Source organism: Giraffa tippelskirchi, chromosome 4 (genome assembly GCF_054371585.1).
Source record: "Giraffa tippelskirchi isolate mGirTip1 chromosome 4, T2T-mGirTip1v1.2.pri, whole genome shotgun sequence".
NCBI classification, from domain to species: Eukaryota; Metazoa; Chordata; class Mammalia; order Artiodactyla; family Giraffidae; genus Giraffa; species Giraffa tippelskirchi.
Genome location: NC_137278.1, coordinates 203,372,110 through 203,428,551, shown reverse-complemented (window position 1 = coordinate 203,428,551; position 56,442 = coordinate 203,372,110). Strand labels below are relative to the sequence as shown.

The following is a 56,442-nucleotide window of genomic DNA, read 5'->3' as shown; positions in this document are numbered from 1 at the left end:
GAAATCTCCAACTGTAATTGGGGATTTGTCTATTTTCTCCTTTTAGTTCTACAAGGTTTTTCTTCACATACCTGCAGTTTACTGCTTGGTGCATACACGCTTAAGATTGCTATGACTTCTTTGTAGATTGACACTTTTATCATCACAAAATGTTTCTCTGCCTCTGGCAATTTTCTCTGCTTTGAAGTCTACTTAATCTGATGTTAATATAGTCACATATGCTTTCTTTTGATTAATGTTTGCATGATATGTCTTTTACAATCCTTTTACTTTCAACCTGCCTATATCATTATATTTGAAGTGAATTTCTTGTAGATATCATACAGCTAGATCATGTTATCTAATCCACTCTGCCAATCCCTGTCTTTAATTAGTGTTCTTAGACCATTAGTGTTTAATATAATTATTAATGTGTTAGGGCTTAATTTTGTTATTTTGTTTTGTTTTGTTTTCTCTGTGTTCTGTTTTAAATTCTTCTATTTTCTTTTCCTGCATTCCTGTGGGTTACTTGAATATTCTTAAGAATTCCCTTTTGATTTATCTATGGTATTTTTAAGTGTATATCTTTGTATAGCTTTTTAGTAGCTTGTCTGAGTATTATATGTACATAATATATCACAGTATACTGGTGTCATTATTTTACAACTTGAAGTATAGAAATCATCCCTCCCTTTAAGTCCCTTTGCTTTCTCCTATTTATAATATAATTGTCTTAAATATTTTCTCTGGATACATTTAGAGGCATGTCAAATAGTGTTAAATTTTTTTTTTGCTTCAACTCTTGAATCCAAGAAGGAAATTCTAATGTGCTTACCCATATTTTTTGTTTGCTATGTTCTTTTTCCTTCCTTATGTTCCAAGATTACTTTTTTAAAAATCATTTCCTCTGTTTCAAGAACTTTTTTTTTTAGCTATTCCTTTAGATTGGGATTGATGGTGACAATTCTCTTGGTTTCCTTCACCCAAAAAGGGCTTGATTTCCCCTTGATTTCTGAAGTATATTTTCTCTGGATATAGGATTCTGGGTTGAAAATTCTTTTCTTTCAGCACTTGAAAAATTTTGTGCCACCACCTCCTGAACTCAGTTTCTGAAAGAAAATCCACTGTCTTTCAAGTTTTTTTTTTTTCTCCTATAAGTAACATGTCATTTCTCTCCTGCTGCCTTAAAGACTTTTTCTTTGTTTCTAGTTCTCAGAATAAGTTTGACTGTGATATCTTTGTGTGGATTTTTTGGGGTTTTTCCTGTTTGGGATTGACTCAGCCTCTTGAATCTATAGGCCTACATCTGGGGCCAAATTGTCAGCCCTTATTTCTTTGAGTGCCTTTTTAGCTCTGCCCTCTTTCTCTTCTCCTTCTGGGACTCCAGGGACATGAATGTTAGATCTTTAGTCCCACAGCTCCCTGAGACTTTGTTCCTTTTGTCCTACTTTCTCTCTGTTGTTCAAGTTAGGTAATTTCTATTATTCTGTACATATAGTCTGTAACTTACGAAAGTTCAATTTATGACTTTTTGACTTCATGAGGGTGCTAAAATAATACACATTTGGTAGAGACCATATTTTGAATTTTGTTCTTTCCCAGGACTTGCAATATGCAGTACAATATTCTCTCGTGATGCTGGGCAGTGGTAGCAAACCACAGGTTCCAGTCAGTCATGAGATCACAAGGGTAAACAACTGATATGCTTACAACCCTTCTCTGGACACAGACCATTCAGTTTTTCACTTTCAGTTCAGTACTCAATACATTACATGAGATATTCAATGCTATATTATAAAATAGGCTTTGTGTTAGATGGTTTTGCCCAACTATAGGCTAATGTAAGTGTTCTGAGTACATTTAAGGCAGGCTAGGCTAAGTTATGATATTTGGTAGGTTCAGTTCAGTTCAGTTCAGTCGCTCAGTCGTGTCCGACTCTTTGCGACCCCATGAATTGCAGCACGCCAGGCCTCTCTGTCCATCACCAACTCCCGGAGTCTACCCAAACCCATGTCCATAGAGTCGGTGATGCCATCCAATCATCTCATCCTCTGTCGTCCCCTTCTCCTCTCACCCCCAATCCTTCCCAGCATTAGGGTCTTTTCCAATGAGTCAACCCTTCGCATGAGGTGGCCAAAGTATTGGAGTTTCAGCTTCAACATCAGTCCTTCCAATGAACACCCAGGGTTGATCTCTTTTAGGATGGATTGATTGGATCTCCTTGCAGTCCAAGGGACTCTCAAGAGTCTTCTCCAACACCACAGTTCAAAAGCATCAATTCTTAGGCGCTCAGCTTTCTTCACCGTCCAACTCTCACATCCATACATGACCACTGGAAAAATCATAGCCTTGACTAGACAGACTTTTGTTGGCAAAGTAATGTCTCTGCTTTTAAATATGCTATCTAGGTTGGCCATAACCTTCCTTCCAAGGAGTAAGCGTCTTTTAATTTCATGGCTGCAGTCACCATCAGCAGTGATTCTGGAGCCCAAAAAAATAAAGTCTGACACTGTTTCCACTGTTTCCCCATCTATTTGCCATGAAGTGATGGGACCAGATGCCATGATCTTAGTTTTCTGAATGTTGAGCTTGAAGTCAACTTTTTCACTCTCCTCTTTCACCTTCATCAAGAGGCTCTTTAGTTCTTCTTCACTTTCTGCCATAAGGGTGGTGTCATCCGCATAGCTGAGGTTATTGATATTTCTCCCGGCAATCTTGATTCCAGCTGGTGTTTCTTCCAGCCCAGCATTTCTCATGATGTACTCTGCATATAAGTTAAATAAGCAGGGTGACAATATACAGCCTTGACGTACTCCTTTTCCTATTTGGAACCAGTCTGTTGTTCCATGTCCAGTTCTAACTGTTGCTTCCTGACCTGCATACAGGTTTCTCAAGAGACAGGTCAGATGGTCTAGTATTCCCATCTCTTTCAGAATTTTCCACAGTTTATTGTGATCCACACAGTCAAAGGCTTTGGCATAGTCAATAAAGCAGAAATAGATGTTTTTCTGGAGCTCGCTTGCTTTTTCGATGATCCATTGGATGTTGGCAATTTGATCTCTGGTTCCTTTGCTTTTTCTAAAACCAGCTTGAACATCTGGAATTTCACGGTTCATGTATTGCTGAAGCCTGGCTTGGAGAATTTTGAGCATTACTTTACTAGCATGTGAGATGAGTGCAATTGTGTGGTAGTTTGAACATTCTTTGGCATTGTCTTTCTTTAGGATTGGAACGAAAACTGACCTTTTCCAGTCCTGTGGCCACTGCTGAGTTTTCCAAATTTGCTGGCATATCGAGTGCAGCACTTTCACAGCATCACCTTTGAGGATTTGAAATAGCTCAACTGGAATTCCATCACCTCCACTAGCTTTATTCGTAGTGATGCTTTCTAAGGCCCACTTGACTTCACATTCCAGGATGTCTGGCTCTAGGTGAGTGATCACACCATTGTGATTATCTGGGTCGTGAAGATCCTTTTTTACAGTTCTTCTGTGTATTCTTGCCACCTCTTCTTAATATCTTCTGCTTCTGTTAGGTCCATACCATTTCTGTCCTTTATCGAGCCTATCTTTGCATGAAATGTTCCCTTGGTATCTCTAATTTTCTTGAAGAGATCTCTAGTCTTTCCCATTCTGTTGTTTTCCTCTATTTCTTTGCACTGATCGCTGAGGAAGGCTTTCTTATCTCTCCTTGCTATTCTTTGGAACTCTGCATTCAGATGGGAATATCTTTCCTTTTCTCCTTTGCTTTTCGCTTCTCTTCTCTTCCCAGCTATCTGTAAGGCCTCCTCAGACAGCCATTTTGCTTTTTTGCATTTCTTTTCCATGGGGATTTTCTTGATCCCTGTCTCCTGTACAATGTCACGAACCTCTGTCCATAGTTCATCAGGCACTCTGTCTATCAGATCTAGTCCCTTAAATCTATTTGTCACTTCCACTGTATACTCATAAGGGATTTAATCTAGGTCATACCTGAATGGACTAGTGGTTTTCCCTACTTTCTTCAATTTAAGTCTGAATTTGGCAATAAGGAGTTCATGATCTGAGCCACAGTCTGCTCCTAGTCTTGTTTTTGCTGACTGTATAGAGCTTCTCCATCTTTGGCTGCAAAGAATATAATCAATCTGATTTCGGTGTTGACCATCTGGTGATGTCCACATGTAGAGTCTTCTCTTGTGTTGTTGGAATAGGGTGTTTGCTATTACCAGTGTGTTCTCTTGGCAAAACTCTATCAGCCTTTGCCCTGCTTCATTCTGTACTCCAAGGCCAAACCTGCTTGTTACGCCAGGTGTTTCTTGACTTCCTACTGTTGCATTCCAGTCCCCTATAACGAAAATGACATCTTTTTTGGGTGTTAGTTCTAGAAGGTCTTGTAGCTCTTCATAGAACCGTTCACCTTCAGCTTCTTCGGCGTTACTGGTCGGGGCATAGACTTGGATTACCGTGATATTGAATGGTTTGCCTTGGAAACGAACAGAGATCATTCTATCATTTTTGAGATTGCATCCAAGTACTGCATTTTGGACTCTTTTGTTGACCATGATGGCTACTCCATTTCTTCTAAGGGATTCTTGCCCACAGTAGTAGATATAATGGTCATCTGAGTTAAATTCACCCATTCCAGTCCATCTTAGTTCGCTGATTCCTAGAATGTTGACGTTCACTCTTGCCATCTCCTGTTTGACCACTTCCAATTTGCCTTGATTCATGGACCTAACATTCCAGGTTCCTATGCAATATTGCTCTTTACAGCATCGGACTTTGCATCTATCACCAGTCACATCCACAGTTGGGTATCGTTTTTGCTTTGGCTCCATCCCATCATTCTTTCTGGAGTTATTTCTCCACTGATCTCCATTAGCATATTGGGCACCTACTGACCTGGGGAGTTCATCTTTCAGTGATGATGAACTTTTTTGGTAGGTTAGATGTATTAAATACATTTTGACTTATGATATTTTCAACTTGCCATGGGTTTGTTGGGACACAACCCCATCATAAGTCAAGGAAGATCTAGTTTTCACTAATTCTTTATCTTCTCCATTCTGTGGTTGACATTCTTCTATTTAAAAAAAAAAATTATTTATTTGACTGTGTGGGGTCTTAGTTGTGGGATCTTTCATTGCATGCGTGGGCTCTTCATTGTGGTATGCAGGCTTAGTTGCCTGGTGGCCTGTGGGATCTTAGTTCCCCGACCAGGGATCAAACCCATGTCTCCTGCATTGGAAGATGGATTCTTAACCACTGGACCACCAGGAAAGTCCTAACATTGTTCTCTATACCTTCTATTTCTTTCCTGAGGCGTTTGACTTTTTCATTTGTTTCAAGTATGTTCATAACATTCCTATGACCTCAGTCTTGGCACTTGTTGATTGTCTTTTTTTCAGGAAGTTTGAGATCTTCCTGGTTCTTGGCACGATGAGCAATATTCTGTTAAAACCTGGACATTTTATGTTTTATGTTATAAGACCCTATCTTATCAAACCTTCTGCTTTAGCTGGTTTCTTCTAATGCTGCTCCATCAGGGCAAGTGAGGAGGCTGCTGCCTCATTGCTGCTGGATAGGGTTACGAGTCCAAGTTCCCCATTCGACCTCTAGTGATACAAGAGCCGATGGGGCTCCTTGTTACAGCCTGAGTGGGAGTGGAAGTCCCAGGTTCCTACCTGGCCTTCACCCTGGTGGGAAAATTGGAGCACTGACTGTAACCTGTTGAGGGTGGAAGTATACTTTCCAAACTTGCTCTTTGCTGGCATGGTGGGGCTACAGATTTTTCTGAGGTGTTTGGCTGGAACACAGCAATTCATTCACGTCTAAAATTTTTCCATCTTGCTAGGCTGCCTCTTTTATGTTTTTTCTTTTTGGAGTAGAGAGAATAGGCTTTTTTTTTTTTTGAGGGGGGCTTGCTTTTATTGCCTAGGCTTCTTGGCAATTCCAGGTTGCTAGCTTCTTCAGCTCCAAGTCTGGGATGTATGAGGCAAATTAAAAGACAGAAGGAAAACAACAACAACCAGAAAACTCGTCAGTGTGTTTGTTCCTTGGGTTCTTTGATCCCGAGCTAATCTGCCTTCTTCTTCCCTCCTTTTAGAGTCTCTTTGTGGTTGTTTTGTATATTATGTCTAGGTTTCTAGCTGTACTTAGGGGGAGGAACAGGGAAAGAGGTAAGCCTCCTACATCTTCCCAGAAGATGTAAACATTTAAAATTTAAATTTTATGTTTACCTCAAGGAGAGATTATTGAATTAATTAAAATCCTTTGTTCTTAGTACACTTTCAGTGTCCATGCAAGGCTCTCTTCTGTTTTATATAAAGTATGCACTTGTATTTTTGTGTGTGTGTATAAAAAAACTCCCCTCGTCCATGAACCAACTCCTATTCCCCTCCCTCCAAAGGCTCCATACCTAGAGTACTCAGTGTATGTCCTTAAGTATGTACGCAGCCCCAGAGTATATAGCTTTGTGTGTCTTTGTGTGTGTGTGTGTGTGTGTGTGTGTGTGTATGTGTTTACACAAATGGTAACATGTCAGATGATGCTTTCAAATTGTGGTGCTGGAGAAGACTCTTGAGAATCCCTTGGACTGCAAGGGGATCAAACCAGTCAATCCTAAAAGAAATCAACCCTGACTATTCATTGGAAAGACTGAAGCTGAAGCTGAAACTCCAATAATTTGGCCACCTGATGCAAAGAGCCGACTCATTGAAAAAGACCCTGATACTGGGAAAGATTGAAGGCAAAAGGAGAAAGGGATGACAGAGGATGAGATTGTTGGTTAGCATCACTGACTCAATAGACAAGAATTTGAGCAAACTCCAGGATATAGTGGAGGACAGAGGAGCCTAATGTGCTGCAGTCCATGGGGTTGCAAAGAGTTGGACATGACGTAGCGACTGAACAACAACATGTCAGACATCTCATTTTATTTATTTTCCTTTTTCCCAAATAGGTCTTTTTGGTTTGACCCATGTTGTTCTACAGGTGAGCTACTTCTAACCACCACGTGCATCCACCACTTTTACTTGCGTGCTAAGTCGTTTCAGTCATGTCCAACTCTGTGCCACCCTATGGACTGTAGCCCACCAGGCTCCTCTGTCCATGGAGATTCTCCAGGCAAGAATACTGGAGTGGGTTTCCATGCCCTCCTCCAGGGGATCTTCTTGACCAAGGGATCGAAACTGTGTCTCTTACATCTCTTGCATTGGCAGGTGGGTTCTTTACCACTAGTGCCACCTGGGAAGCCCATAACATCTACTTACCTATTCCTTCGTTGGGGAAATCTGGGTTGCCTCTGCTTCACAGCTGCTGCAAGTGTTGCCAGGGATACACTGGGCGTGCCCCTCTGTAGACCTGGGTGGAAGGTGCTCCAAGGTTTACACAGAGGTGAGGGTGGCTAGGTTACAGGCGCATGCTGTCATAATTGCTCCAAGTCCTGGCATATGCTGGGAGGGCAGTACCTGTTTATGCTCTTGTCAACAGTGTCTGAGAAGTCCTGTTGGGAAAACTAATTAAAATAGCTTTGAGAATTCTTTGGTGAAGACATTATTTTGGCAAGGTGAGCACTGCCCCCTAAATCATGTTTGGGCTTGTAAATAACTAGGTGGCATAATGCAAGTTTCCCTGGATTTCCCCTGGTGATCAGGGGAGAGTCCTGCCTGGGCAATGGAAGGGGACTGAAGTTTGAGGTGGGGAAACATTTTAAAACAGGGTGAGACTTGAATCCGCAGAGATCCCAGAAGTTAAAATAACCTCTGGGGATTTGGCATGAATGGGAGGCAAAGGGGACAGTCCCTAGTATAGGGTCTGGCATAATAAATGAATGACGGAGCGATTGGCCTGTGTCTCTGCACATTTGCTGGGAGTAGGGCATCTATGCTTCTGGGAACCTCAAATTTTATTTCTTACTTTGGCTATGCTAGCTGGAGGTGCACACTTGAAAAGGGACAACCTGTGTCCTTGGGGCCACCAAATCCTTATCTATGATCTCCCTGCCTGTCTCTCCCAGACTCCCATCATTCATTCATGAATACTCGCAGACACCTAACAGGCCAACAGTGCCAACGTTCATCATCAGTGTAGTACCCTCAGCCCAGAGACTCCTCCCAAGTGATTTTGGCCTGGCTTCCCTTTGATATCTCAGCCTCTGCACTGGAGACCCTCCCCGGATCATCCAGGGTAAACCAACACCATCCCACTGCCCCATCCCCTGCATTTTTCTCCACTACTTGTCTGAATTTCCTTTTGGGGGCACTTATTGCAATTTTTCCATGTCTATTTATTTCTGCAAGTATTAAATTTTTAAAAAATCTAACCTGCTAAATTAGGACTCTTTAATTCACAAGTGTAAGTGCCTGGCGGGCTTTCCAGGTGGCGCCAGTGGTAAAGAACCTGCCTCCCAATGCAGGAGACATAAGGGACACGGGTTTGATCCCTGAGTCGGGAAGATCCCCTGGAGGAGGGCATGGCACCCCACTCTGGTGTTCTTGCCTGGAGAATCCTCATGGACAGAGGAGCCTGGCGGGCTACAGTCCATAGGGTCGCAGAGAGTTGGACACAACTGAAGGGACTTAGCACTCATGCACACATGTAGGTGCCTGTCACATTACGAGTGCTTAATAAATCCTTTGAAGTGACTGTCAGATGAGTAAGAGCTGAAATGAAGTTACCTATGGCTTTTTAGAGAAGGGAGAAACCCTCTCTGTCTGGGGCAAGAAAGGAGGGCTTCCTGGTGGTGGTGGTGCCCCCAGACAGAATGTTTACCAACTGGAGACGGGAATTACAGGTGGAGAGAACTACATGGCATGTCCAGGGAACCATGGATAAGCTGGTGGGGACAACCACAGAGGACTTTGGGCAATGTAGGTGGAGGATTTTTCTTTAAACTTTTTATTGAAGAGCAACATATGTAAAGAAAAATGCTTACATCGTAAGCATTCATCGGGATGAATTTTCACAAGCTAAACACACCTGTGTAACCAGTGCCCAGATCAAGAGACAAGACATTATTACCGGCACCCCAGAAATCCTCTTTGTGTCTCCCCTCATTCTTTTTTCCCCAAGGATAATCACTGTCCTGACTTTGGTGTTTTTGAAGCTCACATAAATGGAATCACACAGCATATACTTCTTTGTGACCGGCTTCTTCCTTTCAACACTGCGACATATGTCTAATCTCACTTCATTCTACTGATGATGGACATTCATGTTATTTCTGGATTGTGACTGTGTTGAATAAAGCAGAAGAAACACATGAAGAAAAACATCTTGTACATGTCTTTCCACAAACATATGCATGCATTTCTGTTGGACCTATGCCCAGGAGTGGAATTGCTGGATTCTGGGTGAGCATCTGTCCAGTTTCAGTGAGACAACGCCAAACAGTGGTTGTACCAAATAGGGTCCCTGCAGCAGCAGTGTTCTGAGAGTTCCAGTTGCTCCACGTCCTCACCAACACTTGATATTTTCTATGATTTTTATTTTAGCAATTTTGGCAGGTGTGTAGTGGTATCTCGTTGAGCTTTTATTTTGCATTCCCCTGATGACTAATAATGTTTTCGTGTGTTTACAAGCCCCTTGGAGAACCTTTTTTGTGATAGACCTGTTCAAAGTCTCTTGCCCATTTTCCACTGGTTGCCTCTCGTTTTCTGATAGATTTGTAGAAGTTCTTTGTATATTCTGGTTATGCGTCCTTTGTCGGGTACGTGTTTTGTAAATACTCACTGAAGGACTCAACACCAGGGACTGATGTGGTTGAACTGTGTTTCTCAAAGCTCCCCCTGGCTGTGGATTCAGGGCAGGCTGACTGTGAGACGGGGAGGAAGGGGTGAGGTGGTAGAGGTGACCAGGGCAGCGGCTTGTGGCTTAGATGGCGGGGCCGGAGTCTAGAGCGACTTCAGTGGTAGCAGTGGCGAGCAACATCTGTCATGTCATGTCATGACAAAAACAAGATATGCATGGTGACAAAGAGAGGGGATGTCAAGGCTGGCTTCCAGGTTTCTCTGGCTGGCCGACAAGCTGACGCATTCTGCCCACCCGCCCGCCGCCAGCCAAAGGAGGCTTTGTCCTCCCAGGCCCCACCCAGGCCTGCTGGTCAGAGATGCTCTGGGGTCACCGTCAGGACATTGGAGAGAGTGCCCAGTGTAGAATCTGCGTCTCCCATGGCAACTGGGGGATAAACACCCCTCAACCCACACACACATGGCTGGGTTGGTCCAAGAAGACCCTGTGCCCCAGAGGGGTTGGCAGCTGCGAGATCTGGGCCCAGTCAGAGTAGACAATGACCCCCTGTCTGCAACCTTCTCACCCCTGGGGAGCCCAGGCTCAAGGGATGAGGGTCCTAGTCCAATCCCTGGGGAAAGAGGAGAAGCAGATCCTGCAGTATTTGGCTTCCGATGAGCAGCGGGGACAGCGCTCTGAATCCCTCCCAGAAAGCCAGGACCCCTGCAACTCTTGTGCTGGTGAATTTCTTGACAACGCCCCACCCCCACTCTGTTTCTCAGGGTTTACTTGGGATAGCTCCTCCCCCGCCCTCTGCAGCTTGCTGCACTGGGTTCAGCAGATCACAGCATTTCTGCGGTGATATGGTAATTAAACCTGACAAACTCTCCTTCTGTTACACGAGACATGGAAAGTTCACCATGTGCTGCACTGTGTCAATGGCTTGGCATATGTGATGTCAATCACTCCTCCCAACGACCTCTCATGAAAGTATTTGGTGCATTTTATAAATGAGGACCCTGACTCGCCCAAGTTCACACAGCCAGAGTGGCAGAGGCCAGATTTGAACTTGGGCCAGTTGGACCCTGTAGCCCCCTTCCTCTCTCTGCCGGGCCTCTGGAATAGTGGGGGTGTAAGGGGATTTGGATGTCCTCCCACCCCGTGGCCTCACCATCACGTGATTCTGTGCGTGGGAATGGGCATGACTCATCTGTGCTACGGGAGGAGGGGAATCCTGAGAGGGCTCAGGTTCATACCCGGGCTTTGCCCTACCTTGCAAGGTGAGTCATTTTTCTCGGGGCCTCCACCTCCCCATCTGAGCAACAAGGTCATTCCTATACAGCCTTGCTCCCCGGGTTCTTGGGCGAGCAAGTTAGGCAGCGCCCTGCAGAGCTGAGCTCAGGTGGAAGGGGCTGTCTGCTTCCGTCACGCACTCCTTGTTTGGCTTTTTCCCAGTGCCTAAGCTGACCTTTTCTGTTCCCTTTTTTGGTGTTAGGGAAGAGTCAGATGGCTTCCCCAACCCCGTGTTCTCCAGCCTGCCCTTTTCTCAGCTTAATCAGTCTCCAGCTGCCCAAGTGTCCCAGGCAGACCCTGGGTTCCGGCCAACGGTGGCCGCCCCCATCCCGGGGCTCCAGGCCGGCCGGATGGGCAGCTGGTACTGGAAATGGCCTTGATAGGAGATTCCCCCCCTTTCCGGTGCTCAACCACTTCCTCTCTGACAGAGCACGCAGTCTCTAGAAGGTTCTGCTGAGGGGACTGAGGGACATGGGCTGGGCCCTTGTCTGTTGTTCTCCAGTGTCCTGTAGTAGCAGACGCTGCGGGAAGAGGGTGGAAAGGGGAGGTCCTCCTTGGCACCCTGGGGGCTTCCCTGGTGGCTCAGATGATAAAGAATCTGCCTGCAATGCAGGAGACCCAGGTTCCAACCCTGGGTCAGGAAGATTCCCTGAAGAAGGGAATGGCTACCAGTATTCTTGCCTGCAGAATTCCGTGGAAAGAGGAGCCGGGCAGACTACAGTCCATGGGATCACAAAGAGTCAGACATGACTGAGTGATTAATACTTTCACTTTTTTCTCCTTAGCACCCAGTCTCTTGCTTCTGTGCTGACAGCACCCCCTGGTCCCCAGCCCGGTAGACCCCATCCCAGCTCCAAATAGGCCCTGATTGGTTTAAGCCAGTTACTACAGCTCATCCTGTGGTTGTTGTGATTGGTTCAGGGATAGACACCTGACTTAGGTCGGGCCAATCACAGGAACCACCTCTCCTTGAGGTCTCCAGGAGGTAGACTTCCTCTCTATTGGACCTGAAGAGAAGCAAGTAGACCCAGACCTGAGTGGAGGACATACTGAGATCTCCAGGGGAGAGCCAGCCTGGGAAAGGAGCAAATGTGACCACATAGAGCCGAGAGATGGAGGCAGAGAAACCAGGTCCTGTCACCCTGTTTGCCTGACTGGATCAAGCTTTGCTTGAAACCTCAAAAACCCCTGTGCTTTTGAGTTACTATATAGCTCATAGATTTTAGTCTTTAAAAGCCCCCATTGTTGTCCAGTTGCCGTGTCTGACTCTTTGTGACCCCATGGACTGAAGCACGCCACCATGGACTGCAGCATGCCAAGCTTCCCTGTACTTCACCATCTCCTGGAGTTTGCCCATTGAATCAATGATGTCATCCAACCATTTCATCTTCTGTTGCCCTCTTCTCCTTCTGCCTTCAATCTTTCTCAACATCAGGGTCTTTTCCAATGAATCGGCTGTTTGCATCAGGTGGCCAAAGTATTGGAGCTTCAGCTTACATTGCCCCTATATGTTGGGTTTTCTCTTCCTTGGAACCCAGAAATCCTGAATAAGGCCTATAGAATGATGAGGGCCAGGCCTCGAGTCCTTTTCCTGCATGTCCCACTCACAGGATGGAGCCCAGGATCCAGCCCAGCACCAAAAATGTCCCTGCCCCATCCTTAATCTCAGAGCCAGAAGAACATTTAGAGGCCTTAAGTCCAGGGCATCCCATTTTTCAGATGGGAGCACTGAGGCTCATCACTCCCCACCCCTTTTCCATTCTACTGACTTCTTGCTGGAGGCCTCAGACAGATGGGAGGAACTGAGGATGCAGCCATGCTGAGTCCCCAGGCCTCTCCATCCCTGACTCGAGGTCCTCTGAGGATGCGGGCTGTATTCTATATTGCTAACACCACAGTGGGCCTGGCATGTGCACGGAATGTAAACAACCCTCACTGGGGTACACTCAGTAGTCTACAGGGTCAAGGCCAAGACTTTATCCTGACATCTGAGACCCAATCCCTTCTCTCTTTTCTTCTTCATCCTCTCTACTCCTCTCTTGAGCCGAGGAGGGGAAATCTGTGGCCACTGTGCAGGCCTTGTCCCTGCAAAAATCTGTTGGATAATTGCTGAGCCAAAGGGTTGCATCACTTTAAAGTCATGACCATGAATCTCTAGGCTTTTGGTATTTGTTCCAATTAACTATTTCTGCATCATTAAATAAAAGCTTAAGACAACAACATTTTTATTATCTCACAAGGATTCTGTGGGTCATGGATTTGGGAGGGTCTCAGCTGTATTGTTCAGGGTCTCACTAAGTGGCTGAGGCTGGAACATCTGACACCAGATTGGGCATCTCTCTCCCTCCAGGGACTTAGAGACTCTCCAGGTTGTCTCTTCACGGGCTAGCTTGGGCTTCCTCACAGTATGGCAGCTCAGGGCTCCAGCATGGGTATCCTACAAGACAGAAGCTTTTCTCATGTAGCTTCAGAAGGGTTGTACTGTTGTTTCCACCCATTCTATCAGTAATGAGTAAGTCACAAGCCTGCCCAGGTTCAAGTGGAGGAGAATTAGTCTCCATTTCTTAGTGGAGGCATAGAAGGTTCTAGAAGACCTTCTGGGGTGGGAGATATTCCCATCTTGGGAAAAATGCGATTGGCCAGTGTGGATGGGTCATGCTGCCACATTTCTCAGGTCTGCTTGCTTTCCCCTCCATGGGAGAGGGTTCTTTCTCACCTTTTCTTCCTTCTGCATGTATCCAGGGCCCTCTTCCCATATTTATGACCCATGATCTTGCTGCTTTTTCACTGAAATAACAGAAGGAATCATGGGAGAATGCCCACATGCTCCTACAACCTGGCTCTGCACCCACTCACACTGATGTCCCCCTGGTCTTGTGGATGGAGTATCTGAGAGTCTCCCTAAGGCCCACCTGAGCCCTGGATTTTATCCCCTTCTTGCAATTTGCATCCCTTCTTGCACCACCAATTTCCTCTCTTCCACGAAAACTCTTCAGGAGAGAATGCTAATTCTTCTCCTGTCTTAAAAACAAAAAAGAAAATGAATCAAACCCCAAAACAACCCTGTCTTCACCCCACCACTCAAGTTCTCTGCTCCCAGGTCTGCCCTAACATTTGCAATGCCTGGGAGAAGAGTATAGGAGAGAGGCCCATATACCCTAAGTCTAAATATCAAAATGATATAAACACGTGGACTACCTGTTAACTCAAATCTGTCCTCTCTTTCTACTTGAGAAGCTGATCTTCTTAATGAAGCGTTTGGATTCAGAACTCTCCCAATCCTTGAACGTGGTCGCAGGGGACAACCAGCCTTGGCCTTGGCGCTTGCCCTGATTCCCAGCCCAGCCCCCTTTTTTCTCACCCTGGCTCCACCCACACCTTGAATGGCCCTGAGCACCTGTGTGTGGACACCTAGCTCAGACCAAATTCTGTCCAATGCCTCCTGCCTCCGCCCCAACCCCTGCAGCAAACAGCTGTCCCCTGGACACCCCTTGGGAAGAAGCCCACGTGGGGCTCTCTGAGCCTCTTGTCTGGGTTTCAGGTGGCACAGCTGCTCCCCTATTCAGCAACACTCCTGGGAAGCCTTGGCTTCATTTGCCCTTTGGACTTCCTTTCCTCTAGTCTTTCCCAAACCCTCTCTTTCCTAAAAGGCTTGCCCCCACCGCTCTGCAGGAACTGTATCTCTCGTGTCCCCATCCACTTGCATGCTGCTGAAGGCTGAACACCTTGGCTGAGGACCACCCCCCCGCCCAGCCCTGCTCTCCTGGGCCCCCACCTCCCTGGCTGTTCCTCTCAGGCTCCTCTGCTGGTCCTTCCTTCCTTCTCTGACTTCTAAATGTTGGGGGAAGCCCAGAGCTCAATCCGTGGACCTCTTGCCTACACCCATTTTCCAGGAGATCCCATCTTCTCTCATAGGTTAATTACCACCCACAAGCCCATGACACCTAAATGTCATGCCAGCTCCACCGCTCCCCGTGGATGACTTGCATTTATCGTTGGGCATCTCAGCCTCAACCTGTCCAACCTCAGCGCCTGCCTCCCTGCTACCACCCATCCTGATGCTGCCCCGCCCAGCCAGCCATCCTCCCAAACCTGGGGTACAGACCTTGGAATTAGCCTTCCCTTTCCTTTACCTGTCCCCGGCCGATGGGGAAAACAGTGTCAGCTCCGCCTTCAAACACATGTCAGATCCCTCATCCTCCTCACCTCCAGGCTGCCAGCCCAGTCCAGCCCCTGCCTCTCCCCAGTCCCTTACTGACCCACCCAACCCCAGGCTGCTGCAGGTCCTCACCATGGGCCCCTCCCCATGGACCTCGCCTCCCCTGCCCTCCCCTCAGGCTCTGCATTTGGCATCCCTTTGCCTCCTCCCCAAGTCCTCCTCCTCCAGATTCCACACCTCACTTCCTTTAGTCTGGGATCAAAATACCATGCGCGGGTGAAACCTTCCCTGACCACCTCATAGCAAATGAACAGCTGCCTCCCCATTCAGCCTCATCTTTTCTCAGCACTTCTTACCATCTGGCCTTGCATACATTTTACTCATTAATGGTTCTATTGCCTGTTTTCCTCCACTTGAACAGAAGCTGCCCTTGGGGATCCTCAAACAGTACACGTGCATGTGTGCTAAGTCGCTTCACTCACATCCAACTCTTTGCAACCCTATGGACTGTAGCCCCCCAGACTCCTCTGTCCAGGGGATTCTCCAGGCAAGAATACTGGAGTGGGTTACCATTTCCTTCTCCAGGGGATTTTCCTGACCCAGGGATCGAACCCTAGTCTCCTGTGTCTCTTGCACTGGCAGGCAGGTTCTTTACCACTAGCACAACCTGGGAAGCCCAAACAGTGCATGGCGCATAGTAGATACTTGACAATAGGAATGTTTCTTGAGTGAATAAATGATGAGTAAATTGCTGACCAATCCTTTGAACGCCCACTTAGCTCCAGCACGGCAGGCTTCTAGTGAGTTGCAGCCTGCGTGTCCCTCCTGCTCTGTAGTTAAATGATGCTCCAGACATAGGGCAGGTCTCCTAACACCACCCTGTCACACCTCCCTCCATTACCCCTTGCCCTCCCTGAAGCCCTCCTGTGAGCAGTCACCTCCTCCCTGAAGCCCTCCTGTGAGCAGTCACCTCCTCCCTGAAGCCCTCCTGATTCATCCACCTCTCTTTTTCTCTGGTGCCCTCCTGTGGGGAACCACATTCCATCTGTGTCAGCATTGTCTGTGCCTGGTGACTATCCCACCCTCCCAGTGGACAGTGCACTCACTAGGGAGGGCTATTTCTTGAGCATTTCTATAATCTCACTCTCTGCTGATCCCCAGCACCCAGTAGGTGCTCATTCAGTGTTGGCTGACTTAAGCTGAACAACATATGGCTCAGTTTTAAGTTCAGTGTTTCCCGCTAGGCCTTAGTTTAAGTCTTGTTTCTTTATTTTCTAGTTTATCTTTAATGTGCTTTTTAGTACCTTTATTCTCCTTTTTCTGACTATAAAACGGACACGTGCTCATTATAGAAAACATTTAAAATATGCAAGAGTATAAAGGAAAGATAAGATTACTCCTAGTTTAACAATCCAGAGATAATCATTATTAGCATTTACTAGCTAAGAATCCAGATATATATAGCATTATCAACATTTAACTTTTCCTTCTGGGCACTCATTTTATTCTTTTATTAAATCTTATATTGTGACCATGGAGAAGGAAATGGCAACCCACTCCGGTATTCTTGCCTGGAGAATTCCATGGACAGGGGAGCCTGGTGGGCTACGGTCTGTGGAATCGCAAAGAGTTGAACACGACTGAGCACACAGCATGTATTGTGACCATATCTTATGTCACCAATATTCTTCAAAGACATCATATTGAATGGCCGCATAATATTTCACTGTGTCAGTTTATCATAGTTTATTTCACCAAGTGATCATGACACACACTGCCCCTCTGACCTCTGCACACATACACAACCCCCCACCCATCCACCCCCACACCCTGACAGCATGCTGTGTGATAAACACCCTGACACACACTCCAGCAGCTCCCCATCTTCACAATGGAGGTGATTTCCCAGCCTAGGGTGAACAGTGCATTGGTCATGTGGACCCAGCAGGGTGGAGTTCCAGCCTTTTCCTCTTACTGTCCCTCAGACAGACAGATGTCGGCACAGACACCAGACAGGCAGACAGAGAGAGCAGACAGGAGACAGACAGGGGTCAGGGGAAGTAGATGCAATGGCTTTGGGGTGTCTGGGCTTTTAAGGAGGTCAGGAGTGGGGAAGGTGGGGCGGTGGGCAGCAGGGATGTGCTCTGACGGGAAAGCTGCAGGCCAGAGCAGGTAACAGAACGGGGCTTCCTCTGCTTAATGCCCTCGAGTGTGTACAGAAGGAGACTGCAGAGCGGAACACTTGACCCTCAGAATCCCGGGAGCGTGGAGGCTCTGCCCTCCAATGGGCAATGCAGGCGCGGAGGTCCAGCGCTGGGTCCTCTCAGGGTTTCTGACTCTGGCCAAGAGGCTTTTCTGGCTCCCCGTGTGGCCTGGACCAGAGTCCCCTGGTCTCTGTCCCAAGAGCGTCAAAGAGCTTTTGAATTGCATGAAGGGGCAAGGAGGGCAGACGGCTCAGAGGGTCTCTAGGACTGGGCAGAAGGGCTTGGGGTGGCTCTTGAACTGCATGAGAGGCAAGAAGGAGGGAGTCCAGACACTGGCACCCCAGGCTTGACCCCCAGTGTGTCCGCTCCAGCACACCCCTCCTACCCTCCCCCACCCAGCCCTGAGGGATCTCCCCAGTACCCCAGTACAGAGGGCAACTCAGAGCAGAGTTGAGTTGAGCACAGGCACCCGTGTCTAGGGTCACCTGTGCATGAGTGTGGTCTCCTGAGGATAGGAGTTTCTGAGGTCCACCCCTGGGAGCTGTCCTGTCCCTGCTCCTTCCCAGACTGCTCTGCTCTGTTTGCAGAAAAACACAGAAAAGAATGAACTCAGCTCTGGGCAGTCTGGGGAAGGAACAGCGAATGCATGGGGTCCAGAGTCAGCTCAACATGGCTGACTGTGGAGTCTTGGACAAGTCATTTCCCTCCCAGGACCCCCAAGACACACCCATGCAGGAGACTCCGGAGACTGACCACCCTGGGACTGCACCGTTTCCGGCTCTTCTCTGAGTCTCAGAAGTCTGCAGATCATTGCTGCAAATGGAGTTGGCCTAGATTAACAGTGGAAATCACCCTAACCTGCCCTAGGGAGCTTCAGTGCACAGAAAAGCTGGGTTTCTGCCCTTGATCAGGGGAAGAGGCTCTGCAAAGAGACAGTTACCAGACCGTGACACCACAGGGTAGCAAGGTGGAGACTGCCCAAAGGAGGGAGACAACCCTCCCATTTTGCAGATGGAGAAACTGAGTCCCATAAAAGTAACTGTCCCAGGTAACAAAGACTAGAATTTTAGAGCCCTCTGCCTCTCCCTCTCCTTCCCTGACCCAGCCACCCCTGCTCCCCCCAACCATTCTCCAGGGCTTCCCTGGGTGGTAGTGGTAAAGAATCTGCCTGCCAATGCAGAAGACACAAGTGCCAAAGGTTAGATCCCTGTGTTGGGAAGATCCCCTGGAGAAGGAAATGGCAACCTGCTCCAGTATTCTTGCCTGAAAAACCCCATAGACAGACAAAATCCCATTGTCTGGGGATGGGGGACAATCTGGGGAGCCCCACAGGCAGAACTGAAAACAGAATCCTCTTCCCTAGTGGCAATGAAACATACATTACCATATGTAAAATAGATAGCCAAGGGGAATTTGTAGTATGACTTCAAGGAACTCCAACAGGGGCTCAGTAACAACCTAGAGGGTTGGGATGGGAAGGGAGGAGGGAGGGATGTTTAAGAGGGTGGGGACATGGGTAAACCTGTGACTGGTTCGTGTTGATGTTTGGTAGAAACCAACACAATACTGTAAAGCAATTATCCTTCAATTAAAAATAAATTTAAAAAAATAAAGAAGCAAGTCAAATTACAAAAAAAAAAGAACCCTCTCCCCTACTGGCCCCCCAGGTCTCTCCTTCCTGGATTGGGGTTTGTCTGCTTCTGTGATAGCCTGGGGTGAGTGAGATGGTATGAGAGAGGAGTCCCCTGTCTCCCCAAGTCCAAGGGGCACCCCAAGTGGGATGCTGTTCTGCCAGGCCAGGACAGCGTGGCACTGGGCCAGCACCCCCGGCAGCGCCTGCTCCAGGCAGCTGGACAGGCTCCGGCCAAGAATGCCAGGAATGCGGAGCGGCTGTGTCCTTCCCGCTCCTCTTCCTCCCCCCACTCCGAGAACAGGATATTCCCTGTCCAGGGAAGCCCGCGGCCATCCCCTTTATGGGAAAACCACAGGGCATGTGGTGGGCACCGCTCCTGCCCTGGGATGAGCACTCAGTACAGGAGAGCCTGGGGGGGCTGGCACCTCGGGGGAGCACACAGTGGGTCTGTGCAGGATGGGTGTTTGTTGAGGACCTACTATGTACCCCCATGTTTCATTCATGGGTATCAACTCAATCACACCAACCCTATGAGGTTCTCTTTCCCAGGTAAGGAAACTGAGACTTGGAGGGGCCAGGGAACATGCCTGAGGGTACCAGCTGGCAAGTGGCAAAGGCAGACTTGGTCCAAGCCAGTCTGATAGTTGAGCCAACTTGCTCTTAGTTGAGGCCCTTGCTCTTAGCCACCAGGCTGGCTGGTCTCATCTCCACTGTGGCCCCTAGAGGCTCTCTCCTGGGGCCCCCCATGACACTTGCAGAATATGGGGGCATGCTGCGGAGAGGCAGACCCTTCCCCCCATGGGCAGCTGGTCTGTTTGGCAATATGCAAAGGGTCAAGGTGAGAGGTTGTCTCTGAGATACAGGGGCTGATGTTCTGCTCTGACCCCCACCCCTGCCCCCGTTCTTGGAGGAGCCCAGCATTGGCGAATCCAAGAGTTTGACCAGGGTTCAGGCCTCCCGGATCCAGGAGGGGCTCTTTCTGGACCCTCGGTGATGGGCAGGGGGGCTGTCACTTGTCGGAGGGGTGGGGATAGGAGGTAGCCTTCTGGGAAGGCTGAAGGGAGATTCAGGGGTGGAGGGGGGAGAAGTGAGGGGCACCAGGCTCCAGCCGTGAGATTCTAGAGGTGCCCCCACACCCCAGGCTGCGGACCCATCTCTCCCTGCTTGCTCCAGCCCTGGGTCTGGGCCGCCCCTCTTGGACATCACACCCTGGCTGGATCAGGTGCAGCCTTCCCATCCCTGACCTGGATCGGGCCCTGTCGGTGGGTGAGGACAGACTACAGCGCCTCAAAGTGCTGTGCTGCAGAGGTTACCTAGAGCCAGGCCCACCCGGACCCAGACCCAGGTGATGGGAGAACAAGGGGCCATCAACACAGGAGGACCGACCCATTAGAGACAGGGGGCACCAAGGCTCAGGGGGGCAAGTGGCCTGCTTGAAGTTCACAAAGCTGTCACCTTGCAGCTGGGGCCCACCAGGCCTCACCAAGGGGGTCTGGGCTGGAGTCACTGGGCCCCCCACCTTCCCCTGGCCCCTAAGTTCTGTCTGGTTCTGTTCCAGTGTGTTGTCCTGCATAGGTTCCTGGTCCCCAAGGGGGTTGGGGGGGGGCAGGGTCAGGTAAACAGGATCCCCGGCCTCACTCCCTGACCTTGTTTACCTCCCGAAAGAATGTGAGGGCGTTCTTCCCCTTCCCAGGCTATGAGTCACCCCTCAACAACGCCGCCAGGCTCCCGCCACTGCCTGCCCGGCCTCCATTCACCGCCCCCCCTCAGACCCCGGCCCCTTTGCCTCCTCACCCGGTGATGTCAACCCTGTCTCCCCACTTGCCCACCCCCTACCCCCCGCGGAGCCCACGGGGGGGGGGGGCTCGAATCGCCATGGCAACCGCTCACAACAGGAAGCAAGGCCCCCGTGGAGGCCTGAGCTGGGGCAGAAACACAGGAAGCGGCGCTGAGCACCGCGCAGCATTGTCAGTCGCGGTAAAAAACAAAACAGGACAAAAAGATTTAATGAGAACAATTAGCCCAAAGAAAAAGGAAAAAAAAAAAGGGCCGAAAAAACAAACAAAGCCAAACAGCCTGAAGGCAGGAGGCTGGCTGAGCTCCAGGGACCCCGTGTTTCCCCTCCCAACACAATGTCGGTTAAATAATACTTCCTTCTCAGAAGGAGGCTCCGGGGGAGGGGTGGGGGAGGGAGCCTTCCTAGTGGCCCCTCTGTTGAGCCCCCCCAGAATTCTGAGGAGCAGATGGGCTAGTTCCGCACCCACATCCCAGGTATTATTACTCCCCAAGTCCTGCGAGGGGTACATCTAATTCAGGGGAAAGAAAGGGCAGAGGCCGGGGCACCGAGATGGAAACAAGTCCTGGCCGCCCCCCACCTCCCACCCGCGGCTGGGAGGTTCTGTGTGGTGACCTGTCTCTTTCCAGCCTCAGTTTCCTCCTTCATTTCCATCCTCGCGGTCATCGCCAAGTCAGCATCTTCCTCCCGCCTCACTGATTGGCGCATGCGCAAAGATGCGCGACACGTGCGAAATGAACTCGTGAAGGAATGAATGAATCAGCAGAGGTTCATGGAGGCAATTTTCAGCTCAGAATGAACTAAGAGTCAGAGACGGACAGGCAGCCCTGTGAGGGCCGGCGCTGTCAATGGAGGTGGGCAAGCAGAGGTTGGGAAGACTTGGTAGGATCCTAGAGAGAGGACTGAGCCCTGGGGTCGGGGATGGGGGGTTGAAGGTTCCTCTGGGCTCTCTCCCTCCCACGTGCTGAGGGCTCTGCCTGGATGATACAGTCTGGCCCCTGAGCCCTGACAGTTCTGGAGGGCAGCTGGAGGCACTGTGCCCATTACCTGGAAGGGGACCAGGACCTCGGATGAAGCTAAGGCTCAGGGGCAGAGGGGCCAGCATCCAAGGCTTTGGGAACGTGATGAAGGTGAATGACACTGGCTGGATGGTGGCAGAGCGCAGGTCATCCTCTGCAATGATCGCCCCAGTATGTGTGGCGGGCCCAGCAGTTCCTGCCAAAGCTGGTGATGGAAGGAAGCAGTGTGTGTGTGAGGGGGGAGTGTGGGGGGGGTTTGGGGTGAGGTGGATGCTTAGATGAAGAGGCTGACCAAGCTTTACAGCCACCCCCACGCAGGCAGTGGGGGCCGCTGGAGGAAACAGGCCAAAAAAATTGATAGGAGTTTGTTGGCAATGATGAATAGGATCGCTGTTCCACCCAGGGCCACCGGACACTCAGAGGTGTCACAAAATAAGGGGAGACCTTGTGCGAAAGAGAGGTGAGAGATGGATCAGGGATGACCTTGAGGGCAATCAGACCTGGGAGCTGGGGTCTGATACGCTAGACACCAGGGGGCCACTGGTGGCTTCCGAGCGTGGCAGGAATATCTGCAGTTGGATAATTTAGAGAGACATCTTTGGACAGGGGCTTCTCCAATGGCTCGGTGGGTAAAGAATCTGTCTGCAATGCAGGAGACACAAGAGATGCAGGGTCGATCCCTGGTTTGGGAAGATCCCCTGGGGAAGGAAATGGCAACCCACTCCAGTATTCTTGCCTGAAAAATCCCATGCGCAGAGGAGCCTGGTGGGCTACAGTTCAAAGGGTCACAAAAGTCGAACATGGCTGAGCAACTAAGCTTGCTTGCTTGCTTGCTCTAGACAGATTAGGAATGGGGCAGGGGAACACGTCAGGAAAGAAGAGGATGGGAGATCAGGGAACCTGGGCACTGTTGACTTGGTTTCTTTTCTTTTGAACTAATTGAGAATGACGCTAAAGTGTTCAGTCAATATTTATTGAATGAACAAGTTATAGTCACCTTACACTGAGATATTTATCTTGCACACATTGTTTTGTTCATTCTCACTACAGCCCTGTGAAGTAAGTCTTGCTCTTCCTAGTTTACAAATGAAAAAAAAATGGAGGCTCAGAGAGGTTGAGAATCTTGCCCCAGGCTGCACAGCACGGCATGGTAGAACTGGATTCCAGCTCAGCTGACCCACCTGCCATCTCAGACATGCCACACTGCACTACTTGCCCCTGTGCTGGCCCCATGCCAGCCCACAGGGACACTCAGATGTCAAGCCCCTGCCATGCCTCTGAGGAGCCCCTGGGTTGGTGGCCTCAGCTTTCCCAGCTGTAGACTGAGGGGCGGTGGAGGAAGGCCAAGGCCCCTACAAGTTCTCCCACCACCAGCCTTGAGGAAGCAGGAGCCAGGTGGGCACCAGAGAGGGCAGGGAGGCTGCCCCAGGCCCGGGTGGGGGGAGGGAAGACTGAAATGGAGGAGGGGACAAGAGTTCCGAGAAGAGATCAGAGACCCGAGCGTCCCCGCAGGAAAAGGAACCGAGACCAGGGCTGGGCAGGGAGGAAGGAGAAGCAGATGTGGGAGGGGTGGGAGCAGGTGCGCTCAGGGCCCGGGAGGAAATGAATCTGAGTCCCAGCGCCTGGCCTTTGGGCCCTGGGCTCGCTCAGCTGGAAGCCGGGCCCCAGACACAGCAGCGTCTGGGGTTTGGGGCTGCACCTGAGGCCCTCAGGTGGGACCCGGAAACCACTGGCCTGCCCCCATCTGTCCTCCTGCCTCCTCATCCGGCGCCCCACACGCACCTGCCCCGGGAAATCCTCCTGGGGGCTGCTGAGTGAGCCACAGGAAAAGGGATACAGGCTGTCTGTGGGCGGTTTGTGCCTGCAAGAGGGAGGGAGAAGGGCTGGGCGGTGCAGGGAGAGGCCCCTGGGGGAATGGGATGGGTCTCCCAGGATAGAAAGTGGCAGAGGGTCATCACAGGTGGCCAAGAGTCCTGTTCTACCCCAGGGGTGGGGTCTCTGTCGAGTTGTTCTCCTCTGGGCCTGTTTCCCCATCTGTGAAATGAGGGCTCTTAGTCTCTGGAGAGACTCGTGCTTAAGAGCGTGTCGGCCCCTGGACTAGCGGGGCTCAGTCCTGCCTCCGCAGCCACACCAGACAGACCCAAGGGTGAGAGGTTTTAATAACACAGAATCCGATGTGGTCTGCGGTGTGGAACATTCTGGCTCCATCGTTCATTTGCTGTGTGGCTTGGACAAGATGCTCAACATCTCTGTGCTGTTTCCCACCTGCAAGAAGAGGGTTGTAACAGGGCGGACCTCCTGGGGTGCTGGAGGACCAGAGAGGTAACACGCCTGTGAAGACAGGATATTGTTGTAAGTGTCTAAAAACCATCCTAAGATGCTTTCTAAGTGGGGATCCCCAAGACAACTCCACTTCTGGGCTTTGTGCCCAGCCTGGCCCTGAGGACAGAGGGAACAGGCCGAGGAGAAACAGGGCGAGAAACTGGGAAACTGTCTGACCCAGAGGTCGGAACCGTCCCCTTCAGCCTCAGCCTCCTGGCCCTGATCATAGGCATCGTGGGTGTGGTCGAGCCCTTGGGTCTTGCTCCATGGCCTCTCTCCCTGGACTGGGTGGGGGCTTGGCACACAACAGGAGTCCTTGGGAGGCACTGGGGCCTGGGAGGAGAGTGCACGGCCTAGGTTCTCAATGAGTCACTGAAGTCCTCCGCGTGCTCCTTGTAGAGTGAGAGCTGGAAGCGTGAGGATCAGGGACATCATCGACATGGGCTGCTCACCCTGCACCCAGGAGGTGCTCCCGGTGCTGTTCCTCTCCCCCGACTTCCAGAATCATCAGCTCCTCACCTCCCACCAGCTGCCCCCTCTCTACTGGTTCTTCCCCGCTCTAGCCCCCTCTCCTACAGCCCAGACATACCCTCAAGTGTCTGCCTTGAAACAGACAAGCCCCTGGACCCCCAACTCCCACCTATGTCTCTCCCCTGTTCTTTTTGTCCACACCACCTCTCTACCTTCACAGTCACTCTTTAGCCTGATACATCTCTCATCAGCCTTCAGCATCTTCCACGCGTCTCTCCTGCTTGGTTCCAAGGTGCCCCCCCTAGCCATTCTTCTCTGACCCCTGAGCAGCTCCTCCTCAGTCTGGTTGGCCTCCCCTGATAGCCTGGACCCTCTGGCCTCCTTCCTGTGCCTCCACATCCACCCTCTTCTCTCCTCCCAGCCCTGGGCATTGCATCCATGCCTAATCCCTCCCTGGCAGGACCCACCTCCTGGCTGTGTAATCTTTAGCTACTTAGCTTCTCTGTGCCTCAGTTTCCTCATCTGTAAAATGGGGCTAATGGTGGTTCCTACACTATAGCGTGATGGAGAGATTAATGGAGTAACACAAGTAAAGCGCTCAGAATGTGCCTACTCATAGCAAGTCCCAGCCTCAGTGCTGGGTAGCTGTCACACGACCAGTAAGTGTCAGAGTGGAGATTTGAACCCAGGGACCCTGGATCCATGTCCCGTTCTCTTCTGCTGTTCTCGTGACACACACATCATCCAAGGCACTCCTCCTTGGGCTGTAGGGGAGGAGCAGGGGGATTGCAGTGTAACGGAGTCATCCCAACTCCAGTAGGTGGGATCTCAGGCACAGAAAAGCAAACGGGGCAGGACACCTTGAGGACCTGAGGTGACACCAAAGGCCGGCCTAGAGGAACCCTCTTGTGTTGCTGCTGTGGGTCCTGCAGGTTCTGGCTCTGGCCTCCTTGGGCGTCTATCCTGTGAAGGAAGTCAAGGAACGTGCGCTGGGCAGTCAGACACCTGGGAGCCTGGCGCCACCTGGTGGTCAGAGCGCATCTTGCTATGTTCCCAGGCTTAAGAGGACACGAGATACTGTAGCCTTCCCTCTGCAATGGACAGAGCCTCTCCCCCCGACCCCCACCTTTTTTTTTTTTTTTTAATGATTGTGCCAGTCTTTTTTTTTTTAAAGAAATGTATTCATTTATTTGGCTGCATGGGGTCTTAGTTGCAGCACGCAGGATTTTCGATCTTCACTGAGGCCTCTGAGACTTTCAGTTATGGCGTGGGGATCTAGTTTCCTGACCAGGGATCAAACCAGGGCCCCCTGCATTGGGAGCGCAGAGTCTTAGCCACTAGACCACTGGGAAAGTCCCGAGGCTGACTCTGCAGCCACCTTCCCACCTCCTGCTGCATAGCCCCCACATAGTGCCCTCTTCCCCTAGCTTCGCGGAAGGCCGGCCTCTGACTGAGCATGTATTTATTCACTCAACAAATGCAAAGCCCCTCTTGTGAGCCTGGCCCTGGGCAGAGCACCAGGATGGTGAGCTGAATCAAACATGTTCCCTGTCCTCCAGGAGGAGCTCCCAGTCTGATGGAAGAGGCACATACAGATGGATACCAGGATCACAGCTGTCACCGAGCAGAGCCCAGGAGGTTTTGCTGGGGCAGGAAAGAGTAGCCCAGGAGACTTCACGAAGGAGGAAATGTTTGAGATTCATTTTGAAGGTTGGAAACAATAGTGACTGGCTTAGGCCCTTAGCAATCAGAGGAGGGACAGGGGGAAAAAGGCACGAAGGGAACAGCGTATGTATAGAGGCCCTGAACTGAGAGCCACTGAACGGTGATCCTGTGTGTTTTTCCAGCACCACCAAACAGTGAACAATTCTACCCTGAGACAGCGTCAAATCCCATAGGTCAAGGGCTCAGTCCCACAAGGCCAGCCGTCCCCACCCCATCCCTCATTTCAGAAACCAATAGTAAGTCCAGGTTGTCAGCTGTGCTTCTGTACCACCAGCCGTAAGTCAGAGATTTCCATAGCCCCTTATTTCTGGACTGATTACTTTAATAGAGCAATTCACAGAATTAAGGAAAACAGCTTACCCACTGGACAACCAGTTTATTATAAAAGAATACAACTCAGGAACAGCCAGGTGGAAGAGATGCACAGGGCAAGGTACGGGGAAGAGGTGTGGCGCTTCCATGCTCTCTTTGGGGGTGCTATTCACACAAGACCTCCAGGTATTCACCAGTCCAGAGATCTCTGAACCCCATGCTTTTGCGGTTTTATGAAGGCTTCATTACATAGGCATGATTGGTTAAATCAGTGGCCACTTGCTATTGATTCAACCTTCAGCCCTTCTTTCCTTGGAGCTAAAAGCTCCAACCCTGTAAGCCTCTGGTTAGTTTCCTTGGCAACCAGTCCCTACCTTTAGTCACTTTCCAGACGTCACCCTATGAAGATAAACTCAGATGTGGTTGAAAGAAGTTTGTTATAAATATCAGGACACCTTTATCACTCTTATCACTTAGGAAATTCCAAGGGTTTTAGGAGCTCTGTGTCAGAAATGGGGAAACCAAATTGATATTTCTTATTAGAATCACAATATCACAAGTGGTTAGTAGGGAAGGATATGGTCACTCTGGCTACAGTGCCAGATGAAAGAGGTGGCAAGGACTGAAGTGCGAGGTTCTGGTGGCTTGGTCTGAGAGGGTGGTAGTAGTGGTGGTGACCCCAAGGGTTGGGAGAAAAGGGTGGAATTGAGAGATGAGTCGGAAGTGAGTCAGAAGGAGAGTCTGAGACACTCCTCAGGGCCTGAGAGTATCTATTTTTCTACTAAAAAGTAAAACTTAAAAATATATTTGACTTTATTATTGATTTAGAAGTCAAATGTTAGTTCACCCTGTTAATGAACAAGGAAAGCCATAGGCTCATCCCAATAGGTGTAGAAAAAGGTATTTGACAAAATTCAACACTGTTATAATAAAAACTCTCAGCAAACGGGGAATAGAAGAAAGCCCTCCTAATTTAATAAAGGGTGTCTTCCAAAAAATCTGTAACTAATATCATAAAGACCTGAGTGCTTTCTCCCACATATCAGGAAAAATGCAAAGATGTCTGCCCTCTATGCTTCTAGTCAGCACTGCATTGGATGTCTTAGCCAGTGCAACAAGGCAGGAAAAAGAAACGCATACAGACTGGATGTGAAGGAAAATTCTTTATTCACAGACAAGCTTACCTACACAGGAAACTGGATGGGATTTACAAAAAAAGCTAATAGAACTAATAAATGAGCTTAGCAATGTTGTATGATACAGGTCAATACAAAATATCAAATTTAGTTGTATATACTAGTCATGAATAATTGGAAACTAAAACTTTAAAACACCACTTAAAACAGCATGAAACACTTAAGGATAACTCTGACAAAGATGTGTAGCAACGGCACCCTTGAAACTACAGAACATTGCTGACAATTTTGACATTTTGGAAAAAAAAATCAATGAAAACTAAATGTTCAATGCTATTGAATGGAGAGGCATAACATTTTCATGGATTGAGAAACTTAATAATAAGATGTCAGTTAGGAGCTTTCCTGGAGGCTCAGCGGTAAAGAATCTGCCTGCCAATGCAGGAGATACAGGCTCGATTCCTGATCCGGGAAGATCCCACATGCCGTGGAGCAACCAAGCTTGTGCACCACGACTATTGAGCCTGTGCTCTAGAGCCCGGGAGCCCATGTGCCGCAGCCACCGAAGCCCACTCGCCCTAAAGCCTGAGCTCTGCAACAAGAGAAGCTACCTCAGTGAGAAGCCCACCTGCCACAAGTAGAGAATAGCCCCCACTCACCACAACTAGAGAAAAGCCCGTGCAGCAACGAAGACCAACTACAGCCAAAAATAAATTAATGAAATTACATATATATAAATGTCAGTCATTTCCAAATCAAATTACAGATTCAAAATAATCTTAATAATTCTATCAGTCTTTTTTGGTAGAAATTGACAAGATGGATAACCATGTGGAAAAAAATGAACCTGATCCTAGACAAAAAGTAACTCAAAATGAATCACATATCTAAAGGTAAAAGCTTTTGTTCTTTGAAAGACACCATTGAGAAAATGAAAAGACAAGCCTGTCTGGGAGGAAATATTTGCAAAACATATATCTCATGAAGGACTTGGGATATTAAAAGAATTCTTATAAACTGAAAATCAGACAAAGAACCTGATTTGCAAAATGGGCAAAATATTTGAAGACACATTTTACCAAAGAGGATGTGAAAGTGAAAGTCGCTCAGTCGTGTCCGACTCTTTGCAAACCCATGGACTATATACAAGCCGTGGAATTCTCCAGGCCAGAATATTGGAGCCTTTCCCTTCTGCAGGGGATCTTCCCAACCCAGGGATCTAAGCCAGGTCTCCCACATTCCAGGGGGATTCTTTACCAGCTGAGCCACAGGGGAAGCCCTAGAATACTGGAGTGGGTAGCCTATCCCTTTTCCAGGGGTTCTTCCCAACCCAGGAACCGAACTGGAGTCTCCTGCATTACAGGCAGATTCTTTACCAACTGAGCTATGCAAATAAACATATGAAAAAATGCTCAATATCAATAGCATTAGAGAAATGCAAATTCTCTATCAGTATACCTGCAATTAATAGCTAAAATGGAAAAGATTGATGATATCAAGTGTTGGCAAGGACATGGAGCAATGGATCTCTGGGTGTTGATGGGAATGTAAAATAGTCCAGCCATTATAGAGAACAATTTGACAGGTTCTTAGAAAGTTGCCATTTACAGTCCAATAATTCCACTCCTAGGTTACCCACGAGACATGAAAATTGCTTTCTAGGCTTGCTGCAACAGGTATTTTCCTGAAATTTCTTTCCACTGGTTGTTGTTCAGTTGCTCAGTCTTTGCAACTCCATGAACTGCAGCACGTCAGGCTTCCTATCCTTCACCATCTCCTGGAGTTCGCTCAAACTCATGTCCATGGAGCAGGTGATGCCATCCAACCATCTCATCCTCTGTCGCCCCCTTCTCCTCCTGCCCTCAATCTTTCCCAGCATCAGGGGATTTTCCAATGAGTTGGCTCTTCACACCAGGTGGTCAAAGTATTGGAGCTTCAGTATCAGTCCCTCCAATGAATATTCAGGGTTGATTTCCTTTAGGATTGACTGGTTTGATCTCTTTGCTGTCCAAAGAAGCTTTCCACTGGACTCCTAGATAAATCTCTTTGCTTCATCTCCTACAGCTTCCTCTCGGTACCCATCCTGTGCAGAGACTGCAGCTACTGACCAAAGCCCACCAGCTTCTCTGCTTCTTTGGCACCTGGTGATGACCCACTTCTTTCCACCTGCATTGGGTCACATGCATAGTTAGTTCTTGCCAATGGAATGTGCTTGGGAGGTTTATTAGACTTCTGTGAAGATAATGTGTCTTATTTACTCTCTCCCCTTGTTATCTGGCTTGATGTTCCTGTGGAGAACACAGATGGAAGAAGTCTGGGTCCTAAACTAATATGTAGAGCAGACTCCCTCAGCCCCTAGCCTCCTCTGGCCCCTCCATGGCCTCAGTAACCCTCACTGGCTCCAAGGTGGCCAAGAAATGAATCCTTGGTGTATTTAACTACTGAGACTCTGTGTGCGTGTCTTGGTCTAATAGCTAGCCTTACTTACCCTGAGTAATACCTTGCCATTCTTGATGAAGTAGATACTCAAATAATTTCCTAATGACGGATGCTCAGGAATTAAATTTTCAGAGTTCTTGTATGTCTGAAAATTGTCTTATTTAGCCCTCACATTGAGGTTGGCTAGTGAAGCTAACCTGTTAGTTCCCTACCTGGTATCCATTTCCCTATTTATTTCTTGCCCCTTTTCTGTGTATGAGGCAGCAATGTAATTTGGCTGAATACCCGTTTTCTCAGAATCTCTGGCAACCGGGAGAAGCTCTGCAACACATTTCTGGCAACTGAACCATAAGCAGTTTCTCTGGGTAAGCTTTGTTTTCCTGCTAAAATCAGGATAAAAGGGAACATAGGCACATGGCACCACCCTCTACCCTCCTTCTCGAAAGGAACATGGGTGTGTTGTCTGGAGCCCAAGCAGTCATCTTATCACCAGATGGCAACAAATATAAGCTAAAAGCCTGTGGAGTCACAGAGATGCTGTCCCTGATGTATCTGATCTACTAAACAAGCAAGCAATGCTTCCTTATCTGGTTAGATGAGAAGAGTAGCCTCTCATTTGTTTATAGCACTGTAAGTCATAATTTCTGTTGAATAGAACATTTTAAACTGGCCCAGAAGGCATATACTTCTAGATTCAAAGTAATTTTCCTTTAGAATTCAAAGACCTTTCTCTGCTGTCTTCTGGCCTCTGTTACTGGCAATGCCAGACTGATTTGTATTCTTTTCTTTGCAATCTTTTTTAAACAGAAAGCGTTTAAATTAATATTCTTTTTATCCTGATGTTCAGACATTGGTTAGTGTGTGTCTACCCTGCTCATCACTTGATAAATCCTTTCAACGTGATGGCCGTGTCTCTACTCACGTCTGGGAAATTCTTTTCTATTTGGTCATTTCCTCCCCTTTGCTTTCCCTGCTTTCTCTTTCTGGAACTCCTGATACAGATGTCAGACCCCATAGATTCCTTTTAGCTTTTGTGTTTTCTTTCATATTCTCCATTTTTGGGGTTCTATATTCTAGAATCCGCTAACTCCTCTGTTCATTTTTTAAATTTCAGCAATTTTTTATGTTCAAGAATTTTTTCTTATTTTCTGAGTGTTACCTTCTCAAAGCAGCTTGTTTCTGCTTTTCACATGTGGGATCTCCTAAAATATCTATGAAGAGGTTTCATCCCAAAGTTATCTTATACCCTGAATTATTTTGAGTCAGTTTTTCTATTATTCTTTATATTGCTCTTTCAGCTGCAATTTTTCCTAAATAATCTAGTACTTTTTAACATAAAGACAAAAATCCTTAACACAGTCTAAAATGCCCTGTAGAGTCTGGTCCCTAGCTATAGTTTCAGAAAGATTTCTTTTAAATTTAATTTTTGGATTGTGACACATCATGCTTACAACAAGAGTGTATAAAACTTATGGACATTCAAAGAATAATAATAAAGTTGACATCCACATAAACAGCTTTCAAATCAGAAAAGGGGACTTCACCAGAACCGTGTGTTCCCTTGCATCCACTTTCACATGTCTCCCCAAAAGAAAACCACTATTCCACTCTCCGCAATCATAATTTTCTTGTTCCCTCATTAGTTTTTCAGAGAAGGCAATGGCACCCTACTCCAGTACTCTTGCCTGGAAAATCCCATGGATGGAGGAGCCTGGTAGGCTGCCGTCTATGGGGTCGCACAGAGTCGGACACGACTAAAGTGACTTAGCAGCAGCAGCAGCAGCATTAGTTTTTACCATCCACACCTGCATCCCTGTACAAAGTAGTATTTAGCTTTGCCTGGTTTTGAACTCTATGTGAGTGGCACCGTATGGTTTATATTCTTACTTCTTTTGCTTAACATTATTTTGAAAGACTCATTCACCCTGATGTGTATCACTGTACGTAGTTTACTCAGTTTCAATGCTGGGTAATAATCCAGTGTGTGAATATTCCAGACTTGCCCAGCCTAGTGGATGTTGGGGCTGTTTCCAGGTTCAAGATTTTGCAAATGTCCTTCCCGCAAACATTTTAAAATGAGTTTTCTGTTGCCCATGTGCAAAAATCATCCTCACATGTGTCCCTGGGAGCCAAACTGCTGGCTCCCAGGCGATGTGCAGGCTTCCATTACTCAGTCGCGCTAAACTGACTTCCAAAGTGGTTGAGTCCACTTCTGTTCTCACCAGAAAGATATGAGAGTTCTTGTCGGGACTTGCCATTATCAGCCTTTACAATCCTTGCTTAGCAAGTCGGAGTGAAGCTATATCTCATTGCAGCTTTGTATTTGCATCACTTGTGAGCGTGAATGCCTTTTCATTTGACTGATCACTTGTGTTTCCTCTTTACAAGTGCCTGTTCCAGACTTTGCCCACCTTCCCCGCTCCTGGATTTCTGTTCTAATTTGTTGTCTATCCTCCTACAGGTTCACAGGAATTCCTTACATATTCTCCTTTGTTCATTTATGGTGTTTTAAATACTGTCTTCTCTTGTCACTCTCTACATACAGTCTTTTGAAAAAGAACGTTCTTGAATGTAGCTGAAGTTATTAACAGTTTCCTATGTGACTTACACTGTTTCTCATGTAAGAAATTAGCCTCTACCTCATGTTAATAAATATATTTTAAAATATTATTTTCTAAAAATTTCAGAGTTTTGCCTTTCACATTGAGGCTTGGAGTTAATTTGGGGGGAGGGGGAGGTCTAATTTCACCCCCCCCATATGGAGAATTGATAATTCCAGTTACCCTTTACTGAAAAGCTCATACCCACTGACCAGCAGTTTCAGCCTCTTGCTCCTTCTCTCTAGATCGATCGATCTGTCTGTGGTTAGTCCTCTGGGCTTTGATTTTGGTTTCACTGTCCTATTTATCTGTTCTTGTGTCAATAGTTCACTGTCTTATTTGCTTTAGCTAATGTCTTGGTATCCGCTAGGGGTGATCTCATTACCACCAGCTTCTCTCTCTTTAGCTCCTTCAAGGGCACCTTGCCCTTTGCACTTCCATACAAATTTTACATTCAGTTAATCCAGTTCCCCCAAAATTCCTGTGGTGAGTTTGATTAGGCTTGCCTTGACTCTTGACTTAGACCGATTTGGGGAGAATCATCATGGTTCCAGGACTAGGTCTTTGAATCCATGAGCATGGTTTAACTCTCCATTTTTAGATAGTCTTTAATGTCTCACAATGAAATTTTATGATTTTATTCCATAAGGACCTAGATGTATAAATCAGTAGATTTATTCCTAGGTCCTTTACATATTTTTATTATACTAAAAGTGATATTTTCTGATTATTTACTGCTGCATAGAGGAATACAAAACACAACAGATTTTTGTATACTGACTTTTTTAATCCAACAATTTTGCTAACTTTTCTTTTCAACTCTAATAGTATTTTGAAGAAACTTTTGGATTTTCTACACAAAACCAGAAAATAGTGACAGTTTTGTTTATTTCTAATCCTTTTCCCTTAGTTTCATTTTATTATCTTACTGTCTAGTCAACACTGTTCAGAAGAAATCTAATGTAAGTCATAAATGCAGACCTCAGGTATATTTTAAAACTAAAATTAATAGCCATGCTAAAAATGTTAAAAAGCAGATGAAATGAATTTTTGTAAAATAGTTCATGTAACCCAATGTATTAAAATATTCAATATGTAATCAATATACAATTATTAATGAGACCATTTTATGGTGGGGGTTTTTTTTGGTACTACTTAAAATTCAACATGTATTTAATTTTACTCTTACACATCAATTCAGACCAGTCACATTTCAAGATCTCAGTAGTCATAGGGGGCTAGTGGCTACCATATTGGATAACACAGGTCTAGAATATTCTGTGCCATGTTTAATGGAAATGGGGATTGCAATCATCCTTGCCTTTTTACTAATCTCAACATTTCACTATTAATTAGAATATTTAATTAGTATATTTGCTGTAGGATTTTTGTAGATAGTTTTACCAGGATAAAGTCACTCCCTTGTATTCCTAATTTGCTACAGGTTTTAAAACATAAACAGATCTTGAACGTTCCTTGTATCTTTTTTAATAACAATATGTCTTTCTTCCTTAACTAATGGTGAATTACGTTAACTGATTTTTTTCTTTTGTTTTGCAGTGTTTATTGCTAATGAGTGGTAGCATTTTCCCCAGGATTTTCAAATTGAGATATGCCTGTCTGCTGTTTCAGCTGTGTCCTACTCTTTGCAACCCTATGGACTGTAGCCCACCAGGCTCCTCTGTTCATGGGAAAATTCAATACAACTAGTGTTTTCATAGAAATAACTTTTGCTTTTGCTGATTACTTTCTGCTCTTAACTTTGCTGCTTTTGTGAATATCTCCTATGTCTTGAGAGTATTCTGCACTTGTAGCTACACTGTTCTGTGAAAGTCCCCTAGTCAAGTTTCTTAAATATTATCTTCACTGAACATATTTCTGCTTGTTCTGTTGATTACAGAAGGATGTATTTTTAAATCTCCCATTGTAATTGTGGGTTTGTCTATTTCTCTGTATAGTTCTCATCTTCGTTTTTTTATATTTTAAGACTATGGTATTTATACATGAATTTGAAATTGTTCTTCCTTTCTGGTCAGTTGGACCATTTTCATTATGAATTGACCTTCTTTATCTCTAGTGATTTTTTTCTGATACTAAAATAACTGCACCAGTCTTTTTTTCCTTAGCCTTTGTATTATAAGAATTTTTTTTTTTTTTTTTACCATGCATTTCCTTTCACCCTTTCAGTGTCCTTCCTTATGTTTTGGAAATGTTTCTTGTGGATGTCTTGTAAATTGCAAGTAGTTGGGTTTTTATCCTGCCTGGTAATCTTCGTATTTTAACTACAACATTTAGTCCACTTGCATTGTTTTATAGTACATTTGAATTTATAACTGTTATTTGTCCCACCTATCTTGTATTTTTCTCTCCATTTTTGCTTGTTTTAGGATTGGTTGGATTGATTTTCTCATTCTGTTTTCCCCCTCTAATAATTTGGCTAAATACTATATACTGCATTCTCTTTACCTTATTAATGACAACTTACAGTCTTAATTTATCAGAGTTTAAGTATATTTGCTATCTATTTTTGTTTTCCTCCGGAGGAATAGAAAGATCTTGGAACACTTTAATCCATTCACCCAAGTTCTATGCCATTGTTGTGTTTTTTAATTCTATTTTTATCCAGAAGACATTGTTATTGTATTATCAGTGCTCTTCATTGTTCTTTATTCTCTGTTGCATCAGACCTTTGTCTGTGATCATCTTCCTCCAGCCTGAAGTCCTTCCGTTGGAATTTCCTTTAGGGAGGGTCTGCTACTGGCAAAGTCTGTAAATGTTATTATTTCCCCTTGTTCTGGAAAGACATTTTCACTGGGTACATAAATCTTGAAATAAAATTTCACTCAGTTTCTAAGATGACGGTTGTTTTCTTTCAGTGCTTTAGATGTATCATTCTATTGCCTTCGGGCTTCCGTTGCTCCTGATAAAAAGTCCGTGCAGATCATTTCTTTTTCTTTTCTCTTTTTCTATCCCGGACGCCAGGCAGAGGCGTCTGGACTTTATTCTGAGGGGCACAGGGAGCTATGGAAGGTCTTAAAGCACTAGGGTGATCCAGTCAGATGTGCATTTTAGAACGCGCACTCTGGCACTGCGGACTCAGGCTCCGAGGGCATGGCAGTGAGAAGGCGGCTGCTGCAGTCCAGAGAAAGGACAAGGGCTGTGGGGGGAGGAGGTCAGAGAGGTAGTACTTGAGGGGTCAATGCAGGCAGGCGGTTGGGAGCCCAAGTGGCATGGATGACTCGGGTTCCTAGTGAGGACGAAAGCTGGCGTCTTAGGACAGACAGAACCGGACTGGAGTGGATGGGGATAATGAATGGATTGGTCTGAGACCTCAGGATCCATTCATTCCACAAAGACCCGAACACCTACTACGTGCAGAGTGTCAAGCGCGTGTGACTGGGGACTTGGGGCTGCGTGGAGTCAAAATCCGTCCCGCTGCGCACCTTAGATTCGCCGCGGCCATGCCTGCCGCCAAGTATTGCCTAGCGGGGGCCCTGGAGGCAGCAGCCGCGTGGGGACTGGGCGTCTCAGCACAACCGCCCGGACGGACAGACGGACGTTAAGGATGGACGCGGAGGCGCCTGCTCAGGACTGGCAAGCCACGCCGCTCCCGAGCCGGGATCCAGAGAGACCGTGGTACTGAGACGCCCTGACAGGTTGGGAAACCTTGGCGGTCCCCGCCCTCCTGACGCCCGAGGGTCCGCGCCGCGACCTCGTCTATTCTTTGTGAGAGGCGAGGCAAATGGCCTCACCGCTCTCCCCCAGGTCCTCATATGCCCAACCGGGGCCAGGCCGTTTCCAGACCCTCAGAGTCACCGGGAGGACTTTAGAAAACACTCCTGAGTGTTAATATCTCTTCCAACACTCTCGCCGAGCGGCGCCCGCGCCAAATAAGTCCCGCGGGCCGCCGGCTTTGGAGAGAGACACGCCGCGCGCGAGGCCCAGAGGCGGCCCTCCAGAGGGGGCGGGGCCAACTGGGGCGGAGCCAGGGGGCGTGGCCAGCTAGACGAGAGCCGAGCCCCCGCTCCGCCCCGCCTCGCCCCGCCCCTGCCCGGCGCGCTCGCCCGCCGGCTCGCTCGCGCCGAGGAAAACGTTGCGCAGGTTCAAAAATGGAACGTCGGCGGCGTGAGGGAGCGCGAGGGGGTGTGCGCGCGTGCGCGTGCGCGTGCGCGCCCGGGCGAGGGTGACGGGGACCCCGCCGGCCCGAGCATCGCGCGCCGCAGCCGCGGCCCCGCAGCTCCGCCCCCGGCCCGGCCCGGCCCCGGGCCCGCTCGCCCGCCGCCCCGCATGGAGCTGTCAGCCATCGGCGAGCAGGTGTTCGCCGTAGAGAGCATCCGGAAGAAGCGCGTGCGGAAGGTGAGGCTGCCCGGGGGGCGGCTCCCAGGACCCCTGTGGGGTCCCCTTCTGTCCCCAATACTGTCCCCTCTACTCTGGAGGCGAGGGAGAAAGTGGGGGCGGGGGGACCCAGGCAGCCCCGCGCTGCCGGGCCCGTATCCCCAGCCCGTGCCTCAGTTTCCCCCGCCACCTTGTAGGGAGAGTAGAATTAAAAGTTGTCGCCCCAGGATGCTGGGGGCAGCTGAGCCAGCCAGAGCTGGAGATTAGGATCGGACTGGAGGGACCCCGAACGCTATCCTTTGTCATCCTCCCCTCATTAAATATGGGGAGACTGAGGCCCAAGTTGAAGAAACGGCTTGCCTCGTGTGTTCGCATCGGAGCTGGGTCTCGAACTCAGGACTCCGTACTCTTGGTGCCAAGTCCTTTGAAGTTGGAGGCGGAGCTTTGGAAAAGCCTCCTCCCGCTTCTTAAGTTTAGCTGCTGGACTTCGACCTTTTCCGATCCCCTCCACACCCCCACCTCCCCGTCTCTCCCCCATTTCCAGTGCACACCCCCTCAGTCTTCCCCTCCCCGACTCCCAGCCCCGCCCGGCGGCTTGGTGAAGCCGCCTACGGCGCTTCGGCATCCTCAAAGCTCCTCCCCCTTTGCCTTCGCCTCCAAAACATACACCCAGCGATTTAAGGAGGCATCTGTTCTGCTGGGTTCGGTCCCCGCGCCTCGGGCCTGGACTTTGGCCGTGCCCATTTCCGGTGCACACGTTTGCAAAGTAGTCTGGCCCCTGGCTGGAAGTTGGGACTGGAAGGCTTTGGGGAAATTTCCTGTCCCAGCACTTAAAACCACTGCCCTTTTATCTCCTCCCCGCCGCCCCTTGGGAGGCTCTAGCGGCAGGGCTGGGAGTTCACCTCCTCCCATTTGATGGAGGCACAAACTGAGGCCCGGGCTGGGGAAGTGACCTGATCAAGGTCACACAGTAAGTTAGAGATAAGTGCAGAGCAGGAGCTCAAGTTGGCTGATTGCCAACTCATCTTTCAGGGGAGAAAACTCAGCCCTGGTATCTTGGGCTATGGGTGATGGGGTCAAGGTAGGCCATGACCTTTTCTTTTCTTGCCCCAGCTCCATTGGGGTTGAGTTTTGTCTTCATGTCGGGCTGCCCCTTCTTCTCCCTTCCCTCAGGGTTTCCTCAATTTGAATTTGTTCCTCAAAACCCAATGCTTTCGATGCAGTGTAGCCTAAGCACGTACATTAATTACCCCTTCCTACATGGGGCAGGAGGAGGTAGTGCCAGAGAGTGAGCAGCATTGTTCCTTTCACATTCATTCAAAATTTTGAGGACCTCTTATATACCAGGCACCAGTCTAAGTGCTAGGGGAGGGAGCTCCAGCCTTTGTGGAGCTGGCACTCTAGTAGAGGAGACAGGCAGCAAAAGAGGAAGTAAACAGATGCTTGCCACTGGGGTTGTGTGTCACACAGAAAGAGAACTGTAAGGTGGGACGGAGGGTGGCCAGGGCAGGCCTCTTTGAGGAGATGACATTATCTTGGTCTTAAAAGTTCTAGTGTGGAGGGGCATCACCTGTCAGATGGGGTTGGACTAGGAACTTTTAAAGGCCCCTGTCACCTGTGCGGAAGGGAGGGACCTGGCTCTTATTTTCTCACTCCTGGAGGGAGGGATGAGCACCCTTTCTCACGGTATGGACTGTCCGCCTTCTCTGGGGTCCTGCCAGGGTCTTTTGACTTGAGAGTAAGTTGAGAGTCTTGCAGTCAACTAGCCTGTCTCCTCTGGGCCAGAGGCACTGTCTCACAGGGATGGGGCTGATGGGGCTAGAGGCCTGGGGGACTCCCCAACGAGGAGTTTTCTAGGACTTGGAGAGTCTTCTAATTTAAAAAAGAAAGAGAATTATGGTCTTTGCACTGGGACACTGGACACTGGATCTTTGGCTATGCACACTCCCCACACGTGACATGGGCTCCAAGCTTGTACCACAAGTGTGTACCCTGAGGTGTGTAGGGCCCAGTGCACTCCTGTGCTCTAGCAGGGAGGACGGTCTGGGATGGACATGGAGCGGTTGATGGGGATCTTGTGTATATGTGTTGGGGGACTTCCGTCTGCAGAAGGGACTGGGCCTTCAGCCCTGCAAGTGGTCCTAGGGGCATCTGTGTATCTCACTGTGTCTCCTTCTCTCTTTCTTCCCAGGGTAAAGTCGAATACTTGGTGAAGTGGAAAGGATGGCCCCCAAAGTAAGACTCCTTTGTGTGTGTGTCTGTCTGCCTACCTGTACATCCTTCCATCTGCCTTTTCCCCTCTCTGCTGCCTCGCTTTTCACTCCAGCTGCTCTAGTAATTGGCCAGCTGACTTTGATTAAATCATCCTCTTCTCTAGGCCTCAGTTTCCCCTCTGCCAGCTGAGGGATTTGGAGCATATGAGGGTCAAGGTGGGTGCCAGCTTCTCTTTAGAGTTGTGCTCCATCTTCTGGTTGGAGCCTCTGCTCCCCTGCTTCTGGCCTCTCCTGGCATTTAGCGGGTGAAGACCCAGCATCTTGGCTTCAGAAATGGCCACCTGCAAAGTGGAGGGGCCCTCAAGCTGCAGCATGTACCAGTGCCAGGTGGGAGTTTGTGGCATTGAGCAAGACAAGTTTAGCCAGTGGGGCATGAGTCCTCAGTGCCACAGAGCTGGGGACAGAGTCACCTTTGGATAGCACTCTCCAGTCTACAGAGCAGGTTCCCCTACAGACATGTGAGACAGCTGTGGTCCTCATCTCTAAAGATGAGGAAACAGGTTCAGCGAAGGTAAGCAGCTTGCTTTAGGTCACACAGCACGGGGAGGCAGAGTTGGGGCTTGAACTGAGCCCCTCTTCTGTGCCTCCTCCATCTCCCAGTTGGGAGGCAGGCCACCTTGGGTCTAGGACCTCTCCCGGTTGCCCCACCTCTCCCGCTGAGGCCGAATCAGGAACCTTCTCACCAACCAATCACCTCCCAGCAGGAGCTGTTGGGGGGAGGAGAGGGAATGAGCAGGTCGTGGGGCCTCCCCATTGGTCTGTGGGCACCCCACCTCCTTGCCTCACTTCCTAGAGATGACTCCTGGAATCCCCCCTGGTTCCAGAGCCCCTGCTGTCTGTGCCAGGGACTTTCTGCTGTGTTGCTGTTGGGGGTGACCTGATGTTTGGGTCCTGGGAGTGTCTTGGACACATGGTGATGAGAGACACAGCGGAGGAGAAAACAGCCGTGCTGCCTCAGCTTCCCTCTCTGCAAAATGGGTTCAGTAGTCCAGGCCCAGCTCTCCTCTCATAGGCTTCTTCACTTTGTGGGGTGAAAGATCTGGGGTGTGTCCCAGATGGCCTGCAGCATCCTGATGATTAGGGCTAGTGGCTGGCCAACGAGGTAATCCACTCATCCATTCCTGCTGCCCCTGCTGCCCTTTCCCAAACACCCTGAGACTGAAGGATAATCCCCTCCTCCACTAGGCAGAGGAGAAGTGGGCTTCCAGTCTGGGTGAAGGGGCAGTAAGAGGAGGTGGAAAACTAGAAAAGGAAGGTACTCAGAGTGGGCATACTCCCTGGGTACTCACTTCCCTCTTAGCTTCTGCACCAGAAGACATTGCATTGGACTGTGGACACTAGCCTGTTGGCCTTCAAGGCATTGTTGGCTGTTTTTCCTGCTGTGTAGACTCCCTTCTCTAAACAGATGTATTTGTCTATTTCAAGTTCCTTCGCCCACTTTTATTTATCCTGAATGAGTATGTCTGCCCATCAGAACTTCGGTCAGGGGAAGAACCTGGCATTCCAAGAGTGGTCCCTGCATAGTTCTGCTGGCCTATGCCCATGCCCCTGGGGCCCACTTGTTCCCTAACATGCTGAGACCACCAGATGGGCCCTCACTACCTTTTGTGACCCACCACAGGAGTTCAAGGAGTCCTGTGTGGCCAGAAGACCTGGGGCATCTCCGACTTCCTCACACTTTGGTCCCTGTTCACAGCTCAACAGCTCGGATCCCTTGGACAGGTCCCCAGCAGAGCAGAATCTCTGCTTCCTCATCTCCAACACAGATGTGATGTGAGGATTTAGATGATAGATATGGAGTATCTAGTGCATGCTTAGCCCAGACAAGGCACTTAGTAAATGTTTGCTATTAATAGTAAGTTACACAACTGGGCTCCTAGGTCTCTTACCAGCCAGTAGAGGGGTCTGGGGATTCTACTCCCATCTAAAGTAGCCTTAGCCCTCATTTAGATCAGTCCTCTCATGTTTCAAATGAGGAAACCGAGGCCCCCAGAGAGGAGAGGTCATTACAGTAATATAACTACCAACACAGTGCAGCATGGTACCCACTTTATGCCAGCCACTGCCACCCCATTTCACTTGGGGGACAACAGATTCAGTCACAGGAAGAAGGAGGAGAACCAGGGCTTCTTTATCACCCACTTTAATCTCCTCTCCTCAGGGGGCCTTGCTTAAAGAAGAGGCTGAGAAAGAGGGTGGGGAGTGGAGTAGTTGGACTGGCGGCTGCTCCCTGCAGGCCTGGGAGCCTTCACTAGCTCAGTGCCAGCCTGGGTGGGAGAGGGAGTCAGAATCTCCTGCTCCCAGCACCCTCCCCATCCTGGGCAGGGAGCCTTCTACTAATATAGAAACCGCGATGTAAACCAGCACTCACTCTGCCAGGCCCCTGTTGAGCTTTTGGGTGCTTTGCCTATTTTCTCAATGCAACAGGAGACGAATAACTGCCCTTCCTCCCCAGCAGATGGGGTAGAGGAGCTATCCTGCTTGTTCTGGAAAGAACAGCAAATGGCACAGGGAGGGGCTGGGGGCACAGGGCAGAGGAGCTTAATAATCAGCTACATGCTCTCAGCCCCACAGAGACCCTCAGATACCCTACTTGCATCTCAGCCTGCCGGGGACCCTTGCTGCCCCTCTTTGGGAATACTTTCTTTCCCTCTGTTCTTACCCACTTGTGAACGCTGCCCCATTTGTGGGGAGGACGGCCTCCATGGAGCTTTAGGAATGATATTATCAGTGTATCAGGGTACAGCAATAACCAGGCTGATATCAATAAGCCCCTATTAAGATCAAGCATTGGCCCACTTAAGTAATTTGCCTAATGGCAACCCAGTGGACAAATGAAGAGACAGAAGCCCTCAGCAGAGGAGGCCCTCCCCCAGATCATAAAGGTGGCACGATTTGAACTATGGGCACCTCCATTGCCTCAGCTGTAAAATGGGGCTCCAGCCTCAGGGAGCCCCATGGAAGGCAGCCTGAGACAAGAAAGGGTTCATAGCAGTGCCAGACACAGAGGAGGCGCTTCTTTCTCCTCCAAGGCCCTGCTGAGTAGCGGCAGCAGGGTCCTGGGTTTGGTCTCGCCAAGTGTGTGTTTGCGCTCTCGAGGCTTTTGATATTGACTTAATTACCGCTTATTTGCTTTTATTATGTACCACATTTTATTATGTACCACAAGTGCTGTATGTGGCTTAACACATCTGATTGTCACATCACCCCTAAAAGACATGGACTATTGATAGCTCTGCTTCACAGATGAAGATCTACAGGCCCCAGCAAGTGAGTCACCTGCTCACCGCCGCCCCCGCCAGTCTCTCTGGGAGCCCGGCGCAGTGCTTCTCATTTGGGTGGCTCTAAATCGGAGTGGGGGCGTGCTGGGTGGCCTGGCTCTACAGGGCGCCTAGCCCCTGGCACTGCGGTAGCCTGCGCAGCCGGGCCCAGGCGGGGCGGCCGCGAGCCTGTTTACCCTGGCTCGGGGGCGGGGTGGCGGTCACGTGGCCGTGTTTACCTCGGAGCCGGCGCGCGCAGTCCCCGCCCCCGCCCTGCTCCTCATTGGTCGGCCGGGTAATCTGGCGCCCGCGCGCCCGCGTGCGTGCGTGTGCCCGCGCGGCTGCCCGGCCGCTGGGGGCGGGACCCAAGGCGCAGCGGAGTGGAGCCCTCTGTCGGTTTCCTTGCGTTCCGGCCCAACGGGCGGCGCGGAGACCGAGTCCCAACCGCTGCACACTCCTGTCCTGCCTGAACCCGGGCGGTTCACAAAGCGTGGCCTACGCTCGCCACGGCCTCTGGCTCCCCACACTGCGGAGGGCTGCTGATGACCGCCTCTTTCGGAGGGGCGAGGGTGTCCGAGAGGGTGAGGCGCCCCGTCCAGCGACCCTCTCCCGCCTTTCCCCAGCAGGGCCAGGCCTCCTGCTGCCAACTCTCACCCTTAATATGCACCCGCTGTGTGCCAGGCCTCGGGTCAGACACTGAAGACATGGGCAATCAGACCGTGCCCCTCTCCCAAACACGTCACAGCCCTGTGGGTAGCCAGGTACCTCGCCATGTGAGGACCCAAAGGGAGAGGATGGCCAAGATTCAGCTGAGTTCCAAGATTCAGCTGAGTTCCAACCACAGACGGGCTACTTACTGGTTCAGTGACCTTGGCAAGATGCTTCATCTCTCTGCCTCGGTTTCCTCTGTAGCGTCTGTAACCTACCTCATAAAGGTGTTACAAGGGATGGATGAAAACCTGCGGTTGTCTGCTCTGGCACCTAACCATTACGGTGGTGGCGGTGGTGATGGTGATTCTTAAGATGAGGAAATTGAATTACAGAGAAGGTTAGGGACTTGCCAGAAACCGCACAGCAGCTACATCACCAAAAAGTGGGCAGGGCAGTGAGGAAGTGGGCAGGGCAGAGGGGACTAGAGCACTGGGGAGACTCCACAGCTAGAGGATGGGGGGGGGGCAGGAAGAGGACACAGAGGGACACAAAATTCCCCCTCTCTTCTTACTAGTTACAATTGAGGAAATTCAGCCTTTGTGGGGAGGAAGGGTTGACGTCTCTGCCGGCTGCTGATGGCTTTCAGTTTGGCCTTTACCAAACTATATATATATATAAAAAATCTCAGTTTCACTTTCGCAGTTCTTCAGAATGAGCAGAACTCTGCAGGGACTTCTACGGCCATTCCCAGAGCACATGGGGGCTGGGACCTGGGCTGGGCAAGCTGGGGAGAGGTCACAACCTGCCAGCCAGGACACCAGCTTGATTCATCAATATGTATGGCAGGTGCCAAGGACAGCAATAAGGCCCTGGAGAGCAGCTGAGGGGAGGGTTTATCGTGCTTGGAGAGGATGTCGGGGAAAACGGCAGGGCCCTGACTCTTAAAGGATGAGGAGGTCACTAGGGGAAGAGGCCCCCCAGGAGGAGCGCACAGCAAGTGAAAAGGACAGGAGCTGGGATGGTACTGGGCATGTTGCACTCAGGGCGCAGACCTTCACAGCTGAGTTCATGGGGCCTTACACAGAGTAAGTGTGCAGAAGTGTCAGTGAAAGAAAGGAGGAAAGGTCTGTTCTTGGGCAGCTTGTCATTCAGATAGGCGGGACTACTATTAGGTTTCACAGTAACCAGGACAGTTGAAGGTTTTAGCTTGGCTGGTCAGAAGATGGCAGGGGCAGGGCCCAGCCTCTTTCTGCCTTCTAATACCTCCCTAATACCTACTTACTTCCCTTCTTGTCCAGAAGGCCTAGGGGCAGCCTTGGCCAGAATCACAGCCTGTTGCTTTGGGTTGTTTTTTTTTTAACATGCCCATACACATTTGTATACATATTTGTATACATATATAAATGTTTTCAAGTTACATTTTTTTATGTACTAGCATCTGTTTATGATGAATCATCCTCCCCCCCCCACTTTTGGAAGTTAGATAAAGTTTGCTTTTAAAATTATTCAAATAAAATAGCTAGCTAAGTTAAAGGCAGGTACTAAGTAAATAATCATGCAGATGGAAGGATGGCTGAGCTCTGGAATTACCCAGGTCTGTCCCGGCTGTCTGGAATGCTGTCTGGCCTGGGAGTGGTGGAAGCTCCCTTGTGGAAAGACCTAGGGGTCCGCTGTAGGATCACTGCCCCAGACAGTTCTGAGCATTTACCAGATTTCCTGCTATCTGACAAGGGACCTTCAGAGCTGGCCTTGATGATACAGGTGTGTGCTGAGGAGGGAGGGAGCAGCTGGGCCAGGCAGAGCCCACACTGGGGCTGGGGTGTCAGGGGGGCTACGGACAGCAACAGTAGTAAGCACAGAGCACTTCCTGTGCACCTGCTGCCTTAAACTCCTGAACGCATTTAGTCAGCGCAAGAGACCTTTCAGTTCAGTTCAGCCGCTCAGTTGTGTCCGACTCTTTGTGACCCCATGGACTGCAGCACGCCAGGCCTCCCTGTCCATCACCAACTCCTGGAGTTTACTCAAACTCATGTCCATGGAGTCAGTGATGCCATCCAACCATTTCATCCTCTGTCGTCCCCTTCTTCTCCTGCCTTCAATCTTCCCAGCATCAGGGTCTTTTCAAATGAGTCAGTTCTTCGAATTGGGTGGCCAAAGTGTTGGAGTTTCAGCTTCAGCATCAGTCCTTCCAGTGAATATTCAGGACCAATTTCCTTTAGGATGGACTGGTTGGATCTCCTTGCAGTTGGATCTCCTTGCAAGGGACCCTAAAGAGTCTTCTTCAGCACCGCAGTTAAAAAGCATTTACGGATGGGGAGATCAGCACGGAGACATTGAGCCACTTGTTCACAGTTGTACCGCCAGCCAGGGCAGAGCTGGGGTTTGAACTTGGGCAGGCTGGCTCCAGAGCCCCCGTTCTTTACCACATGCTCTTGCCTCTCATGGGAAGGGAATCCAGGGATGTATGGGGCCTGCTGTCTTTCAGTTCAGTTCAGTTCAGTCGCTCAGTCGTGTCCGACTCTTTGCAACCCTGAGGTGAACATGGGGATCTAGTTGGGAGCTGGATGAAGTCATTCTTAGGGTGACGTGATGAGGATGAGGGGAGTTCTGGTATTGAAACCCCCAGAAGGCCCCCAACCTAGTCTGGTGGGCTAGGGACAATTTATGGGATTAGGTGACAATTACAAGCTGGATCAGGAAGGGGCAAGTCCTGCCCACAGCAGCTGTGGCCTCTGAATGGAAGGTGGGGTTGGAAGTGGGGCAGCTCTGACCGCTTGTTTGTCTCCCCAGGTACAGCACGTGGGAGCCGGAGGAACACATCCTGGACCCCCGCCTGGTCATGGCCTACGAGGAGAAGTAAGGGGCTCAGCCGGCCCCGGGGCTGGGGGGGAAGGCAGGCTTTGAGGTTTCGTGGGGAACTGTCACTGGCTTGACTCCGAACAAGGGTCATGGGCCCAGGGGGACGGGTCTGGCAGGGACAGCTGCAGGCGGGGAAAGGTACTGGGTACCAGGTCCCAGGGCAGCCGAGGGCCCTGTCCGTTTCCTGCTGCTGGGTGATGTCAGCCACTCTGCTAACCACCCCAGGCCTCGGTCTCTTGGCCATTGTCAGCCACCCCCAACCACACCTGCCCCGATTGCCCCAGAAGGTAGGGCTTTCTGTTGCCGTGAAGAAGGTGAAAACGGGCATAGAGACGCCCTGCATGTGAGGGGTGGCAGTGTCAGTTTTGCCCTGTCAAGCCCAGCAATGGACTAGAGAGAGTTTTCCCCTAGAGACCCTCTCACCGAGTCAGATGAAGCTCAAGAAAGGTCGGGGTTGGGGGGAGCTTGACTTTGGAGCCAGGACAGCTGGGTTGCAGTCCCTCCTGCTTGGCCCTCACCTAGCTGGGTGGCCGTGGACAAAGCTGCCGCCAAGTCTCAGTCTCCCGTGTCTGCCAGTGCTCTGCTGCAGTTCTGAGGGTGGGTTAGTTATTGGCAACTCCTCCAATGGACTGTGAGGGCACACCTTTAATGGAGAGCTTTTGCCGAAAATGTCGTTTCTCCTGGTTGGAGGGCTTTTTGAGCATAATCTAGCCATTCCCTTCTGATGAGCCTTAGTGTTACCAGCCTCCCTGCCAGCAGACTGCCCATGCTTTCTGCCTCTCCCCGACCCATTGCCCCTGTAGAGTGCAGGACCATTTTATAAAGTCATTTCTATTTGGTTCCTTTTAGTAACCTCTTGAGACAGGGATGACGGTCTCATTTGACAGATGAGGAGACCGAGGCTCTGAAGAGCTAAGGGACTTGTCCAGGAGCCTCACGGCTGGGAGACAGTCCACAGTCCAACTAGGGCTTATCAGGGTGGGCCTCCTGACTCCCTGTGATGCTGTTCCTCCGTGCCCCCCCCACCCCCTTCTGATCGCTTCTCCCCCAGGAGGTCTCCTGCACTGGTTCAAAGGAAATGTTCCCACTGGTCTTTCCTTTAAAAATCACAGTGTTCCTGTCCCACAGCTTCTTTCTGTTTCCCGAGTGCTGGTGGGACCTTGATCCAAAAGGGTTGTGACACTGGGAGAACCCTGTGGAATGTCCTGGATTGTGGTAAGACCATTGGGCAGGCATCAAGGGCCTGGATCAGCATCCTGGCTCGGCCACTCCCTAGCCGTGAGGTGCTGGGCAGGGCCTTTCCCTCTCTGAGCCTCAGCTTCCCTGTCTGTGAAGTGGGGAGAACAGTGCTGACTTCGTGGGCTCTCGTGGGGAGCAAAAGTGTGTGAAGGCACTTCACGAGCCATTAAGTGTGGACACTCATGTGCGAATGTCTTCCTCATGGTAACTGGGGGTCACCTAGCTTACACTGTCATTTGTTCAGCCAGTCTTTATTGAGGTCCTCCTGTGTGCTGGGCACTGTTCCAGGGACTGGGGCACAGCAAGGCACAAAACCAACAAGTGTCCCTGCCCTCGTGGGGCTCACATTCCAGTGTGGAGGCCCGCAGTGAAAAGTAGGCCAGTGATAGTATAGATGCAGACGTGTGGCTGCTGTTCAGACAGGGGCGCTGCTTTCAGCCCGGTGGTTGGGTGCTGGCGTTTGACCTGAGACCTGAGATGAGGGAGTGAGGGAAAGAGCCCAGTAGGCATGTTACGGAAGACCATCCAGGGAGAGAGCACACTGACGCAGAGACCCTGGGCTGAGGGGCAGCACAGAGGCAAGTGGGGCGCTGAGCGTGGGTGGCTGAGTGGTGTGAGCTGGGCAGGGGTGGGTATCGTGGGGCATGCAGGGGCGGCTGAAGGAGTGGGGCGCAGCTCAGGCAGGGCCCTGTGAGGCTTGGTAGAGAGGGTTTGGATGTTCCTTTGACTCAGAAAAGTCAGTAGTTAAGGGACAAATGAGACCCACTGTCTGGGACCTGCAGACCCACTGTGTGGCTTGACTTCCTCCTCCTCTCTGGGTCTTGGTGAGAAGAAAGTGGAAGGGGGGTGATGACTGTTCTAACACCTGCTTTGTGGTGTTTTTAAGGGACTCAGGAGTCTGGTCAGGGAGTCCCTGCATCCTGGGAGGGGCCTAGGGGACACTGAGGCCTGGCTGGGGCCACAATCCCCACAGCCCTGTTCACTGAAGGGCCGAGGATTCCAGGGCTGACAGAGACTGGTCCCTGGGTAGGTCAGGACTGGACAGAGTGGAAGCCCCCACCCACCTCGCCCTCCTGCTCCCCCCACACCCACAGTTACAGGGCGGAAACTTGGGCACTACACGTGGGAAGCCAGGTCATGTGGCCTAGGCTGCAGGCCTGCCCCCATTGTCCCTGACTGGGCCCCCAGGCTTGACCTCGCCAGGCCTGGCGCCCAGAGCTCAGCACCTTCACCAGTAGCGAAAGCTGTCAGAATTGTGACATCGGTTAAGTGACTTAACCTCTCTGTGCCTCAGCTGTAAAATGAGGATAGAAACTGTGCCTCCCTCATAGGGTGAGGGTTACAGCATTGAGAACAGTGCCTTGTACCGAGTGCCCAGGACATGGCGATAAATACAATAATAAACAACACTTACACAAATATAATAGACATCTTCTTTTCTCTCAAGGCCCTTTCCTTTTTTCTCCCTATTTCCTTCTCCTCTTCCTCTTTTTTCTTTTTCTTCCCTCTCTCTTCCTCTCTATTATCTTAGTCTTTCTACCTCCACGCCGCCCCTCGCCCCCACCGCCCTGCTTTGAGAAATGTCAGGGACCTCTTGCTCCCCCCAGGAGCCCCAGGGCCCAGCTGAGAAAGGAAGCTCCTACTCCAGACCAGGAAACTGAGGCCCAGAGAGGGAGAGTGGCCAGCCAGGGTGTCCCCTGGGTCAGGTAGGGGTGACCTGGGCTCCCAGCACCGGGCTCTGAGGTTAGATTCTCACTCTGCAGGATTGGGGAGGCCTAATTGGTCTGGGTATCGCATGCCCTTGGTGCTTTTCTCAAACACTGGTTCTGGGACCCCAGGGCAGACCTGCTGAAGCCAGCTCCACAGGGTGGGAGGGACAGCTCCACCCCCAGCGCCCCTGGAGTCTGATGCCTGGAAGCTGGTGGCAGCCACTGCCTCGAGGAGGGAAACAGGAGCCATGAACCCACTGGCTTAACTGGGCTCAGACTGAGAGACTGGCCTAAGGCCTCAGAAAGCGTGAGTGGAATGAGGTCAAGCGAAATGACTTTGAATCGTCCCACCACTTCCAGCACATGGTTGGGGTATCTGGCGTTGTTGTGTGTGTCTTTGTAAGCGTCCTCAGGTGGTGCCTTGCGTGTGTGTGATGTGAGGAGGGCATCTGACAGAGTCTGGCATCTGCTGGGGACTAAATGCAAGCTAATTTTTCTCCCCTTCCCTAGCCAGACAATACAGGCAACTGTATCGTCCTCCCCACCAGGTTCATGCAGATGCCGAATTGGCGGGGAGTTCTGGGCAGAGCCTCACATGCAGAAGGACTCGTCCGCCATTCTCCTCAGCTCCCCTGGGCCCATTCAAGGCAAATTTGATTGAGAGGTTTCTAGACAAGTCTCCTAAGAGTGGAAACTGGAAATTGTTCTGAGAGTTGTTCCCAGTGCATGGAGAACAGAGGTCTGGCCTGACCTTGGGGCCATGAAGACCCACATATTTTTGGAGATGCCCCCCGAGTCCCACCTCAGCAGTTGGGACCAGTGGCTGTGCCCTCACCTTTAGTCAGTTGAGAAGAGGGAGCCCTGGGAGTTGAACACTCCACCCCATTATCATGGCCTAAAGAGAGCAGTGGGAGGAGCCCGCCCCCAGGATGGGCGGTAGCCTATGCTGGGTGCCCCCTCCCCCGTAGACAGCAGAGGGCCAAGTGGAGCAGACACCTTACTTACCCTTAAATGTCACCAGTGTTTCCTTTTCTTCTGCCATCTGCTTTGCACCCCAGGGAGGAGAGAGACCGAGCGTCGGGGTATAGGAAGAGAGGTCCGAAACCCAAGCGGCTTCTGCTGCAGGTAACCCCGCCAGCTCTGGTGCCATCCCTTAGGGCCCCTTGCTCCTCCTCGCCCCGCCCCTACCATCTGTGCCTTTGCACCGGCTAGTTCTGCTAAACTACTAACCCTCCTCTGGCTCCATCCAGGGTACTGTGGAGGGCGGGGTGGGTGGGGCACTTAGTGGGTATTCAATGGGAGGAGTTGGGAAAAATCAGAATTTGGGCTGGTGCCCAGGGGAAGACAGCCTGGGTGGGAGATCTGGTGGAGGGAGGGAGGGTGGATGTATGGCTCATGGGATCCTAGAATTTTGAAAGCTTAGAATCTTGTAAATAAGCCTTTTTGATGCTCAGAGTCCCCAAAATACAAAGTTGTAGTATTTGAGAACCTTAGAAACTTGAAAGTTGAGGAAACAAGGGGAGTCTGGAATGTTAGAATCTAAGAAAAGGAGATTCATAGAATTCTGGAACCATAGCCTTCGAATGAACGTCCTAGAAATGTGTCATTTTGCCGCAAGACTCTGGCAGCCTGTATACCCAAGTCTTAAAGGCACTCTGTTACCCTTGGCTGGTTTGCACTGAAAAGAGGATGTAGGCTAAAGTGATGTCGTTCTGTGATTCAAGGCAAGTCTCTGAGCTCGAGTTTTTGCATCTGCAAAATGTGGATGACAAAAATACTTGCTGTCCTTAATTTAATAAGGCCCACCTGGGAGTTTAAAGCCAAAACATAAGGTCCATGTGCAGTGTGAGCCATGTCCAGCCTCCTGTCCACTCTAAATTGTAGATCACATGAGGCTTTTGCCAGATTAGATGGGTCTCCCTTCCTGCAGTGGGTGATCCCTGGGGTTTACTGTTAATTGGGTCCTGAGAAAGAGATAGCATGTCAGACACCTCCATGCTGAGCTCTGTGCTCTGTGCTCTTCACAGATGAACACAGTTTATCTGCACACCAAACCCACAAGGAAGGTGTATCAGTCATCTATTGCTGTGTAACAAACTAACCCTTAACCGAGCAACCTAAGGCAATAAACACTTACAGTCAGGAATCAGGGATTCCTTAGTGATTCTGGCTCAAATTACAGTCATGATGTCAGCTGGAAATCCACTCATCTGAAGGCTTGATTGGGGCTGGAGGGTCTGCTCCTAACTTGGCTACCCATGTGCCTGGTACATCAGTGCTGGATGTTGACAGGAGGCCTGGTTCCTCAGCACTGGGCCTCTCCATAGGGCTGCTGGCTGGCCTCATAGTAGGGCCACTAGCCTCCCCCAGGATGGGTGAACAGAGAGCAAGGAGAAAGCACCGTGTCCTTAGTGACTTAGCCTCGGAAGTCCCACACTCCAGTATTCAGTATAGAGAGGACTCCACACAGGTGTGAATTCCCAGAGGCAGATATTTGGGACCATCTTGGAGGCTGGCTGCTATAGTTGCTTCATTTCATTGATGGAAGAAACTGAGGCTCAGGGAGGCCAGTACCCAGAGTCACACAGCTGGACTAAAACCCAGATCTGACTCCTGGTGCTCCCAGACCCATTAGTAACTGTAATTCTCTCATGGTGAGGTAGAGAAGAACAGAACTGTACAAGAGTTTACTCGGCCTGTGAGCCAGGCGGAAGGAATGGGTTCTGATAAAGCTGCATATGGGATAAGTCCTGCAGTGCTGAGGCATTGCAGTAGCTATACAGTCTCCTCCCAGTCCAGCCCTCTTCCCATCGTCATGACCACCCATGCCCCATGCCACATGATGGGGATTAGCAGGTAGGACTGGAGTATGGAGCTTGCACCTGTGATGACCTCTGTCCCCAGCTTGAGATGTTTGACATGCAGGTCCCATCTGTGGGCTTGACTCTCTCCTGGGAACTCTTGGCTTCTGGTGACAGCAAAGAAGCTCTTGTCCCAGAATGGCCCAGGCCCTCAACATCTTAGCACCAAGGATCTCTCTCTGATTTGTATAAATTTCCCGTAGGAGTGGAGAAATTTCCTCCAGAATTTCCTTCTGGAGAAGGAAATGGCAACCCACTCCAGTACTCGTGCCTGGAGAGTCCCAGGGATGGAGAAGCCTGGTGGGCTGCTGTCTGTGGGGTCGCACAGAGTCGGACATGACTGAAGCGACTTAGCAGCAGCAGCAACAGCCCCTAGGAGTCAGTAAGACAAATGCACAAATTTTAAAACTTCAGCCTTTAAATGATGGAAGCACATGCCCTCCAGCCCCTTTTAACATGAATGAGGCAGGGGTCTGGACCCAGACAGGATCCCCGCCCCCCCTCCCCCATGGCTCAGAGCTGAGGAAGGCCCTGGGGGAATCAAGGGCTGTCTGCGGCCTGACGGCAGCGCACCATCCCTATAGCTCAGTGACATGGTGCACCCCAGTGCTGTGTTAACTTTCTCCCAAGAAACTTCAGAGCTCTGTGCCTCCCACCATCTCCCTGGCAGCTGACTGTTTCAGCTTTGGGGACCTGTTAGAAGCAAAGATTCCTTTCCTATGATGAAGAATAGCTCCTTAATTTATCGGCCGCAGAAATCCAGGTGTGTTTTCTGTCGGTCAGTTTTCCACCTGTACCTCTTGTCTGCTCCTCTCCCGGGGACCAAAGGAACGCGCCTTGCAACACTGGCCCCTGAGATGAGGCTGCGCCTCGGGGGCCAAGATGAAGGCCGAGCTGGGCCTGGCCCTGGGGGCTGTGGTGCCGGGTGGGGTGCGGGCTGGTCTGAGCCCCGAAACTTAGGGAAGGGACCCCGGGCGGGAGGGATGGCGTGAGCCAAGGCGCGGCAGCGGGCGGGAGGGTGGGGCTGACCCGCCGTGCCCTGGCTTGCCCCCGCAGCGGCTGTACAGCATGGACCTGCGGAGCTCCCACAAGGCCAAGGGCAAGGAGAAGCTCTGCTTCTCCCTGTCGCGCCCACTCGGCAGCGGGAGCCCCGAGGGGGTGGTCAAGGCGGGGGCGCCCGAGCTGGCGGACAAGGGCCCCTTGGTGCCCACCCTGCCCTTCCCGCTCCGCAAGCCCCGCAAGGCCCACAAGTACCTGCGGCTCTCACGCAAGAAGTTCCCGCCCCGCGGGCCCAACGTGGAGAGTCACAGCCATCGACGGGAGCTCTTCCTGCAGGAGTCACCGGCCCAGGACGTCCTGCAGGCGGCCAGCGAGTGGGAGCCTGCCGAGCAGCCCCCCGAAGAGGAGGGTAAGGCGGCCCGGCCCCCGGCTCAGACCCAGGGACCCTCAGAGCTGTCAAGGCCCCTCGAGTTGTCAAGGCCTGTGGGGTACCCTGGCACCTAGCCCAGAGCTCTTTCCGTGGTTCCGCTCGGAAGGAGCTTGTGTCCAGCCAGGGAAGATATATGTCGTGACCTCTCCCCATGCGGCCAGCCTCGAACTAGGCTCTGACCTGGCTGGAGACTAAGAGGAAGATCTGGTGTTGGGGGTGGGAGGGGTGGAAGGGGGGGTTCACACGCGGCCACCCACGCCCACCTTCCCCACCTTGTTGCCAACGCTGCCCCCCCCCCCGTCTGTCTGTCTGTGTATCCGTCTGTCCCACGGCTGCAGCAGAGGCAGACCTGGTCGAGGGGCCCCCTTCCTGGACACCCACGCTCCCCTCAAGTGAAGTGACAGTGACCGACATCACCGCCAACTCCATCACCGTCACCTTCCGCGAGGCCCAGGCCGCCGAGGGTTTCTTCCGAGACCGCAGCGGGAAGTTCTGATCTGCCATTTTTAACTCTTAAAACTGTTTTCTTTGGGGCTCGGGGTGGGGACTTCCGGAAATGAGGAGGGGGTTAGGGTGGGATAATTATTTTATTTAAAAACAACAACAACAACAAAAACATTGACCAGGAGAAGGGGTGATGCTCCCAACACTGTCCCGTCCACCAGCCCCTTTATCTGCGCGGACGGACAGACGGACGTTTACAGAGCTGGGGCGGGGCGGGGCTTGGGGAGGCCTGGCACTGCTCTGTCACTTGGGGCGCCGTCTCCAGGGCAGGACGGGGACAGGGCCAGCCTCCCCCGGACCCCTCTGGCCCCCTTCTTCTCCGGAGAGACAGCAACTGGTCCCGGGACTAAAGGAGTAACCTGAACCCTCCCCCCGCACATCCTGCCCCAGCCTTTCTGATTGGTTACCCCTTTGCCCTTCTGTGTGTGTGTTTGGGGAGGGGTCTTTCAACTTTCCACTCCAGCTCTACGGGGGAGGTGGAGGCTGGCTTTGAGCAAAAGCAACGGGGTCTGAGAGCTGAGGGGCCGCCGGGAAGGGTTGGAGATGGCTGGCCACAACCCAGAGAGGTCTCTCCCTTCCCTGGGTGGAGTGGTTGCCAGTAACAAGCCCCTTCCGCTGAGAGCTACTCCCCCGCCACCTGGCCTGTGAAAACCGCTCACGTGCGCACCTGGCCTCGCAGGTGTGTGCACTGTCCCTCGTGCCCTCGTGACTGCACGCAGATGTCTGTAGCCGTGTGCAGCGGGTCTTGCAAACTTCCTGTTTAGAAACCCTGACCAGGTGAATGGGTGAATGAGGGGGTGAGTCACAGCACAAAAGAGCTTGCCATAGGCAACCCCCACTCACCCCACCCTCCCAGCGCTTCACCTGACAGGATCTGTCCAATCGGCGTGCTCGGGCCGTCAGTGGAGGGCAGGGGTCTGGCTGGGGGCGGGGCGGGGGGCAAGGGGCGGCCAGATGGCCTTCAGTGCTCCAGGTGTGGGATGCCGTCTTGCGGTTTCACCTGGCCAGTCGCAGGTGTGTGCGTGTGTCCCCTGCACCAGCGCAGTCACGGGTGTGCAGGTGTGTGTGTGTGTGTGTGTATGCCCTGCACCAGCTCAGTCACAGGCGTGCAAGTGTGTGCATGTGTGCCCTGCATCAGCGCAAGCTCTGAGGCACTTGGGTTCCATTCCTCTCCTGCGCGCCCCCTCCCCGCCGGGGCCCCTGTTCTCTCTGACTCAGGTGACTTTCCAGCCCTTCCCCTCCCCTCTTTTTCTGCCCCCGCCTCCAGCTCAGCCAACCAGACGTGGGTGTGGGTGGTCAGGGAGGGAGGGAGCGTCCCACCACCTTCTCAGGGCAGCCCTTGACTCCTGACACCCTTCCTCCTCTTGTTCTGGGTCTCCCCGCATCCACCCTCAATGCTGCAGCTGGGACTAACCTTGTTTCCCCGTGGGGGGACCTCTGCCATGTCTTCCTGTGATCGGGCTGTAGCGGAGGGTGGGTCAGGCTGTGTCCACGCCCCGCCCCCTGCCCCCGCCCTGGCAGGGCCTGTGTCCGCCAGAAGAGGGGGCGCTCTGTTTTCAGTTTGCACAGACGCGTCCTGTGGACTAGTGGCTTCTCCCTGCGGTGAGGAGTAACCTCTTCCCTCCCCTGGCCCTGTAGGGGAGAAGCCAGGTTGGGGGTGGGCACCAGGGGAGCAAGTGCAAGACTGACTCCCTCCCCTGTCCCCATCTCAGGCCAGGCACTGGGTCCCGACCCCCCCGCCCCGCCCCAGGGCCAGCTCCACGCTCTGCTTTGTCCTCAGGAAGTAGGCAGAATCCTGCTGAGGCTCCTCCAATAGGGCAGTTCATCCCCAGACCCCTTCTTCCCAAGTTCCCAAACCAAAGACACCCTGCACCCCATTTTTCTTTGGGGTGCCTTGCTGGCCAGATCCCAGATCCCTGCGTGTGGGTCCCGCCTTCCTCTTCAGTCCTTCGTTGTCCAGGGTCATTTCAGTGCTTCCATTGGGGGATGGCACTACCCCCCACCCCATGACTTGATTCACCCTCAGCCTAGGGGTTTGTGTGTAGAGTATGTGGGGGTGGACCAAGGGGCTGTGGGGAACCCTGCTGCCCGGAGCCCTGGGGAGGGGATGGGCAGCCAGAGTGGGCGGCTGTCCCAGGTCAGGAGCTCCTGGCAGAGGGGAGGGTGGTGGCAGGGGCCTCGCTGTGACAGAAAGATGCTGGCTCTGGCTTTGGACTTGGCTGGCAGCTTCCAATAGAAATCACTCCCCCATCCCCGGGGACAGGTGGCCTCCTCCGGCCTCACTTTGAAGAGCTGTTTGTGTCACGTGCTGGTTTGGAGGGGGGGCTCTTTTGTGAGATGAGGTGGCTGCTGCGGTGGAACACTGCTTGACTCTCAACCCGTCACCGCCTGCAGGGTACCCTGCTGTCTGGAGGGCTGAACCCTGGGAGCCAAAGCTCTTAGGACCTACTCACCCAGGACACAGGACAGAGACCTTTGCGAGGGGTTGGAAGTGGCCTTCAGGCCTCCTCCAGCCCTGAGCATCCCAG

The 56,442-nt window shown here is 50.7% G+C and overlaps 1 protein-coding gene and 2 long non-coding RNA genes across 5 annotated transcripts; 1 reads left to right on the top strand and 2 right to left on the bottom strand.

Moving 5' to 3' along the window:
- Nucleotides 1–3,721: 3,721 nt before the first annotated feature.
- Nucleotides 3,722–7,346, bottom strand: LOC145544484 (uncharacterized). The gene is made up of 2 exons (XR_014081451.1): nucleotides 7,229–7,346; nucleotides 3,722–5,938 (listed from the first exon to the last, which is right to left on the bottom strand). It is a non-coding gene; the product is annotated as an uncharacterized LOC145544484 (long non-coding RNA).
- A 20,421-nt stretch (nucleotides 7,347–27,767) lies between these two features.
- Nucleotides 27,768–43,703, bottom strand: LOC145545512 (uncharacterized). The gene is made up of 2 exons (XR_014082128.1): nucleotides 43,520–43,703; nucleotides 27,768–30,043 (listed from the first exon to the last, which is right to left on the bottom strand). It is a non-coding gene; the product is annotated as an uncharacterized LOC145545512 (long non-coding RNA).
- CBX7 (chromobox 7) lies at nucleotides 36,867–54,062 on the top strand. Of its 3 annotated transcripts, none has more exons than XM_081590173.1 (6): nucleotides 36,867–37,150; nucleotides 39,321–39,364; nucleotides 46,104–46,169; nucleotides 50,179–50,245; nucleotides 53,317–53,389; nucleotides 53,749–54,062. In XM_081590173.1, exons 1-6 carry the CDS (start codon nucleotides 37,082–37,084, stop codon nucleotides 53,904–53,906), a joined length of 477 nt encoding a protein of 158 aa, XP_081446299.1. In that variant the 5' UTR covers nucleotides 36,867–37,081; the 3' UTR covers nucleotides 53,907–54,062. The 3 variants fall into 3 exon arrangements, with proteins under 3 accessions (XP_081446299.1, XP_081446298.1, XP_081446297.1); XM_081590172.1 differs by having other exon boundaries at nucleotides 53,038–53,389; nucleotides 53,752–54,062; XM_081590171.1 differs by having other exon boundaries at nucleotides 53,038–53,389.
- The last annotated feature ends 2,380 nt before the right edge of the window (nucleotides 54,063–56,442 follow it).

What these genes read in the sequence shown, in the direction of transcription:
- CBX7 (XM_081590171.1), top strand. Translation starts at nt 37,082, where the DNA reads ATGGAGCTGTCAGCCATCGGCGAGCAGGTGTTCGCCGTAGAGAGCATC. An exon ending in CCAAGCGGCTTCTGCTGCAG is followed by an intron (nt 50,246 to 53,037) that starts GTAACCCCGCCA and finishes TTGCCCCCGCAG; the next exon opens with CGGCTGTACAGCATGGACCT. An exon ending in GCAGCCCCCCGAAGAGGAGG is followed by an intron (nt 53,390 to 53,748) that starts GTAAGGCGGCCC and finishes CCACGGCTGCAG; the next exon opens with CAGAGGCAGACCTGGTCGAG.